The sequence below is a fragment of the Nuphar pumila genome, chromosome 7 (assembly GCF_984573655.1).
Source record: "Nuphar pumila chromosome 7, dmNupPumi1.hap1.1, whole genome shotgun sequence".
Classification (NCBI taxonomy): domain Eukaryota; kingdom Viridiplantae; phylum Streptophyta; class Magnoliopsida; order Nymphaeales; family Nymphaeaceae; genus Nuphar; species Nuphar pumila.
This window is the reverse complement of record NC_143255.1, coordinates 31,360,375-31,432,463: the sequence shown is the minus strand read 5'-3', so window position 1 is coordinate 31,432,463 and position 72,089 is coordinate 31,360,375. Positions and strand designations below refer to the sequence as shown.

The window sequence follows — 72,089 nt, the reverse complement described above, 5'->3', positions numbered from 1 at the left end:
CTTACATTTTCTTGCATTTTTCAGCACAATTTTCTCAAACTCTGGAAGTCTTTTCTAAATTCCTTTTTGTTTTTTTTCAAAACTTCAGGTGTGTATTTTTTCTCCTTGCTATCCTGGATCTCAATCTCGATCCTACCATATTTCATCTTTAATAAATGGAGCCCTTTAGTCACACTTTCTATTTTTCCCACCCCCAACGTATCTTTTGACTATCTGGAGTGGTGTGAAATTGTTCGCCCACCTTCTTTTTGTCCATAATCTTGTATTTCTGAATCATTCAATGAAATTATTTTGTCTTCTCATATGAAGCTTTCTGACAAAAGATACCCTTTTTCAAAACTTTGGCATTTTCATCATGGTTGACGACCTCGCCTAGGTAACAAGGCATCCTTTAGTTGTTTATTTCCTCTTACAGAATAACAACACAATTGTCACAATTTCAGTGACGACCCAATTTTTGATAATGGAACACCCTTGCTTAATTATCAGCCTGATTTTTGTCAACTGTTTCTTCATTCCATAACTCCAGATGGCATCTTCATTTCATTTTGTGGTTGACGACCCTGCCTGGGTAATAAGGCACATTTTAGTTGTCTATTTCCTTTATAAGGGGTGATGACGCAATTGTCTTAATTTCTATGATGACTCAATCCTTAGTAATGGAATATCCTTTCCAATTGTCAACCTGATTCTTGTTTGTCCCTCTGAATATTTTTTAACATTGTTCAGATTTCACCTATTCTTTGTCTTTCCTTCAAGAATTTTCAAAAAAAAATCTTGGCAATGATCATTTGTCCATCTTTCTTTTGTCCAACATTCATTTCCTTTATTATACTGGGGCATCTTTATTATGAAACTTTGCTTTCGCTTAGAACATCTTGTGTATGTGGTAGGATCAAGAAATTCTCATCAATTTTTGAGACATCATAATCAATTTCCTTTCTTTCTCATTCAGGACAAGGGACAATTCTGAGATCATCCATAGGAGCGATAGGGCTACCTATAGGGGTTTGTCCAAAATCGTAAACCTTTTTGAAAATTTGCAAAATCTCCATCATGATCACCAAGAGCTTTCAAAGTACCAATCATTTTTAAAATTTGACCATTGGGGTTGAGCTTTCTTTTAAAACCAGCTTTCACATGTCTTTTTCAAATTCGACTCTCAGGTTGATCACCTTTTATAAAAACAACCCTTTTTAAATTCAATCCTCGGGTTGATCATCTTTTATCAAAATCGGTCCTTTTCAAATTCAATCCTCGGGTTGATCATCTTTTATCAAAACCGGTCCTTTTCAAATCAATCCTCGGGTTGATCACCTTTTATCAAAACTGGTCCTTCTATCTGATCCAACTTTCGGGTTGGTCTTTCAAAATCTAGTGCTCGTGCTGGTCTTTCAAAATCCAGTGCTAGTGCTGGTCCTTCAAAATCCAGTTCTCATTCTGATCCTTCAAAATCCAGTTCTCATGCTGGTCCTTCAAATCCAGTGCTGGTCTTTCAAAATCCAGTGCTCGTACTGGTCTTTCAAAATCTAGTTTTCGTGCTAGTCTTTCAATATCTAGTGCTCGTGCCGGTCTTTCAAAATCTAGTGCTCATGCTGGTCTTTCAAAATGCAGTGCTCATGTTGGTCTTTTCATCAAATCCAGTGCTCGTGCTGGTCTTTTCATCAAATCTAGTGTTCGTGCTGGTCTTTCAAAATCCAGTGCTCGTGTTGGTATTTCAAAATCCAATTTTCAGGCTGATCTTTTACAATTCAACTCCATTCAACCTTCAGATTGATCTTTTTATCAAATTCATCTTGCAACCCTCGGGTTGATCTTTTTATCAATGTCAATCTTTTTCAAAGATCCTACCTTTAAGTTGAACTAATTCTCAAACTAACTCATTACTTTCAATTATTTTATCATCTTTTGCAAAGAACCCTTTTTCTAGGGAGAGTTTGAGTGAACTATTTTTTTTTCAACTACTTTCTTTGTCTTTTTCACAAGAACCCTTTTTCCAGAGAGAGTTTGAAGGGACTCATTTCTTCGCGAAGCCGTTTGCAAAACAACAACCCAATTTTACACAAAGAACCCTTTCTCCAGAGAGAATTTCGACGAAAACTCATTTTCTTTGTGGCCCCTTTATCAACTCATTTTGGCCTGCCCTCTTCATAAAGGATCCCTTTTTTTCAGGGAAGAGCATGATGAAACTCGTTCTTCTGTGATACTTTTTCAACCTCTTACTATTGACCGCTTTAAAAAAGAGTAGCCTAAGATTAGAGAGTTTTGATGAAAACTTACTTTTTCTTTGAAAGAACCGTTTTGCAAATACCTCCTCTCTAGGAAAAAAAAGAGTCCTTTTATCACCCGTTCAGGTAAGGGTCAAGCCTGAGCCTCTCTTTGGAGAAAGAGAGAGGTACAATCAGGTCACGAATTTCATCAATTTGATGTTGAGTAATTATTTTCATAAAGGATCACAAGATCTGCTGCCAATATGTTATAAAAAATATTTGTTGATTTTAAAAACTTGTATTCATTACACAAGGATTCACCTTGAGCTACCTCTTGCATTCTCTTTTAAAAGGGTGAAACTTCTGTGAGATAAGAAGAAAAATTCAAGCTTTTTCCTGTTGGTCAACTAAAAAGGATGAAGAAAAGATCCTCAGTATGGCCGGCAGAGGAAAAAAATCAATGATGTTGAAAAACCAGAAATGAATTGATATTGACTATAACAATGAAACATTTTTAAAGGCAGTTTTTCTAACAATAAGGCAGTGGAAATATCCAGTGTGGTATAGAACCCACTCCATTTCTTCAAACATTCAAGCATAGCGAATTACCTACAAAAGGGATCTCTCAAGTATCTCTGAGTTGAAGGATGATATTAGAGTTTAGATCTCTAAAACACAAAGAAGACTCGGATTATCACCAAGTTGGAGGCTGATGTGATGAACTTCCCCTATAAAATGCTTGCTTTATGCTACAAGAAACATATTTTTAACAAAAAAAGATACAATATATTTGTAAGAGGGAAATTTTTAATTGTCACTAAGTTGAAGGATGACATGAGAGTCTAATCCCCGGGGACAAAGAAGGCTTTGATCATCTCCGAGTTGAAGGAGAATGTGATGTGCTCTTCTAGAGAAGATCTGAAATATCTCTAAGTTGAAGGTTGATAGGCTGAACTTCTTGCCAAACCCCAAAAGGGCTTAAATCTTGAATTTATGTGTCAAAGAATGTAAAGAGATATGATGGGTAAACCCTAGATATCAAACTGCCAAATTGTCAGGAATTGTCTTTACTTATGCGAAGTTCTTCGTCAATATCTTTTCATTCACTTGCTTTTATGAAACTAAGAACAATTCCTCTCTTTTCATATCAAAGAAATGGATAGTTTTCTTAAAGAAACTCGATGACAATAATTTGAAATTGACTCTTGATTTTATGAGTTACCCTGATTGGATGCAATACTTCAGGTAGAAAAGAGAATATCTTTCGCACATGCGTGCACATTTCCAACATTTTTGAATCAACTACAATTTTTGTCTTATTGACAATTTTTCCTGGCTATCCTGACATGAAGCGAGAACTTGATGTTTTTTTTATGAATCCTTGTGCCTTTTTATTATCCCTCTTCAGGATTCAAAAACATGAATTCAAAGTCCTTTCTTTCTTTTAGTTAGAGCGCCCGGGATCTCAAATCTTGCACATTCCCTATTTTTCCCCATTGTCCCGCCATAGACAGTTCCAGCTCAGGTTTAAGGTTGAGCCTAAATCTTTGCAAAAGATTATTTCAAAAGCTAATTTTGTCTCAGTCATGAGACCCCATTTACAAACTTCTCTTTTCAAAGCTTTAGGGACCCCAAAATTCGAAAGTTCTATCACGGTTTCATCACCCCCTTTTTATCAAAAGCATTTTGTCTTCGTGGATTCTGTTCTTTTCAACCCATTCAGGTTAAGGGATAAACCTGAATCTTTGGTCGCAAGACCACCCCTTTGTTTCAAATTTTCCTTTCTCAAAGGCTTTCAGGGAGTTTGTTACACCTCTTTCTGGGATTTCTCACATTTTTTTTTATTCAGCCCTTTAATTTCGAGGATTTCATTCTTTCATCCCGTTCAGGTTAAGGGTTAAACCTGAAATTTTGCAAAAGGCCATTTTTAAAAGCTCTCTATGTCTCAGTCATGAGACCCCCCTTTCAAACAAATCTCTTCTTAAAGCTTTTTGGATCCAATTTTCCTTACATCTTGCAACCTCTTTCGAATTTTGGGCAAAACTCGAAAGTGCCATCACTGTTTTCTCATTCCTTTCATCAACATTTATTTTCGAAGATTCTGTTCTTTTCAAAGCCATTCAGGATAAGGTATTAAACCTGAACCTTATTTCATGAGGGCCTTTCAAAACCAATTCTTCCACACTCAGTTTAGATTTTCTAACTGGGGCATTTTGTTTTTCAAAATTTGGTATGTTTTTCTTTGCCACTAAGCCCAAGTTTCAACTAGCTTAGTAGCAAAGAGGGGCATCTGTAAATACCCTAAAATTTTTAGGTCTATTTCAGACACCTCCTTTCACAGATGTCGATCCTGTAGTATAGTGTAGGAGTCTAACCCCTAGGTCTATTCTAGTTTAGATGTCATTTTACCCCCCCCATGTTACTTGTAAAATTACTATTTTACCCCTAGGTTACCTTACACCCTTGTCAGTTAGACCCAGCGAAGCTCATTTTAAGTTCAAAAGAGTTAGAATATTAGTCATTTCTAGCTCACCTGAGCTCACGATGAGTGAACTTTGTTCATTTCAGCTAAATTTGGTTCATTTTTTGTGAAATGAGCTTATTTCTAGCTTGAATTCAAGCCAATTGTCTCAGAGTCAGTTAAGCTCAAGAGATTCTATTTCCCTGTGTCTAACTTGAGCTCATTAGGAGTTCAAGTGGTTCAGTTTTAGTTCAAATTTGTTTTTCATATTCTTGGAGTCCATTTTAGCTCATTTCAGCTAGAATTGAGCTAACCCCAGTCAACCCAGCTAGGATTTAGCTCCGAATTTAGTTTACCTTAGCATAGTTGACTGTCATTTTAGCTCAAACTCAGTATATTCTTGTCACTCACTTCACTCTACAGTGAAATTCTCATCATTTCACTGAGAATTGTTTCTGTTTTCGATCACCTCGTCTAGGAGTTTAGTCGATTCAGTGTCTTTTTAGCTCACCTGAGTTTAGAAACCCTAGAACCCAGTTTAATTCAGTTCAACCTTGTTCAAACCAGTCTTCTAGGTGTCATTCTTCACCTTATAGGGCAAAATCATTTCTGATCTCGGTTATTTCTATTCAGAGTAGCCATTCAGTCAATTTCTATTCCGGATTCAGATAAATTCTTTTTCTGAAATTCTATCTATATCTGAGATCCAATTCATATTTCAATTTGGATATTTGATTTGATCTAGTACCGGATCTGTTATCCAATATCCATTTTCTATTCCGGACCTGGACCCCGTTATCTAATTCTGCTTTATTATCTATATTTCAGATCCAATTCACATTTCAATTAAGATATTGGATCCAATACCAGATATGATACCCAATATCCATTCTCTATTCCAAACCTGAATCGTTTATTCAATTCACTCTGTTATCTATATCCAGGGTCCAATATGTTTTCTGAACATGGATTATCTCATCAGATATCCAAGATCCAATCATTTATCATTCAGGATCCATTCTTCAATTTTTATTTAATATCCAAAATCTATTTCCACATTATCTTGATCCAGATCCACTTTCTAATTCTATCTTTGATCTAGGATACAATTTATTTATTTTATTATTCGGGATCCATTTTAAGTGTTTTATCTTTGATTCAAGATCTTTCATCATTTTCAAACATGAATCAGACTCATGGTCTGAGATCCAGATTCATTTGTCATTTTAAAACTTTAGATCCAAATCCGAATTCAAACTTCTTTTAATTTCAAACCTAGGTTCAAAACTGGTCTTTTAAATCTAAAACCCAGTGCTTTACATTTGATATTTTGAAATGCCCTTTTTAGAAAAACATCTTTTTCAATGTATCAGATATAAATCCAGATCAAATTTAGATTTGGATTTTATCAAACTTGAATTTTTAAAATGGATCTTAGATTCAATCCAAATCCAAAAGACCCACCATAGATGGCATCACTTATGGATTCCCCTTTTCATTTTATCCTTCTTGTTGTTTTAGAAATCTATTTGATTTAGGATTTTGATTTTTATCTTTTGATTTTATCTTTTGTTTTTAACCTTTTCAAAACCTTTATTTTTAATTGTTTAAAAAAAAATGTGGACCTCACCTAGGTGGTGCCACATTTGAGTTTATTTGTTTAGAATTCCAATTAGGTTAGATTCAAATTAGAAAAGTCAAAATTAAACTCAAATAGGACTCTTTAGGAAAATCACCCTCCTTAAAATTTCCTAATTAATTGCTAATTAGGTTAATTAGAATCCCTATCTTTAGCCTAAAAAAAATATTATAAATAGGGCCTAGAGGGGGACATCCATCCATCATGTGCTCTCAAGCCCATCCTTCTAGCTAAGCCCTCTCCCTCTTCTTGATTCTCTCTCTCTCCTCCCTCTTTCCCAAGTGCCGCCCCCACCTCTAGCCCTTCTTTTTCTTTTTTTCATTTTCTTTTCTTCTTGTAGCAAAGGAAGAATAGAACTAGGTAATCCCTCTTATTCGCTCTTTGTTTTGTTTCATATTTGTTGTTTTCCTCTTTCTTTTACATCCATCATGGAGTTGAAACTCGGGTTTTCATAAAACCGAGTACCTCTTCATTCAGCTACATCAAATCAAGCCCATGCATCCAATGTTTTCTTTTCTTTTCTTTATTTTATGTATCTTAGATTTAGGTTTATGTTATTGTTTTTCATCCATATAACATCAAAATCGTTCTATCTTTTGTTTCTTTTCTTTTCTTTATGCATATTAGATTAGGTTTCCATTTTTTTAACAGTTTTGCATGAATCTTGATTCTGGCCATGCATTAGCATCGTTATTTTATGTGCAATTTTTTTTTTGTTTCCATCTAAAATATTTATTAGGGTTATATCCATATTTTTTCTTGAATTTGGTAAAATTTCATGATTTTTGGGCATTTGATGACCCATTTTTAAATTCAAGAAGCAAAACCTGTTTTCTGCACTGTCAAAACGCTGTGCAGAATCAGGAGCAACTTGCCAGAGTCATATCTCCCTAACCAGAGATCATTTTTCAGATCCCTAAAAATTGACTTCTTTGTCTGCATATCTAATTTCTTCTATATGATTTTGGTGTTTTTTTTACAGTCGTTTACTATTTTATTTTCACCCAAAATCAGAGTCTGCTTTTCTTGAATCATTCTAGGATCATTTTGCCAGAGTGATATCTCCCTAACTGGAAATGATCTCTCCAATCCATAAAAGTGACATATCCGCCTGCATGTCTAGTTTCTGTCGTGTGATTTTAGTGATTTTTGCAGGCCATTTACTATTTTATTTTAGCAAAGAATTAGAATTTATTTTTCTTGAATCGTCAGGCATTGGTCAAAATCAAGTGCATCTTGCCAGAATCATATCTCCCTAACCGGAGATAATTTTTTCTGATCTGTAAAAAGGGATGTCTTCATTGTTATGTCCAGTTTATCCCTGTCAAATTCATGATTTTTCATCTCTATTTGATATTCTATTTTGGTCTAACACCGTGACAGATACAGAATAGCTTATTCAGCAACCTGTTTTCACTTTTTAATTTAATATTTATTTCCAGCCTATTTATTAAATTTATTTTTCGATTGTATGCTATTTTTAGGGTTGTTAGGATTGTTCATATTGATTTTCATGATTTTTGAAGGTCATTTGATATTTTATCTTACTATTTTGCAAAAACTGGTTCCCGTAAGAGCCATGTTCTGCAGAAATTTGGGCAAAAATGATTTTTTCTTGATTATTTTATCTTTTTTATAAATAGTTTTTATATTTTTAATATCTGATTATTTTCTTGATCATGTCATGGTGCTCTTCACCCGATTTGACATCGATTCAAACTCGTTTGGTCTTCAGATTAGGCATATTTCAAAATTGTTTTCTAAAAACCCTGATTTTTAACACTATTTTGCAATTAATATAAACTTTCACGGGTATTTCGATCATTTTACCTTTATTTCTGAATTTTTTATTTTATAAACAGTTTATTTTTATTGCTTATTAGATCATGTATTTTCCTTTATTTTATTTAAATTTTTTATTTTAGGAATGCATGAGAAAAGGCTTATTTCAAGATAATATCCCTTAGTTTCTAGATATTATTGGATAAATCCCGAAGAACTTATATTTTTCTACTAATATGTTTGTTGATTTTGCAGAAAAGCTTAAGATGTTATTTTCTTTATTTTTCTCTTTTATTTATTTATTTTATTATTCAATTATTCAATATAAATTGTAATCAAATACAAAAAATAGTGGAAATTTCTTTTTCTACATAGATAAAATTATCTAAGCATATAGTTTATTTCTTATTATTAATTGCTATGGTTTCAATTCCACAGTGGTGAAACACGAATGGCACGTGTACCTTCTTTTAAGAAGTTAATAAACTTAGTGGAGTTCGTATTTGTGGCCATAGTCAGAACACGAATGAAATTCAGATTTATTAATCTCTTTTAAGTTATAAACAACCTATACTCTTAGGCTATTTTCCAAAATCATTGCATATTTCTAAAATCTTTCAAAGTACTTTTCAAAATCCTCCTTTTAGGAATCAAATGAAGTATATTTAAAATATATTTGTGACCATAGTCATGGATATATGGTGAATTTATTTCATCTGAATTCTATAAGGCACAAAAACCCATTTTCATCAAAAGAATTTCATAAAACAAGGGGATTTACAAATAGATTTTTCTCAAAATCTTTCGAAAAAAAAATTCATAAACAACATCCACACATCATTTAGACTTAAGTTGCATCAGGCATGAGCCCATAAGGCCACACGCCGAATCATGTGCTCCATTCAGAAATTCTTCTTCAGAATATTTCAAAATATTTTCTTTTCAAATCATTTTTAAAGTAATTCCAGGCATGCGTCATGTTTCTCAACAAATTTTTCCAAATCATGTCACATGTATGATTTCATTCTGCATTCTAGGATTCAAAATAATTTCTTAGACATTTAGGCAAACAAGGCATGTTGTTCAATCCTTGGTTCGATTACCCCTGGTTAAGGCGCCAGGAACAGTTGAACCTCGTACCGACATGCGAGTCCCAATTTCTCAAAATTTTTCATATTTTTCAAAACAGAGGCGAGTTTTCTAAAAACCTTTTCAAAAGGTCAGTTGACTTGCAAAAGTAAATTTTTGCATGATAAGACATACCCTATCCTTTGCCTATGCCAAACTCAGCCTAGACCATCCGTGCGTCCTTGCTGACCCCTTGTGGTTTCAGCTGAGCGAGCTAGGCCACCACTGCCTACCCACCTTCTTGTTGAGCCCACCTCCCTGGCCAGCTTTCATGCTATCAGTGCCCAACATCTGCTCACCTTGCGCACCAGCTCAGCCCCATCCATCGAGCCCACCTGCACACCTTATTGAGTATGCTCCTCCTCTGCGCAACACCTTGCCCGCTTGCACCCAGTTTAGTATCAGCCTGCACCCACTAAACTCGACACTCAATTCAGTTCTAGCACCAAACCTGGTCTTGCCCCTAAAACCTGACCCGATTCACCTATTGGCTAACCAGTTCACCTATTGGCTAACCGGTTCACCTATTGGGTTCTCTCTCTCACTCGTTGACCCAGTTCTTTCTAACCATTCTCTTTGAGCAACTCGGTCAAGTCACTATCATTACTATTATTACGATCCGGTACCATTGCGGTTTGATACACTTGAGAAATGTCGAAAATTTCATCTTGGAGAAAAATTCTCTCAAGATATTTTGGAAACTTTTTGTATCTTTCTGACACGCTCTACAGGGTAGTTACATATACCAAATGCTCATAACTTTTAATATTGGAATACATTCTTTTGACGCATGTGTTAGTCTACGATTGAAATTAATGTCGCATGTGCTCGTTTACAAGTGTAATACTGCATGTAAATCATATTTTGTTCGCATGCCTCATGATACAAGAAATATATATTTTCATATTACATGTGTTTTATAAAATAATATTTTATTCACAGGCATCACTTTTCGACAATATTTTTGTTATCGCTTTTTGACGATATTTTTGGATATCACTTTTCGACGATATTTTTGGATATCACTTTCTACGATATTTTTTATATCATTTTTTGATGATATTTTTATATCGCTTTTCGATGATATTTTTGATATCACATGTATTCATTATTCATAAAATAATATTGTATTCACATGCATCACTTTTTGACGATATTTTGATACCTCATGTGTTTCGTTACACATAAAGTAATTGTTTATCACATGCATCATTTTCTGTGGAAACCCTGGTTTCGCATGTGTTTTACTACGCATAAAATAATTATTTATCACATGCATCATTTCCCATGAAAACCTTGGTTTTGCAAGTGTTCGCTACGTATAAAGTAATTATTTATTATACACATCATTTTTCATGAAAACCCTGGTTTCACATGTAACAATTATTTGGGTGCATCACTTTACATACAAAATGATATTTAAGTCACATACATCATTATACGTGCAAAATAATATTCACATGCATCACTTTGGGTATGAAATTATTGGATTCGCGTATGAATAATACACACTTACATTACTGACGTGTGTACGCATTCGTAAAAGTACAAATGTAGTTATGTATGATATGTATGCATAGAAACTTGCAATAATTGTTAAAGCTCAACGATAGAGCTAGGGTTTTACGAAACTCTACAAGCGATGAGTTATTCCATTATAGAATAATATTTTGTATGAAATAAACCCATGTGGCTCGAAGAATGCCAATGAACCTTTTGGTACCCTAAGAGCACATGAGTGTTTGACTGGCATTGTACTATAAGACGCCAAGACCCGCATGTACATTCTGAGTATAACTTATGACTGCCATTGTACTGTAAGACGTCATGACTCACTTGTATATTCTGAGTATAACTTATGACTGTCATTGTACTATAAGACGTCAAGACACACATATATATTCTGGGCATGACTTATGACTATCATTGTACTGTAAAACGTTAGGACACACTTATATATTCTGAGTATGACTTATAACTGATATTGTACTGTAAGACGTTAAGACATGCTTGTACATTCTGAAGGTCAATATGAACCCTTGAAATACAAAATAAAACATTATATGATAAGTAAAACATGCATACACACAACCATAAGTTTTTTTGGATTCGCCTCATTGACAAATTACTCATGTATATAGAGCAATTACTGATTGAGTAAAATATAAAAGACTTTGGTTATCACCGTAAAAATGGGTACTTGGGTTACTGAGCCCCATTCTGACATACCAAGTATAAGACACATAAAATAATGATCCCTGTAATAAAGATAACCCTTCTGACCTGTTTTGTTTTGATCTCTACCTTGAAGAAGGTAGATGATATAACCTCAAGTGATTCTGTTCAGATTTTTAGAAGCGAGACGTCTTAGTGGTCTCTACTCATTCGCAGGTCTTCAGAGGTCGAGGCTATTCATGTGTCCTAGGCGATAGGTCCTCAACTACTACAGTAGTTTAGGATGCATCATATTTCTATTTTGCCTTAGCGGTGACTTCTTCCGGTCACGGTTCACCCGCTTTGGATCTGCTCAGTCAGGCACTCTAGTTAAAATACCTGAGAATAATATACCCCTGGATGCTTCGGCCATATGCAATGTTCTGCCACTCCATGTACCAGGGTGGATTAATATCAAAACAAAGACCTCTGAATCACACAATTTGAGATAAAAACATGTATAACATGAAACAATACAATATGTTATTTTCAGTGTTTTTTGTCTTACCTCTCTGTGAATAACTTTTAGTCTTAGCTATGGACGAACTATGGCATCTATGTTGCATAAGTAGACCTAAACTGTGGCATTTGAATATGTTTTAATATTATAAGTAACTTGAAATTGGTGTATGTACCTGCTAGACTGTCACAAGTCTAGCCTTTTTTATGGACAGATTATTGCAGGTAAAGACTATGATGTAGAGTGGGTACGGGATGTTGCAGCGTTGTCGATCAAACCAATCATTTTCTTTTCTCGAGCACTGAATTCAAATACATGACATTGTATTGGTTTTATAATATTTTAAATGATACACCATTCTTTTGAATAAAAATATTTTATTTGTGTCATGTTATCCTTTTTTAAATTCAATATAATCATTTTTATGTGCAACATAACTCGTTGTTGATCTCCTGTTTGAAAATGTTTTTGCTGATGATTTTAAATGTTTTCAAATTTTTTTAATTTTCATGTACTTTTATAAGGGTTAAAATCTCTCAGGGTGTTACACATGTTGTGGGTGGCGTTCGTGGTGCAGCGGAGGAGGGCAACACATGGAGTGCAAGGGTCGTTGTGACAGAGGAAAGTAGAGAGTGATTTTTTTTTCATTTTATTTATCTCATCTTACGTAAACAAGTCATCTTATACAAACAAGTAAAAAAAAAAATCATTTTAGATAAAGTATCATATCAAAACTTCTCATGGGCATAATTTTCTTTTCATATAAGATTTTTTTTTCACTTCCAAACGTGCCCTTAAGGAGAAGGGGCAACGTCAATTTTTATTTGGCTTCATCGTTGCTTAGGCAACAAAAAGGACGCCCACAAGGGCTTATCTCATCAGGCACGGGAACCTTGTAACTATAGTGACAAATATCATGAGATTTATTAAAATCTCTCAAAAAATATTGATGACCTGAAAGTTGAAAACAGTAACTTGTCACCATATTTTTATTTTCTTGAGAGTTTTTCATAAAAAACATAATTAAAAATCATATTTTAAATGTGATATTTATGTTTTTATTGGCTATTTATCATGAAAAAATCATGTAATTTTTATTTTAGATATTTTTTATTGCCAAGGTTTTGCCAATGAATGCGAGATTTAAAAAAAAAATCATTTTCTCGCAAGTTTTTTGCTGCCGATATTATGCAATTTTTAACTCTTATCACTATGATTGTATGCTTGTGACTGTCACCAAGTTGAGGGAAGGTCACATTTAAAACCCACCTGTAGTGTGTCTTGCCGCAAGGTTGAAGTTGGGTGTGATGGCAGCTAATGCACGGTCATTAATGCGGTTTACAAAAAAAAGAAAAAGCTAAATAGCACCAACGTTAGGCATCATTCTTGACGTAGGGAACAATTTAACGTGAGGGTGTGTCTTGGGGATCCTTACTGTACCCTTCTGCTTGCATAAAAATCAATTAAGAAATACATGGTTTATTAGAAAAATGAAATTAAAAGGTCAGCTAAGGGACAACAAAGGGTGTGTTGTCTTGGGGATCATTACTGTACCCTCCTACTTGCATGAAAATCAATTAAGAAATACATGATTTATTAGAAAAATGAAGTTAAAAGGTAAGCTAAGGGACAAAAAAAAGCCAGCTATCTGTACAATCATCTGCCATCATGTGAGGGAGATAGATTCCAATTCCGTAACTCAAGAAAGGAAGATGAGGTCACACTGGAAAAACAACCTCACGTGTGGGCTCAGGTCGTTCCCACAGATAAAAAGGCTTCATTTTCCTTCATATTTCCTGCTTTTACTTTCCAGAGTCTAATCTGGGGTTGAGCCCCAAGAGTTCAAGACCCCCCCCGTTTGGTCAGGGTGCTAAAGCATCTGGTCAACCACATTACACCCTGCAGATGGTTGCCAGATCTTTTCCAAAAGAAGTTTTGTGTTAGGAAAATTAAACCATAAGATGTCTTTAGTTAAGGATGATGAGACCCTTGACACGGGAATGGGCCATTGCCTGGTTACTCAAAGCAGCTTTAGGGAACGTTTGAAAGAGAAAAAGATGTAAGAAAAGTGATGCAAAATAGAAAATCTCGTATAGATTTTCTGACCCAGATAGACTTTTTTGCTGAGAGAGTTTCATAGGAAACATTCCTCTAAAGAGTGAAGGAATATTTTTTACCAAGAAAAAATTTATTTTTACACTTCTTACCACTCATCGCGCCACCACCACAAATACCCACCATCTATCTCACCTCAGGCAAGCACTCCCACTATTTTCCCAGTTTTTCTCACATACTACACGAGAACAAATTTTTCTTTTGAAAAACTTGTCATATTAAAAACTCTTTTTTCCTATGAGTTTTTCTTGCTTCCTAACGTTCTGATGAAAACACATTAACGATGTAAACGTGCTTAGATCCTGTACCCCACCTTTCACTTGGGTTAGTGGTTCGAGAGCTAAAACGTGGGCCAGCAGACTGCACATCTGAATCATGATGCTCAACCACATGAACGGCCCAGATCTTCCAGACAATTTGTCATTAAGCCCATAAAGCACTTTCCTTGTATACCTTTTATAGGCTTTTTTGAAGTTGACATCCAACTCCAAAACTTAACTGGAGTAACAAATGGGTTAGTAGAGGGGCCAAGACGAGGGTAAATTAGATCTCTTGGAATGCATCAACTAACAATTGCTATAAACACAAAAGAATTTATTTATTATTCACTTTTCTGTTTATTGTGGGCACCAGCGAAGACCACGTGAAGGCACACTGGTCATCACTGTACAAATCTCCCTATCGCCGTTAAGGGCAATGGGAAATGTAAAACTTAGTGCAACATAACAACTGAAAAATACACAAAAAATATATTTCATTATGTACTGCCTCTTTTTTTTTCTGACAGACTGGGGAAAACCTTCATATATATACCCTTCGCCTCAGACCATTTACCCACTCCAAAAAAAAAAAATCCTTTTGAAAAATTAGCAGTTTCACCCTTCAATCATGCATTCCACCTGCGGGTTTCACCCAGGAATTTCACACATCGTATGGAAAATAGATGACTATCTGCAACAAATCAAACAAAGAAACATTTCAGAATCCGGCAGCTGCAGAAGAAACTCTCTCTCTCTTGAGTGAACAAAAAAAAAAAAACGACAAGCGGTTGAAAAAAAGGGGAAGATAAATTTTTTTTCACCTCATGTTCGTTGGCATGTAGAGAGGCGTGAATCCTGTCCAATCATAGCTAGCATGTTGCACGTCAACTCGAGCAATTTCCCTGCAGAAAGATGCCAAAATGGTCATATTTTAATCAGAAAAGGCCCACAAAATTCTCTGTGCTGGTTTACCAACTTCCGGGCTAAAATAACACCAACGATTCCCATCCATAATTATTTCATTTGTGCACTGAAAATAATATAACGTGAAAATAACGAAAGGTATCAAGAAAAAGAATAATAAAAGGCGATTCCCAATTCCTATTGCCTCTTTTGATGGGAAACCATTCCAAGCCTTCGCGGTATATATTTTCAGCCATTCTTAGGACACAATACGCAGACGCTTTATGATCTTTGAGCTGTCATCCACCACACATGATGGATCCAAGAACATAATAATAATTATAGTAGTTGGTAATAGAAAAAGAAGACCAGCAAAAGAGTAGTAGCAATTTTTGTTCTATTTCTCGGAAAGAGAAAAAGTGGTAGAGAAGGCCGGGTCCCGGGAAACGGTGTAATTAGTGCAATCTGGCAAGAATGGTGCCCCTTTTCCGCGATTCCAATGGCTGAAAATACGCAGGAGACGACCTGTCTTGGGACGAATAATACTAGAGTGGTTAACAAAACCATACACAAAGACACCATCTACATGGTTGAACGGTACCAACATTGAAACTCTGCACATTCTGGACATGCCAAGAAGGCAGAGAAACCTACAAAATTAGGGTCATTTAGCAAGCAACGGCAGCACCTCTTCGCCGGTAACCGTCCCCTGTTCCGACTGAAAGTAATCTGACAGGGTGATCTCAAATAGACGAATGCCAAAAGAAAGGAGGCTTACTTCTGTGTTTCGTTTTTTTCACTCAACATCAAACCTTCCCTTCCCCATCACCGTCCTTTCCACGCTAAACCCACCAGTTGGCAATAGCACCCCAAAGAAAACCACATTTTCAACAGGCTTGGTTCACTCAAAAACATTATAGACCAATATCAATCACAATATTCACCGTTGATAACAAAGTCTCTATCATTTGCCTAAACATATTCATTGAAAACATCCCAACAAAGAAAAATCGTCTACCATTAAGAACCAATCCGAGACGAAGGATAACCACATCATCGAAAATAAATAAAGCAAAAAACGGGGAAAAGAAAAAGCAAACGGCAGAACGATCGAAGCCCCAACAGATCAAAATCATCACAATGAAAGCCTCCAACAAACAATAACTTGATAAAAACTCACAAATTCAAACCGGGAAGCGAGAAACAAACAAATGGGAAGAAGAAGAAGGAAAGGAGAAGAAGAATCCGCACCTCTCCGGGTCGTGGGCGAGACGGCCTTGGGCTTGGCAGTGGTGGTGGGCGCGTGCGTCGGCTTGGGGTCGGACTGGAAGAGCACCTTATCGATCCCCTGAACCGAGATCCTCCCATCTACGTAAATGTCGGGGTCGACGAGATACGCGGCGCCGTTGCCGTGGCCGAACCGGACGGACCCGTCGGCCTCCTGGGCCGCGACCTTGTGGGGCAGCCTGAGCGTGTCGTACCGCACACTCCCGAACCGCCTGACCGCGTTGTACATGCTCTCCTCCGTCTGGTACTCCGGGATGAGGTGGTAGTACACGATCTGCTCCGGCGCGCCGGGCTCGCTCAGCTGGTCCGTGGTCAGCCGGGCCAGCGCGTCGTCGTTGGGCGCTAGCACCGTGAGGACGTACCCCTCCGACACGAGTCGCCCCATCTCGGTGGCGAGCGAGGTGAGGTTCACCAAAATGTCCGCGAGCTCGTTGTACCCCCCGTAATGCAGCAGCGTGTGGATGAAGTCCTTCACCTGCGACTCGCCGTCGAACCACCGGTGCCCCGAAGACGGCCCGGGAGCCGGCGCCGGCGCCGAGGCCGGCGACGAAGCCATCGCCTCGTAGATCGGCATCGACGGCGTGTACGGCGGCGGGGAGTACCCGTACTGATTGGGCCTCGTCGGCTTCTTCTTCTTGAGCGTCATCGTTGCGGTGTCGACCTCCGGCGCGCCCTCCGGCAGCACCGCCGAGATCGCGGCGAGGTTCCGGCGGCGGTTGAACTCGTCCTGCACGGATCGGGGGACGAGGAGGCGCTCGATCCCGTGGATGACGCCGTCGGGCTTGACGATGGCATCCGGGTGGACGACGGCGGCGAGGTCGACCTTCCTGGTCCCGTCTCGGTGGGAGAGGCGAAGGTCGTCGCCGGCGCGGGAGAGGGTCCGGCGGGGGGAGAGGTCGTTTTCCGGCCAGTTATCGGAGGAGATACGCTGGGGGACGACGTGGAACATGAGGAGGGCCTGGAGGGAGGGGAGGTTGCCGGGCTCGAGCAGGAAGCGTCGGAACTCGGGGTCGAGGTCGCGCTCGAGGGCCTCGTTCCCCGGGGCGAAGATGGTGAGGTTGTGCCTCCCGACCGCCTCTTCCAGCGTCTGCAGCAGTAGCGCCTTCTCCACCAACTCCGCCAGCTCAGTGTAGCCCGAGTCCAGCAGCGCCACCAGCACCGAGTTCGAGTTGATCGCCGTTCCGGCGGGCGTCGCCGCCGGATCCGGCGCAGCCGCATTGCACAGCAGGAGGACAATGACCGTCAGTATCATCGCTTTGCAGCCGTAGATCTTCGGATCCATGGCCAGGATTCTCCCAGGTGAGACTGGGTTGTCAGACACCTTACGGGTGGCGGAACTGTAGAGGAAGCGAGACCTTTGCTTTACTCTCTCTCTCTCTCCCCTTTCTTCTTCTTCTCGACTTTGGCGGACCTGAAGGTGATAATAAGTTGGGGTTTTGTGTTGCGTCGTCAGGTCCGGTACCACGTGGCAGTTCGTGGAGGGGTGATGCAGTACAGGCTGGTGTGGGGCCCACGCATCGTTTTTAACTAAGATCTGCTTCTTCTTCTTGTTGTTGTGGTTTTGCCCTTCTGACTCCGCTGAGCTAACTCACACTCAATGCAAGTACCTGTACACCCTCGTCTTGGACTCGAAGTGACTAAAATGAGCTCGATTTATTTGTTGGTCCATGTCCCATGTAACGGTTCCGATGTAGCCAAATACTAGATCTCGCAAATCAGATATTGGTTGATCGGAGTCTAATTCGGACAGAGAAAGCTAATACCAAATCTGAAAAAAAAAATACATGTGATTGGTTTCAGGCATTCATCCTAATCAGATATCCATCAAAATTGATCACAAAAATTCTTGTACCGAATTTGAATGGGATTACTGATGGGATTCAGTTTTGTTAACAGAATCCAACTGATCGGATTTGAAATAAAATTTATGGGCTCGATTGGATTGAGTCCGAAACTGATTCTGAGTACATTGAACTATATAGTGCTTATCCTACAGATCAAAGACCGACCGGGTCAAAGGGTAAAGTTGTCATTTTTGTAGGGGCTAAGGTGGTTTTAGTTTCCCGCTTCGGTTGGCATTTGATGTAATGAATATGGGCATTTTGGTAAGATAACACGGTGATAGATCTCCTTGATTTTCACGAGAGAGAGAGAGAGAGAGAATTTGAGGCGGGACATGTTTGTCATTCTAGAAGAAGAAGACGGGCCACCGACGCGGACGGTGGCTGACGGAAACATTCAGCTCGAACGTTTCCATCGATGACGTCGTTTGCTTCCGTTAACGGCGCTCCGTCAACCCTGACGACCCCTCGCTTTGCAACGCGTCTTTTTGTCGGTGGGCTTCTCTCTCTTGTTATTTTTGGTTTTCTTTTTTTTCCAACACTTTTTTTTTATATATATAATTTTTTAATATTGCATCGAATTTTGGGTGGTAGTTGGCATAAAAGGACGTAGCATCTGCCACTGTTTTGAAGCCTCCTTTCCCCTAAGTCCTAACCAAACCCACGTGGGCCCCAACCACCTTACCTTGCACTAGCAGTCAGTTTATCACACAAGCGAGAAAGCCAGTCCTCTCCTCACCCTCATTAATCAGGTAAAGTGGACTTTTTTTAATCAGCAAACAGTAATAATGTCTCGGGTCCAACGCTTTACCAACAATGATAAACATGTGCTGATTAATATTAGAACAATGAGAGGATTGCTTATGACGCTTGAGGGTTGGTGAGCGTTGATCTGGTTGTATAGCATCATTTCAACCATTGGATTGGACCAATTCACATGTACGCCGCGCCATGTCTCCAAAAACCAACAGCTTAGAAGAAAGCTGCGGACAACAGACTTTGTAGATCCAGATATTGTCATGAAACAATGGTCCGAGATCCATCAACACCGGGGCCCCATGAGATCCCGGGTTCGTTTATTCTTATTTATTTTCACATCCATAACACCCCCATCAAAGCATTGAAGTAGCATGCTGTATGAGACTAGTGATGCCATGTGTCTCTGATTCTTTACACAGTTTCATATGCATCACCGACACGCCCCAACCAGCCACCCTGCTCCACCCAGTTTGAGCAATTTGCCTCAGCTGTGGGCCCACCCTTGGCTAAATTACCTGCTCTTTCATTGCACCAACCAATGAAAAATGAAAAGAACCAAACACTGCCCTGCCTGGTGTGCTCACCTTTTAAGGCAATTAGCGACAAAAGCTCGACCATACATGGGACCCACCTGTACGCTTCCCTCCCCTAGTCCCCAACTAATACAATAAAATCTCCGTACGGGTTTTTTTTTTCTTGAAAGGATAAAACTTCACAGTTTTTTTTTTTTTTTTTGGGGGGGGGGGGGGGGGTGTTGTTTAGGCAGACCCCATCACTGGGGTTTTGAACCTGAAACATCCCACCAGAAGTGCATTGACAGTTCCTACCAACCACGCCGAGTTCCCCCATTGGTATTTATTTACAGAGAAACCACCCTAGGGATCAAATACTTAGCTAACCACACTGTCTTTGCCTGCCATACTTAAAGTCGATCGCCTGACACCGTAAAACTCCACGAGCTTATTACCACTTGCATCGCCACTTTTCCCGCTTGCACAAGAGGTATTGACCATGAGATTTGAGCAATGAGGACCTGCCTAGCGGCCTAGGTCTCATCCCACAATGCCAAACCCCTTCGGGGGCATAATTTCTCACAAGCTGAAGAAAAGGTATTGACCCCTTTGTTCCAAACTCGACGGGCTGGTGGACTTTGTACGAACTTAGATGTCAGCAAACCCACCCAAGGTTTACCTTGCAGGGAAGCAGGCCCATTAAGTGATGACCCGATTCTCAGCCAGCATTCATCGTCATCCCCAACAAAAAACTAAAGAAAATATAGACATAAAATTTGACTTAGGTTTTGGGTTAACCGATAACATAGGGTCCGAACCAAGCAAGACTCACGAGGATAAGCCCTAGTCGAGGCTCACAAGTCAGACCTCGACTATATCTGACCCATGATCCAATCCATTTGTTACTATAGATCCGGAACTATGAATGCCCGCAGAGAGCCACTTACGTGCCTGCCAAGCCAATTACTTTGGACAGGCAGGCAGCCAGTTAAGCATTATCTGGCTTCAGCCACTTGTATCCACTCTGTACTCAATTTTAAAAGTGCATCAAACTAGATCCCTTAAGATACACAGTGCATTCACACCGTTGATTTTGTGTGGGACCCACCAAAACCATGGATTCACCTCTGTCCATCCCATACCAAATACTGCAATGTCAACAGTGAAGAATTCAATATAACAAAACAGGTAAACAGTTTGAACCAAAGAGTGCACATGGGGTTTATTCATGTATGTAGATGGAGGATATATTAATGTCTAGGAAAAGAAACAGAGGATGGGTATTTTTTTCTGCATCGTTTACAGCAAAAATTTACAAACCAACCAGCATCCATCATTCTTTGTAGAATTAGGGAAAAAAGAAAAACTCGCTTAAATATTCAACAGTAGCTAGCATTGATCCTTCCTTCCCACAGATGTGGTGTTTCATCTTTCCCAAAACCATAAAGAAGCTTTTCCTCAACCTGCAGCACAATGTTTCCAACCAAAGTCAACAAAATCGACCAACTTTTACTTACAGTAAATTTAATTGATCAACCTAACCATTAGACCCTTAGCTGTATGCATACACTAAGCTATTTATTTTTTCAGCATCATGTCATGGTCCACAAAAGGAAAAAATACCATATTAAAAAACAGAGGGATAACTTAGATCACAAGCATTTGATCATAAGAGCAGCAAGAATAAAAGATTCCTAACGAGATGAACTGATCAATAAAAAAAACAGTATGAAGAAAAACTAGGAAAGGTCAATTATTCCACTTCTCATGCACGATCAAGATCAGACCATAGCATACAAGAGGATTGTGATCTCAGCTTCCCATTGGCTCGCTGAGTTTCTCCGAGATGAAAATGGTCCCATGGTTTGATTGCTTGACAAAAAATCTGATGGATCAAGCATCTGTGATGCATAATTCAGGGATGATCCATTGTAGGAGACGATCAAATACTGATAAATTTTAGCATGTAATTTTATAGTGCCCGTGATCGTCTTAAGATGTCACAGCCAGAAAGAAGCATGTCAAGATAAAATCAAATCTGACATACATGCCATACACTAAGTAGCAGGAGAACAAAACAAAAGAGTTGAGCCCTCCTAGTGAGACAACTGGAAATTGACCAGTGAGTGGTTGGTGCTTCCAAATCCAAGTCTACTACAATGTGACATACACGTTGTCATATTTTTATTCTCAAGTTACTCAAAATTTAGTCATGTCCCCAAATTGTTTCACATAGGCAAGCGAACCAGAGGACTTAGTTAAAATGTCATAGCAGCATGCGTTCTACAATCAAAGTCCAACCACCATAGCTCTACAACCATACTTTCAAGGAAAGATGCAGAAACAAAATCTCAAGCAAATCCATAAAATTTCACACCTAAAACACATCATAACTACTTGACACCGGCATATAACTGTTAACGATAATCTCAATTTTAACCATAAAAAGAACTTTTAATGTCAAACTGCAAATGTGTAATTTAGATATGTTTGGAAGGCTCTTTGTTTAAAGAGTTGAGAATAAAAAGAGGATATCCCTAGGGAAGTATTACATAATTCATGTCTTCACATGAAATGTTTATGAGTTTTATGGAGTACAGTTTTCAAGATCTTTTTTTCTTTCTTTCTAAACATAGACAAAAAGAATGGGTCATTCTTGCCTGGTTTATGCCATCAAACTTGAAGGGCATAGAGACTTCGAGATAGCTTAGTTCTTTCATTCTGGCTCTTGCTACACATCAGGGTGGAAGCTACACAAGCAAGGTCAAGGCTACCGATGGATTTCTTTAACCAGAGCATTTTGGGTTTCAGAGAACTCCAAGATATAAAAAGAATCTGGTTGGTGGCTGACAAAAACTGTAGCCATCATGAGTTAAGCTGAGCATCGACCAAAGAGTCAGCTGGAGATCATAGACAACTGGACAGAAATACTTCACTGCTGTTGATGAATCAGCCTACGAAATTAACATCAATAGAAGAAAAGTTAAAAAAAAAACATAGATATACTGGCTAAATATGTAGTACAACTATAATATTTACTGCATTCTTGGTTGCTCCAAATGAACAAATAAAAAAGCTTCTGCTCATTTTCTTGCAACATTGCCATTGTCCATCAGATGAAACAAATGCCAATTTACAATTTTACCCTAAATCGGAAAAAAATATCAGAAACATAACCCTAAGAGAGGAGCATACATTGATGATGGTTGGAGACACAAAGAGGGGGAAACTACTATTGATGAACTGATTGGACTTTGATTACATGAACAACAAAAGATTGAGAAAATTAGAAGCATATCCCAGAAAAACCTTGCAAAAGGAAACTGATAATTGCAAATGTATATGATTATACATAAAGAAGTTAAAGAAGAGGAACCATGCCCTATGCGCACAAGCCACACCCCACCCACCAGCTTCTTTTCTTTTATTTCCCTTTTAAGCCAGGGAGGATAGTGCCACTGTCCCCTGTCCAGATCTAGAAAGTTCAGATAAGAAAGATTAGCCCAACGAGGAAGAACTGCAACTTGTGGGGAAGGAAGAGAAAAATTAAACATTTATCAACCATATTCAATTACAAGCATAGTCACAAATATCGGTCTCGGCTATATCTTGGCAATGCGATTTCTCATGATAATATAGGTTTAGTTGATAAATCACAGGAAAACTCAAGGCTTAAAAAGTTTTAAAAATTTTGAAAATAGCAGAAATAAGTAAGAAAATAACATGTAATAAAAGAAATAACTAAAAAATATACAAGAAAGAAGAAAAATATAGTTAAGATATAGAAAACAAGTAAAAAGGTAAGAAGTAATTGATAATAATGTGATGTTATCATGATAATATCACAATATATATATAATTTTCTGACATTTTCAAAATATCATGATATTTTACCTTTAATATCAGTTTATGAATTTATAGTGATATTATCGCTATATTTTCAAAATATAACTTATATCTGTGACTATGAGTACGGTAAATCAAGTGCTAAGTGTTCTAAAAGTAACCTCATGACATGAGATGTAAAATTCTCCAATCTCACGAAAATGAAACCAATATGATAATGAAAAGAAATGGTTGGATAGACCATAAAGGTCCCATCAAGTACAAAAGGCGCTCACAGTACCAACCTCTTGTAACTTGATAAGGGATCATGAAAACAACAACTGAAGGACAACTTACAAGTTAGTATACTAAGATGTATATACACATAAGAGAGATCTTTCAGGCATGGAGTATGAAGTATGAACCCAGGGCATTGACCAACAAGTCAACAAGTACCATGTGAACTGTATCTAACCAGTTTTCAGCCCTCTACATCCATCGATATAAGGAAAATGGATAGCTCATGTAGAACTGGATATGTACCAAATACCAAAGCGACATGTAATAAGGGATTGGGAAGAAAAATAGTTGTAGCAATATTTTGACAACCTAGCCACAAAGGAAATTGTATTCACCCTTTGCTTCTTATCGTTAGCGTTAAAATGAAAGTGTAGATGGCTTATCTGTAATCCAGACAATCCATCTACACAAAAGAACGATATAGACTAGTATCACTGTCATTGCAGGGTAAGGGTGAAAACCCAATTTCTCCAATAAGCAAAATGCTTTGATGATTTCACACCACATTCGCCCATGATAAGGACAATAACCTTTTTTGTATTTTTGAAACTCGAAGTGCAAATATTTGGTTGTCCTCCAAGAATAGAAAGATTTTTTTTGGATAGGCAAGATGGGGTTAGGCAGACCCACCAACAGTTATACAACCATACCATTGGAATTTGAACTTGCAATGCCCCAACACAAGGTGACATGAACTAACTGCTCCTACCAGACAAGCGGAGCCCCGGTTGGTAAGTAGAAAGCATTTAAGAATAATAGAGGGCAGACAAATGTAAATAAAGCCAATGATCTTAATGATGCTTAATACAGGTATAATATTAAGATGAGGGTGGTGGAAGCCATGGTACAGATGGTGGTGGTGATGCTGAAAACCAAATGACTTAACATTTTGCATGTCATGTAAGAGAAGACTAATCAGTGCTTAAATCCTGTTTCACCTTTTTTTCTCCCTGGATATGTACTGATAATACGTAGCCAACAGTAATGACACGACAATCACTGCGTAACTTTTTCTGTTGGCTTTCTAGATAGCCAAGCTGGAGGACACCCTCCCCAAATGATTCAATCCAGTGACGCTTGGTTATAATGGCGTCACTCCATGGATAATTAATGGAAATGGATGCAGTCACTTTCCATACATGGCATAGACAAAAATAAATTGCAGACCAGATATAGCTTGGACCACAAAAGTAAATGAGGAAACCCTTCATACAACCGTTAGGTGAAATTCAAAACTCTCAGCATGTTGAAAATATCCGGAATCTGTGACATATCTTTGGACAGTACAAATGAGACGATCATTCACACAAACACCTTTAACACACCCAGACAAGACCCTGCATCGACAACAAGCATTAAACAAATGGAGGCACTTATCTTCAGATGGATGGGAACTGATGGTTCAAGGCATAGTTGTACCTTTTGATTAGAGTCACATTTCTCTCTACGCCGCCATATCAAACTCAGAAATAAGAGCAATGGAAAAGAAAGCACATAGAGTGCACACACATTTGAATTAAGTCATGATTGATGTGACTAATGAGAAAAAGGCAACCTTCTAAAGAATCCAAAAATCTGAAGGTCTTTGTGTGTCTGTCTGCATCTACATCATACAAGTATGGCTGTACAAAAATGAATATAACCACTTCGATGGAGCTTCCCATTATTACCGTTGTATGCTAAAGGCAGAAAAGTGCGCATCGGAATGACATAGGTCTCATACATCATTAAGATTAGACCAATTGCAGTAAGCACCTCATACCAGAGATTCTCTAAAGAAGCAGCGAAAGAGCAAAGGCAGTGGTGCACCTGTATCATGCCGACAGTGTCTGCCAGCAAGTGGGAGATGCAAACTTGCTGGATGGCATAGATGAAACATGGATACATGGAAAAATGTGTGTGTGCATGAGAGAGAGGTCCTCCTGATACTGAGTATTTGAAGCTGTCCAGATGTAGCCTAAATGGACAGAACATTCAAAGGTGACAGGACCCTTCTGCAGCATCATGTTTTGATCCAATAATGTGACGAAATGGATGGCACTAAGCATCGGGAAATATGGAAGGTATGATATTTAGAGCCCACTATGAGCTCTTTTATTAACCTGGCGAGGGAACAGATCACCCTAATAAATGGATGAGAACCTAAATTAAAAATCTATTTTGAACATGAATCAGAAAGAAACTAGCATCTGTTCAAGCACGCCAAAAACTAGCCCTCGCGTTTCGAACAAGCTTACATTGTTTGAGCTTGCCTTTTTTTGCCCCATGCAAGCTTGAGCACGAGCATGCGCTTATCCTGTCAAGTGCCTGAGCAGGTTCGCACCAACTCAGTTGTCACGTGACATGGATGTGGCTCTAGATATGGGAATGAATCCATTTTGGTGTTATCCATTACAACAGTATATACAGAGATAGCATGCAGGAGTAAAATGAAGCATCTGTGTGACATAGCCAAGCGAGCTAGTTTGAGAAAAATGAGCACTATTCTTGTAAAGATGGATGAGAGAAGATAATTTTGATACTCGTTTACATAATTTTGGTTTATGAGTGAATGAGGAAGCAAAGAAATCACTCCTGACCTCTTGTATATGAAGTCATGCCCAGTAACTAATTTGTTTACACATTACCATATGATTCATGTGAAAGACCCAGAATGATTTTCTTTTTTGGTTCATATCGCCGACCCCAATTGTTTTGAGATGAAGGCATAGTTGTTGTTGTTGTTGTATTACCATAAATATAGGTATGTTATCATTACAAGCCTAACGAGCCTCACACAAGCTGATGAGCCCCGTAGCTCTTATTCAAGCTTTCCTCGTTTCATGTAAAGATCTCACATCTAGCTGAATCTGAACTCTTCTTACAAGCCCAAGTGAGCTCATTAACGAGCCAAATGAAGATAATTTACGAGGAGATTGCTTCATTACTAGCCCTACCTATTAGCAATGCATCTAGATATTCTTTAACTTGCTAAGATAATATATTAAAATTCTGTCCCTACATAAACTATCTTGTACCAATTGAATGGTCCCATAGTACTTATGTTAGAATTCCACCTTGGTACCTGTATTGAGAAAACGAGAGAGAGAGAGAGAGACGAAGAAAAGGATACAAGAGGGGGCTGCGGCTGTCACGATTTCAATATTGAAATCGTGACCTAAACTGTGCATTTATATTTACATTACAGAGGTATGGATCCGGGTCCGGGTCTGGTGGGTCCAGACCCGATTAATAAAAAGGGTTACATGGGTACATGACTCGGGTTCGTTACATGGGTACATGGCTCGGGTTCTCTTGTACATGGATCGGGTCGGATCCTTTGCACCTTTTTCACCCCCCCCCCCCTCAAGTTGATCATGGTTTTGGACCATAAACAACTTGCTTTTAAGCATCCAAAAATGATCATTTGTTAACCCTTTGGTAAATATGTCTGCAACCTGTCTTTCAGTACTGACAAACTCAGGCTCAATCTCTTTTTTTCAACCTTCTGTCTCACAAAGTGTTGGTCGATCTCAATGTGCTTGGCACGACTGTGATGTACTGGATTGAATGACATGTTGATAGCACTTTGGTTGTCACATAGCAAGGTATTGTGGAAGATCTTTTCTCCTACTTTAGTTAGTAGATGCATGATCCATGTGACTTCGGCAGTAGCAACAACTATGGATCTATACTCAACCTCAGTGCTTGATCTAGCAATAGCCTTTTGTTTTCTACTGCTCCAAGAGACTAAATTTCTTCCAATGAAGACACAATATCCTGATGTAGATCTTCGTTCGTCAGGATCTTCTGCCCAGTCTGCATCACAGTATACAGTAAGTTCATGTTCATCTTTGCCATATGACTGTGGTAAATATATCAATCCATCCCCAATAGTCCCTTTCAGATATCTAAGGATCCTCTTGACCGTTTCCATATGTCCAGTACGTGGCGCATGCATAAATTGAGACACTTGATTGACTAAATAAACAATATCAGGTCTAGTGAATGTGAGGTATTGTAACATTCCTATTATGCTTCGATACCTGGTGGGGTCATCACACAGATCTCCATCATGAGCGCTAAGTTTTTGATGAAGCACACTCGGAGTTCCTAGAGGTTTGCAGTCTTTCATGCCTGTCTTGCTGAGAACATCTACGGTGTACTTGTGCCGAGTGAGTGTCAAGCCATGAGCCTGGTTATCAACTTCTACACCAAGGAAATAACGTAGAACTCCAAGATCTTTCATTTTGAACCTTTGACCTAGTAAGTCTTTGACTTCTTGGATGTGGCCCGCAGAGTTTCCTGTGATGATAATATCATCGACATAAATTAATAATAGAGTGGTCACAGGCTGACTTTTAAAAATAAATAATGAGTGGTCCAGCATGGAACGGGAAAATCTATGTTTCTAAATCTCTAGCGAGAAGCTATCAAACCAAGAGCGAGATGCTTGCTTCAGACTGTAGATAGCTCTTTTTAACCTGCACACATGGGTTTTACAATTTTGTTCTTGATATCCAGGGGGTTGCTCCATGTATACTTCTTCCTTCAAATCTCCATGCAAGAATGCATTTTTAACATCAAGCTGACTCAACTTCCATCCATGTTCAACAGCCAGGGAAATAATAATTCGAATCGTTCTCATTCTTACAACCGGACTAAAGGTCTCAGCATAGTCTTGCCCTGCTTCTTGAGTGAATCCTTTTGCCACAAGCCTTGCCTTATATCGTTCAATGGTTCTAGCTGGCTTATACTTTATTTTGTAGACCCATTTGCATCTGACAACATTTTTGTCAGGTGGTCTGGGAACAACTTCCCAGGTTTCGCATTCATGCAAGGCTTGCATTTCATCATTCATGGCTTCTACCCATTTCGTAGAAGTGGCTGCCTGATAATACATAATGGGTTCATCTTCCTTATTGATGGCAGTTAAAAACAGTTGAAGATCCAAGGAGAAGTTGTTATAGCTAACCCACCTGTCAATAGGATGTCGTATGCGGTTCGATTTTCTGACCTCAAGAGTATGAGAAGGAGTAGGATTGGCGACCGAGACATGAGGAACATGCTTCATTGGAGCCAGCAAAAAGTTCTGAGCTCAGCCAAGGATATAAAACTTCAGTTGACATATTCGTTGCGTCGGTTTCATGATCAAAATTTTGTTCATCAAAGACAACATTTCTTGAGATTCTGATGCGTTTGTTGGTGGGATCATAACACCTATATCCTTTGTAGTCATCTGTATATCCCACAAATCTACACTTCTTGGCCTTGTCCTGAAACTTGTTTCTCAGGGACTGATCAATATGCACATAGCAGACACATCCAAAAACACGCAAATCATGATAACTAGGATGAGCTCCAAAAAGATAGTGATAAGGAGACTTATTTTCCAGAATAACCATAGGCAGTCTATTTATCACATGCACGGCAAAATGGAAAGCTTCTGTCCATAGGTTGATGGGAAAATTGTTGTCATGAAGCATACTGATGTAGCCTTCAAAGGGCTGTGATAAGAGCAGTGAAGACACGGCCTGTCGATGCGCACTCCAGTTCTCGCGTGATCTTGATGAAGGCTGGCAGGCATAACTGTGGATAGTCGGAATGCTGAACAGGCTTAAAAACAATCAATCTCACCCAAATGGTGAGTTGGAACTTATTTTATTAAATACCCAATGTTACTGGCAGATTGCTGATAAACAAGTTGAACAAAAATTGTAAACAACGAACTGTAATGGAAAAAAGAAAGAATGACAGGGAAAAGGAAAACAAGGCTGCTCAGAAAAAGATAAACAGTAGTGATTCTCCAAAGACTCTCCTCACGCAGCCCTAAGTCGTGCTTTTTCAAGATGGACACTGGATCCGGGTCCAAACCCGGACCCGGACCCGGACCCGAGAAGGCTTCAATTCGGGACTGGATCGGTGCTGAGCCGGGTCTTCCCTTTTCTGGAGTAGGTGCGTGTTATCTTCCTGCATCGAGTCAACTCACCTGGGGTCGGACCCTGTTGCTGGGTCCGATCGTCCATTCCAACTGGTGGGTCGGGTTCCCTGGCCGTGCCAGGGTCACATGGTACTGGTACTGGTACCGCCTGCCCTGCATCATTCTCCCCGGGTTGGGAAGAAGTCGGCTCCGACGACTTGTTTTCTCCACAGTAAGCATATAGATCAGACACATTGAAAATCGAGGAAATGTTCCAATCGTGAGGCAGTTCTATAAGGTACACATTCGAACCTAAACGTCGTAGGACCGGGAAGGGACCATATTTCTTAGGACTCAGTTTATTATAAGTGCCCATGGGAAAACGCTCAGGACGCAGGTAGACCCAAACAAACTGACCAACTTGAAACTGAATGTCGCGACGACCTTGGTCAACGAAGGCTTTGTACGCTTCGTAACTCTCAATGAGTTTGGCCCGGACTTGCCTATGTATATCACGCATGTATTCAATGGCATCAAAGGCGTCTGAGACGGGGTCAGGGAGACTGGACACTGGATCTAGATCGACGACATGAGTGGGCGACCGACCATAAACCACTTGAAAAGGAGACTTGCATGTGGACCTATTGATGGAACTATTATACGCAAACTCGGCTTGAGGCAAGACTAGATCCCAGGTTTTAACATTTTCCCCTACGAGGCTCTGTAACAAGTTTCCTAAGGTGCGGTTCACAACTTCGGTTTGGCCACCGGTTTGGGGGTGGTACGCACTACTGAACTGAAGCTTGGTCTTCAATAAAGCCCATAACGATTTCCAAAAGTGGCTCATAAAACGCGTGTCACAATCAGAAGTGATTGTGTGGGGTAGACCATGGAAGCGAGCGACGTCCTTGAAATAATAGGACGCTACTAAAGAGGCATCGGTGGTTCGCTTACACGGGACAAAAATAGCCATTTTCGAGAACCGATCAACAACGACTAAAATTGAATCAAAACGACGCGACGCACTTGGGAGGCCCACGATAAGATCCATGGATACGTGCTCCCACGGCCATTCAGGAATGGGTAACGGAGTATACAGACCATTGTTCTGACGATGACCCTTGGACACTTGACACACATGACACCCTTGGATGAACTTGACAACATCTTTGCGCATTTTGGGCCAAAAGTATCGTTCATCTAACAGAGCGAACGTCTTATCATGCCCGAAATGCCCTGCTAACCCTCCTTCATGTAATTCAAAGCCTAAGGGAGAAATCAGGCACACATAATTTGTTCCCACAGAAGAGGTAACCATTATGAATACTAAAACGAGGGTCGCGGGTGCGATCTGAAGAGATGCACCCCTCCCAAACTTGTTGAAAATCCGGGTCTGTGGGATATAATTCTTTGCACTGTTCGAACCCAACGACCTGCACTAACATGGTCATCAGGAGGCTGTTCTTCCTGCTAAGAGCGTCAGCCACCTTGTCCAGGGTACCTGATTGATGACGAATTGAAAAGGTGTACTCTTGCAAGAAGCTGGCCCACTTAGCGTGACGAGCACTCAACTTCTTTTGACTATTTAGATATTTCAATGCCTCATGGTCCGTGTACAAGACAAATTCCTTATAAATGAGATAATGTCTTGTACAACGGCATAAAACTCAACATCATAAGTGGAATACTGACACCTGGCATGCGTTAGCTTCTCACTAAAGAAGGCAACAGGTCTGCGATTCTGACTCAAGACTACGCCAATTCCCACCTTGGAGGCATCGCACTCCACCTCAAAGACTGCACTAAAATCAGGAAGGGCTAAGACAGGGGCACTGGTCATTTTCTCTTTGATGATCGTAAAGGCTTTTCCCGCAGCAGGCGTCCATTGAAAACTAGTACTCTTGAGGCACTTCGTGATGGGGGCCATGAGGGTGCTGAAGTTTCTCACGAAACGTCGGTAAAAAGTGGCTAATCCGTGAAAACTACGGATCTCTCCAATAGTATTTGGGATAGGCCAATCGACAATCACACGAACTTTCGCGGGGTCTGCCTTAACTCCATCAGATGACACAATAAAGCCTAGGAAAACGACACTGGACGTCATGAACTCACACTTCTTCGCATTGACATACAATTTTTCTCTCCTTAACATTTCTAAGACCTGACGCAGGTGACTCAAATGGTCAGACAAAGATGAACTATAAATCAAAATATCATCAAAATATACCACGACAAACTTCCCTATACAAGGGCGTAGCACTTGGGTCATCATATTCATGAAAGTACTTGGGGCATTGGATAGTCCAAATGGCATGACTAACCACTCATACAACCCGTCACGTGTCTTGAATGCCGTCTTCCACTCATCCCCCTCTCGGATACGAATATGGTGATACCCACTTTTTAAATCAATTTTGGAGAAAATGGAAGCACCAGCCAACATATCGAACATATCATCCAAACGAGGGATGGAAAAACGGTATTTGACAGTGATACGGTTGATGGCTCGACTATCCACACACATGCGCATGGACCCATCTTTCTTAGGGGTGAGCAAGGCGGGTACCGCGCAAGGGCTCACGCTTTCACGAATAAAGCCCTTTTGCAGTAACTCCTGGACCTGTCTCAACAACTCGACATGCTCGAAGGGGTTCATACGATATGCGGGGAGATTGGGGAGACTCGACCCTGGCACAAAATCAATAGCATGCTGCACGACACGCATGGAAGGAAGACCATCTGGAAGGTCATCTGGCATAATGTCGCTAAACTCTTCAATAAGGGGTTTGACGTCCGTAGGAACTGGTAACGATGTACTCACTGAGGGTTTAGCCACCACAGCATAACAATAACCATCTTCCTGACATTGGTTCAAGAAAGACCGGTAGGATAGTCTGGCCAGCCGGGGAACTCGCTCAGGCTTGTCTACCGTGGGAAACCCCGTCTCCTTGATGGGGAGAAGGATTATCCTATGACCCTTAAAGATGAACGAGTACGTGTTCCTACGGCCATCATGAATGGTTTTGCAATCAAACTGCCAAGGACATCCCAACAGGATGTGACACGCACTCATAGGGGCTACATCACACCACACCTCGTCGTGGTAGTGCTCCCCAATGGAGAATCGGACTAAACAACGCTGGGTGATGGGAACCTCGTTTCCTTTCTTGAACCACGCCATCTTGTAGGGGTGAGATAGTTTCTCGGTTCTCAGATTCAAGGTAGACACAACACTCTCGGACACCATGTTCTCACAAGGACCGGTGTTGATAATAACATCACACGCGTGACCCTCACAATTGCATCGGGTTCTAAAGATGTTGTTCCGTAGCCATTCGGTAGGGGTCGACTCTTGGGGTGCGGTCAAGACATGACGGATGGATAATAGATTGTCGACATTGCCGTCGAACTCTACGACTCCCCTCTCATCCTCATCCTCGATCAAAGACTCACTCTCACTCTCGGATGTTGACTCCACAATACCTTCGACGAGATGGGTGTTTTTTCCCGCAGTGGGGCACCTAGACGCGACATGCCCTAGCTCCTGACACCTAAAACAACGGATGGTAGACTCACTAGGTTTGGTTTTAGACCGGGTATTGAATGCGGGTCCGGACGGATCAGGTCTGCTAACTTCTGCTCTAGGAGTAGACTTTGAGTCCTCCTTCCTAGGGGAGCTCGCTCCCCTGGTTGAAAAACTCGACTTGGGTCGACTGGACTGTTCACTACGGGAGGTCCTATATTCCTGCCTCCGTTTCAACTTTTCCTCGACGTTCATGGCATAACTGCTGGCCTAATCTAATGTCTCAACCGTGATACAACTAAAGTCATCAGAACCTCGTGACCTGTTGGCGGGCAGTTTCCTCGATCTGCACCCGTAGAGAAAGACGATGGAACTCGGCAGTGTACTCTGCCACAGTACAAGTGCCTTGACGCAGGGTTAGATACTCCTTGTAGGCTCTCTCAGCGTGATCTGAAGGCACGAATTTTGATTGCATCAATCTTTGCATCTCATCCCACGACTGTACACGCTCTAGCCCCTGCCGCTCCCTCGATCGCTGCAGCTCCACCCACCATGTCTGTGCTAATCCTCTCAACCGAGTAGACACTAAAGAGACATGACGGTGCTCGGCTACGGTGTGGTAGTCAAAGAAAAACTGCACGGCATAAGACCAGTCGAAGAACTGCTCTGCGTCGAACCGCCCTGCAAACTCCGGAAGGTCCAGTTTCACCCCATAAGTGGAGGGATGCTCCACTGCTCTCTGTTGACGAGCCTCCACCATTCCTGTAGGATACTCGCTCCAGAACGCGTCGTCATCCCACGCTGCTTCATTGTCCTCTATGTGGTACTGCTCGCCTGGATGCTGGTGCTGACGAACTCCACCGAGGGGTGGTCGACGCTCAGGTCGCGCTGCTCCCTGCTGAAATTGTCGCGATCGGGTTTGCCCGCGGGCGGGGGCCGTCTGTGGCTGTCGCCGTGGCACTGGTATGTAAGGGGGTCCTACTAAAGGTGGGGGGTTGTGTTGGGTCTCTGGCTCTAAGTGGGTAGGAAAGGGGTAATAAGGGTTTGGGTTATGATAAGGGTGTAGGGTCGGGCGAGGTACTGGGTTTTGGATCGGGAAGGGGTTATTGGGTTGGGGTAAGACTGGGATGGTTCGCCCGACTGGATATGGATCGGGCCTAATCCTAAACTACTCGTCGGACCCAGATTTGGGTAGGTCGGATCGGGGATCAAGTTGTGGGGATAAAAGGTTTTGTTCGAACTCGATCCACGGTCCATATGAGTATGGGTCTGGTTTTGACCCAGCTCAAGATCAAGCTAGAGTTCCGTCTGGGTCCGATACAAGTTCGGGTCGGTATGGGATCCATTTTGGGGTTCAAAAATCACGGGTTGGGTCGGATTCAGAGCGAACTGCGAACCAAACCCAACTGGGTAGGCTGGGTATGGGGCTGCCAGACCCGGACCCGCTCCTGAGAACCCAAAGGGTGGTCCTCGGGTCCAAACCCGAATAAAATAATCTCCTGACCGGTCCCTGAGGGTTCAGGTTCGGACCACAGGGGATCGGTCCCCTTAGTCTCCGAGCATCCGGCAACCACAACCCCGCGCGCGGGTGCCGGGAGGGTTGACAGACCCCTCCCTGCACGAGCTGACGCTGGCACACCCACTGCCTGATTCGGCGTCAAACTCGGGTCATGCAGGCCAGGTCCAGCCTGTATTCCCAGGTGCGTGGGTCGATGCCAGGCCTACGGGTTTGCGCCAGTGAGGGGAGGATCTCCAAAAGGCCCCGGGGTCGGCTGCATCGCAGTCGCACCAGAGTTTAGGGGGGGCGTACCTTGCTGACGCGCCTCTCGACAGGCAGTCCGGCGCAGGCCTTCCCCAAAACCCTCCTGAGGTACCGCAGGCTGAGGACCCACTTGGGTTGGGTCGTTCATTGCAGCCGTGAGGATACCAGCGTCGCCCACGGTGGTATCCACTGATTGGGTCGTCGCTGGGTTCGATCCTGCGGTCGATTCGATGGCGACGAGTCTACAGTCAATCCCATCCATCCTCTTTGTGATTCCAGCCATCTCATTGTTCATGCGCAGCATATTCTCCTGCATCTTTGTCATCATTTCCATCATGCGCATCATTGGGTCCTCGGTAACGACCTCTTCCCGTTCCTTGCCGCGTGCCGGGTCGTCCCTCGTCTCTTGAGCCATGCGGCTGCTGACGGAGGATGCCTGGGCTCTGATACCAAGTTGATGAAGCCTTCAAAGGGCTGTGATAAGAGCAGTAAAGACACAGCCTGTCGATGCGCACTCTAGTTCTCGCGTGATCTTGATGAAGGCTGGCAGGCACGACTGTGGATAGTCGGAATGTTGAACAGGCTTAAAAACAATCAATCTAATGGAACTTATTTTATTAAATACCCAATGTTACTGGCAGATTGTTGATAAACAAGTTGAACAAAAATTGTAAACAACGAACTGCAATGGAAAAAGAAAGAATGACAGGGAAAAGGAAAACAAGGTTGCTCAGAAAAAGATAAACTGTAGTGATTCTCCAAAGACTCCCCTCTCGCAGCCCTAAGTCGTGCTTTTTAAAGATGGTCACTGGATCCGGGTCCGGACCCGGACCCGAGAAGGCTTCAATTCGGGACTGGATCGGTGTTGAGCCGGGTCTTCCCTTTTCTGGAGTAGGTGCGCGTTATCTTCCTGCATCGAGTCAACTCACCTGGGGTCGGACCCTACTGCTGGGTCCGATCGTCCATTCCAACTGGTGGGTCGGTTTTCCTGACCGTGCCAGGGTCACATGGTACTGGTACCGCCTGCCCTGTATCACATACTCATGGCACTTTCAACGATATGCCTATGTTTTCGTTCAGCAATCCCATTTTGTTGACAGGTGTGAGGACATGACACCCTTTTTCCTATTCTGTTATTTTGAAAAAAAGAAATAAAATCACGGGATGAGAATTCCCCACCTCCATCACATTGAAAAAATTGAATGGACTCAGAAAATTGGTTTTTGACAAAGGAAAGAAAATTTTGAAACAAAGAGAAGACTTCCGACTTATTTTTTATGAAATATATCTAAGTGTATCGAGAATAGTTATCAACAAAGATTAGATAGTATCTGCTCCCAGATCCAGAGGCAATAGGGGCGGGTCCCCATACATCAGAACAAATTATCTAAAAAGGTTTTGAAGCTCTCTTATTAATGGAATGAAAAGGCAATACATGACTCTTGCATGAAAGACAACTAGAACACTTGTGACTGCTCTCATTCCCATTGAGACTTTCTTTTGGAATGAGATTATTAGATACAAGTTTCTCAATATAATGACTCCCACAATGTGCTAATCAACTATGCCATAAGAATGGCTTATTACATTCAGAAATACTAAAAACATTAGCAGAAAAGGATGAACACGACTCTAATGAAGGCTTCGAATTCAGATAAACAGGGCGAACAACATGACATGGAGCTTCTTCAAAGACATACATATTGCCTCGTCTCTTTCCTTCAACGAATGTTTCCCTCGTGCGTAGGTCCTTGACCTGCACAGAGAAGGGAGTGAATTCAACTGAAGCATTATTATCATCAATAAGTTTGGAGACAGAGATAATATTTTTCTTAATGTCAGGAGCATGAAGAATGTCAGAAAGAGTAAGAGTGGAATATGACATGGGAATGACAGTTTTTCCAACATGAGAAACAAGATGATAAGATCTATCTCCAGTGATAATCTTACTTTTTTCAAAATAAGGAATAGGGTTAGAAATCTTACCTGCATCACCTGTCACATGAGTCGCTGCCCCTGAGTTGACAAACCAAGTGCCTTCATCACTCTGCTTCAATTTCAACTCTAACAAGGCAGATATCAGTAGATCTTTAATCTCTCCACTGTCTCTGGTATTTGAGAACTTCCTTTTGGTTTCTGTCTGTGAACCCTTTCCTTTATTCTCTGGATTATGCCAATAATTCGCCTTGATATGCCTTTTTTTGTTACAAAGAAAGCAAGTAGGGATGGATCTTGCTTCCTGCGCATGAGCTAACATATTTGGAGTGGGAAGCAGACCACGCCCTCCGTGTCCACTTCGCCCTTGTCCTCCTCGTCCTCTACCATAAGTCACTTCTGTGGCAAAAACTTCTTGAGAATTTGTGTGAATGTGAGATTCTTCAGAGAATCCTTTCAGAGACATTTCGTACTAGATCAATTTGGCTCGTAGCTCATCAAAGATAGGGAGAACAGAAAGGCACAATAGTGAAGTGACTATCATATTGTAGTCAGATCCCAACCCACTCAGATTTTGTTGCACCATGTCATTATCACTTACGACACATCTTATAACGGCAAGTTAATCTGTGATGATCTTTATCTTGTTCAAAAATTCCATGATGGTCATGGAGTCTTTTCTTAGCAACTGAAATTTCCTTTTTAGAAAAATCATCCTTGCTTGAGACACTTGCGAATATGTCTGAACCAGTCGTTCCCAGAGTTGTAGCACTGTATAATTGTCGAGAATGACAACAAGAACCTCTTGAGACAGAGTTGAGGTGATGTATGCAACAACTGATTGATCTTTCCTTTCCCAATTCAAAAATTTCACATTTTTGACATATACGATCGAACTCGCCCCTTGATCATCTTTCTCTTCTCTCGAAACAAATTCTGGTGGGACTGGAGTGGTTCCATCCAGGTGACCTAAGAGACCTTGGCTCCTTATAAAAGGAATAATTTGTCTTTTTCAAATCAAGAAGTTTGAGGTATTCAACTTTTCATAAACGAGTTGGTTAAGAAAACTTGAAGAAAGATTTAATTGAGAGGAATAAGGATCCATAGAGAGTAAAAATCAACAAGAGTGTTCACGAAGTGTAAGAGTTTTCACGAAATGCTCATCCCCCTTTTTTTTTTTGCTGTCAGATTCACAGAATAAAGGGACTGAACTTTTTCTTAAGCACTCCAGAAAACTGAGATTGACGTGATAAAATAAACCTTCCCATGTTAAATATATTTTCAAGCAAGTAGCAGAAATAAGAATCAGGAAAGGAACTATACAGTAAACATATATTTGAATGTGCAATAATAGGTACAAGGAGAAGGTTGGACAGAGGAAGATCGAACAGACAATAGCAATAAAGGAATGTCAAGCAGGCAATATCAATAAAAAGAAATAGGGATCGTGGTTGGTCTGGTGTTTCACGTGAGTCGATTTCAGCGATTCACGTGAAACACAACCACTCCTTTTCACGGTCTGGGTTCACATGAACAGGATTCACGTGAATCTCAGATCCAAGCGAGAAACAAGCCCACTTGAGATGTGGGTGCACAGAATAATTCAGGAAAGAGAAGAAGAATGAGGGAAGAAGAAGAGAAATGAAGAAGAGTAGATAAGGGGAGAAGCGAAAAACCTCAAAACTCCGATTGTCGCACCTGACGAAAACTTTTTCCGGCCTTTAGACAGATCTCGGCTCTGATACCATGTTAGAATTCCACCTTGGTACCTGTATTAAGAAAACGAGAGAGAGAGAGAGAGACGAAGAAAAGGATACAAGAGGGGGTTGCGGCTGTCACGATTTCAATATTGAAATCGTGAGCTAAACTGTGCATTTATATTTACATTACAGAGATATGGATCTGGGTCCGGGTCTGGTGGATCCAGACCTGATTAATAAAAAGGGTTACATGGGTACATGGCTCGGGTTCGTTACATGGGTACATGGATCGAGTTCTCTTGTACATGGATCGGGTCGGATCCTTTGCACCTTTTTCAACCTGTCCATAACTTATGCACCACAGTACAAGCATAAACCATATGTGAATGTAACACACATGTACATACATAACTTGCATGAAAGTTTTTTATATTTTGATAGTACATGTCAGCATATTTATGCCGTTAGGAATTCATGCATGTTGAATTCTCACCTCAAAAACCAAAAAGTGGCTAAAAAAAACATGTTAGTATCACACTTTTGAGTTGGTTATATATGAGAAGCTCGCATTCCAAAAAAGGGAAAAAATACTGCTGGGAAGATGAAGATGAAAAATGCAAGCCCCTTCCAAACAAGAGGCTGAATTCATCAATCAAAATCACAAAAGGTTACCAACAGGGGCTCCGTTTGTCTCGTAGGAGCAGCTAGTGCACGTCACCTTGAGTTGGGACATTGCAAGTTCAAATTCCAATGGTATCGTTTAACCGACAATCAAAGTCCTTTTTCAATAAGGCAAAAGTTTGTTATGCAATATAAAATGACAATAGAATTGTATTGCAATTTTTCAAAATACCACCCATTTGTGTGGAATGATGTTTTATCCATAGTTGGCAAACCCATGACTCAGGCTAGGACCGTGACTCGGGCTCGGATCACCCAACCCTTGACTCCCAGGTCAGTGGGTCAACTCGGTAACTCGGACGGGTTAGGACATAAATTTTTTTAGTTTTTTTTAAATAATACTTTAAATATTGAATATAACATTATGTTTTCTACAATGTGAATGCAAATAATCAAACTCCAAGCAGCAAATTCACCAAATCAAAGCATAAAAGAACAAAAACCACAAAATATATGCATAAAAAATAAATAAGCTTCATAACTGACATAGCCGCATACATAAGAACTAATGAAAATTGTGAAATGAATATTAATAATTAAGCTACACAGGTAGAAATAAAACAAGTAAAAAATGAACAGGTAAACCAATAACTATAAAGGCAAAAAAACCTTAAATGTGGGGGTTATTACTTTATTTGTTGTCCACACTCCACACAATCCCACACTGTGCATAGTGCACAATCCCGCACTGCGAAAAACCCCTAAATGTGCATTGTGCATCACCTCTCAGAGGCTCACCTTGCGGGGAGAGAGAGAGAGTGAGAGAGTACCTGGCTGCCGGCGGTGCAGCAGACGGTGGTCGTCAGCTGTTGTCGCCCTAGGGTTGGAGTTGCAGAAGGGGCGAGAGAGAATCAAAAGAGGCGAGAGAAAAAAAGACTTTTAAAGCAGTGAACCGGTTCAAAATACGAGACAACTCAACGAATCGGTACTGATTTGCCAAGCTGTATCTCAGTCCTGAATCGCCCGATTCAGGACTGACTCGGCCGAGTCAGCTGGAACCTGGCTAAAACAGGTTTGGGCTGGATCGGTGGCCCAGTTGCTGGGCGATCCGATATGACTCGGATGATTCCAGATTCGGATCGTCAGGTTTGCCTATGGTTTTATCCATGGTTGCCAGTTGAGGAAGCGGGAGCGGAAAGCGATACGGGAAGCGGGAGCGGGAAGCGAGGCACTTTCAAATTTTTAGGAAGCGGGGAAGCGTGGGACCACTTAGGACCGATTCGGGAAGCGTCTCGGAAGCAACGTAGGAAGCGTCTCGGAAGCGAGGGGGAAGCGAAAAAAATAAAAATAAAAAAATAAAAAATACAAAAAATTGAAAAAACAGGGGAAGCGAGGGGGAAGCGTGATGGGAAGCGCGCTTCCCATTAAAGGGAAGTGTGTCCCCCATTAAAGGGAAACGCGTCCCCCATTAAAGGGAAGCACGCTTCCCAAAAAAAGGGGGACGCTTCCCCCCACGCTTCGGAAGCGCGACGTTTCGCGCTTCCCCTTTTAGCTAGGCGCTTCCGGTAACCCTGGTTTTATCACCCGATTGAAGTTCAAATCAATTCCATGTGCTGCAAGTGTACGTCCAAGTGGTAGTGTAGGGTTACCCTATCTGCTCGTTTAATAACCTAGGGCAGACTTTGTGAGTTTTTCTACACAATGGAAGAAAAGCCCGGGGTTGGGGTGGTGGTGTTGTTGGCAGTGGTGGGGGTGGGGTCGGGGGATGTGAAAGTCAGATCAACTATTCAAACATCAGATAGTCAAGCTACTTATAGTGAATCAACATCCCTTGCAAAAGTTGAAAACTGAAAGTGTGTACTATGTGACTACAAACAAGCTTAATCAAGCAATCTGCATTACATAAATAGGTATATGCATCTAAAGTAAACATAGCTTGATATAGTGCATAAAGCTGATAGAAAACAAAAATCATCGATTGCAATACAAGTCTCAATACTAACCTTCACAGGTGCAGGCTTAACATGAACTCATCCTATAGATATGTAGTAAGGTGAATCAATTTGGACCAGATGTCGCAGCACAAGCTGTTGCATTTCCACTGGTTGGAGATGTGCTAGCGTGATTTTCTTCAATTCCTTGGATGCTTGGAGGAGTAACAGAACTACTTTCAATGTTTCTCGACACAGAAGCCTCATTACCTCTGCCATTTGCACTACTTCCAATGTTTCTTGACAGAGAGGCCTCATTACCTCTGCCATTTGTAGTTTGAAGGCGCTCCATCATGCGAGAAATGCTGGATATACCAGCATTTGCATCTCTCCTAACTTCAGAGTTAGTGTCTGGTACATACATAGACATATTTCGCGAGAACAGCCTCTCCCTCCATCCTCTTGCACTCTTTGAAATTGTTTCCTTATATCTTAAAAAAATATCACAATATACAATGCTTCATGAGAGGCCAAAAATATCAACTTGTCTTAATAAAAAAAGTATTTGATTGACTCAAACCGTGTTGAAACTGCATTGAAGCGTGTTTTTAGTGATTCTGAGAAAGAATGGAAGTCAGATGGTCCAGCTTGGTCTTGATTCACAGGTGAAGATTGACTTGAACTACTCCTGTACAAAAATTACCATCAACAGATAGAAAACTACCAAACGCATAAGGTAACATTCTCTATGGTCTGTGTCCTGTAATTTACAGAGTGCTACCTATTACTAAATATGCCATGCCTGTTGCTTGTATTAGTGGGAGTCACAATTGCTGACCCAGACACTTCATCAACTTGACTCGCCAGTGTTTGTGAGATGCCATCCTGTGAAGGTTCTTCTTCCACAGAAGAAAGGGGAGCTGCTGGGGTCAACAAAGCAACAGTTGGAGTAGATTCATTTGCACCAGTTCTCTGAACTGCAGATATAGGACCAAATGCTGGTGCATTTGGATGTGTTGAAAAGAGCAAAAACTGTGGCCGACCATGAGATCCTCCTCTACTCCACTGGCCTTCTCTTCTTGCAATGTGGTGCGCCCTGCCCATTGCAGCAGCTGCAGCTAGATGTTGGATAATACGCTCTTCAAGTTCAGAATCATTTGCACCTACAGACAGCTGCATTCCACAAAGTTCAGACACAAATAAAAACATCATCTATATATAGGTGCAGATCCAGTAATTTCTTAACAAAATTATAAATATTATGAGCCAAGGCATCAAGAAAACATACATGCTGTAATTCAAAATCCCCAAGTGTTGGATGATGGAATATAGAGGTGTTTCGTGATTGATTTAACCTAAAGTTCCTCTCACGCTCAACTCCCTCAAGTAATTCTTGGCTGAGACAATACAATCATCCTTAGTGAAACACATTCTTAATATTATTTTTCTTTTCTATGAGGCAGAATGCAAATGCAAATCCCACAATCACCAAGAAGAAGCAAACAAACAGGAATAATCACAGAATTTACTCAAACAGACCTTGCAGGATCCTTTAGACTAATAGATTGCCAACACATGGGGCACTGAGAGCTTCTCTGGCACCTGCCATGCACAAAATGATCATGAAGAGATTGCACAAACTATTGATCATGGGTACAGAGTAGAAACTAAAAACAAGTAAAGAATGACTAAACGTACAACCTAAACAATGACACCAGCCACCAACACAGCTCACAATCTAACCATCACAAGAGAAAGTTACGATGATCAAAATCTAATCCTAACAGAGATCTTTTAATCAATTACAAGATAGAAAGGTGACTCCTATCAGCAAAACAGTTATCGGAAGTAACCCTGGGCGGTCAACTTCTGTGATCAACAGGAGTCAGTTCACTACTGCATCAACTAACCAGCTCAAAATTCTCTGAGAACAAATTGGACCATGGAACACAATTCCACTACACAGCATACGCTTTCCCACCAATCCAATAAGAGGTAGCTCCCTTCCACACCAAAATCCCCTTTTTCTTAGGCCTCTAAGTACACATGGAGTGCTAGTTTAATAGAACAATGAAAACAACCAAATGACACCATTATCATGTGAATCAAACCTAAAAAAAATTGATTTTTTACGCATGGATGCGATTGTCAAACTCACCATTCGAGGATGCACTGCAGATGGAACTCATGCTTGCAGCTAGTCACCTGCCCACATGCCAAAAACAACAAAAATCGAAAAGCTTTTGAGCACTAGACAATCAATCATTACTAATTACAGACAAAACCCAAAGAATTAATCCAAAATTAAAAAAAAACATCTCAACAGAGAGAACGGAGACGAAATCGAAGAATTCTACCGTGGAAGGATCGCTATCGCAGAACTGCTCCAAACAGATGCTGCAAGAATCATCACACGCGTCTTGTATGCCGCCCTCAACAAAGGTCGAAGCAGACGTCAAATGGCTCTCGCTCTTCTTGTTCTCATCCATCCCTGGACCCTAAAGAACCCCCAAATCAAAACGCAAAAAAGATTAAGGCACAACATCCCCAATACACCAAAATTCAAAACAAAAAGAAAGAAAAGAATCACAATCAAACATTAAACCCAACCCAACCTAACGATAATCAAAACAAACAAAAACAAAACCCAATAAATTTCTCTCACCAAAACCAGATGGGCATACCTTTCTGCAGGAGACCCGCCTGAAATTAAGGCTTGGAACGCACCGAATCGCTCGAAAAGATTAGGGTTTCAGGCTACAAGATCGATCTGGACCTCCATGAATTTTAGATTCGAAAACCCTACCTTTTCTGTGGGGAAAGAGGTGCGATTTTGATCTCTACCGCATTTTGGGGTCCGATGAGAACGGAAATAAGGAAGGCGAAGGGAAGAAGAAACGGACCACTCTCTCTCCTTTTCTACAGCGTGCGAGCCACTTCCTGGCTGCCTCCCTCTTTATACAGGGCCGGATTCCCGGCATTTCTCTTTTGACCCGTATTTTTGGGGAAGATGTTAGGGAGCTGTTCCAACGATGGGCACTCCTTGTCGCAATGACACAACCAATGGACACGGGACACGGGACACGATATTATTTGTTCAAAATTTTCCATTAATGAATATAATATGTAAGAGAACAGGACACGCAGGTGAAGTAGAGTATCCTGTGACGTATTTCCCATGGAATCGGAACTATTCCCCGAGTTCAAACCAATGTTGTGAAAATCGGTCTAAATCAGCCAATTCAGATTGAATATGCCTTCTGCCCAAACGATGCAGGGTTGATATTTTCACCCCTTTAAAAAATATTCTAATTTGATGGATATCCAAATTAATTTGCACGTAGAAAAGCGAATCTGTTATGAGCTTTTCACCAATTGAATCGGTGTGGGTGTCGATGTCGGATATGGTATCAGGTTAATGGGATCCGAATCCAAACCGTTTACATATCCATAACCATACAATTCAACTCTGAAGATGACAGATGGCTACAGCTAACTAGACGGCTGACTTTTCTAAGACAACAGAGCATATCAGGCAACGAAAGGTGTCATCCCAATCCGCAAAAATTCACAAACAATATTAGTTTTTGAAACTATGTGATCTCCACTACTTTTTCTATACTCAATCAACAAACTATGTGGTGGACATTTTCCATATCGTTGGTGAAAATACATGCCTACTCACCTGCCCCCCCATGTTTTCATAGGGAAAGCACCCGTTTCCTACCAAAAAACCCTCTCACACCTCCCTTTCGAGAAGTGTGAAAGTTGTGACTTTCATACGAAAGGCACTTCCATCTCTAGCCTCTAAAACAAGCAGGCCCTTAAAGGGTAGTCATGAAAGGTGGCAGTAATTCTAAGGAAAAAACTTTCCGTGCATTGCACATGGTTGCAGTCTAGCTACCAAAGTTCTTTTTTGATAGGCCACTGAAAAAACCCATATCACCGATCCCCAATTGGCTGACCTCCGGTTGGTAAAACCCTTGAGCTTCCCCCCATCCCACCGGAGCAAAGAATATTTTTTAGCCTACAACACAGTCAAGAAATCATCATTCTCTAATAATGACCTTTTCTTTCATGTAAACTTCGTGTGACTTCATGACATTCCACGTTCATTATATCTATCTAACCAAATAAATGTACAATAATGATAGGGTGCCGCCGAGCACCTACTCTCACCTAATAAAACTTTAAATTTTCAAAATTTCACAGTTTTTTTTGGCTGATCAGACCCTATGGATATGAACTGCAATCATTATTAAGTGAAAAACAAGTTTTGGATAATGTAGTTATGGCATACATATAAGTTTTTTAAGATCTTAAAAAATCAATGACTCACAATGTATCAAAATTTCATAACTTAAAAAACCTATATTTTGTTGTTCAAAATACATGATTCTTATCAAATAAACCGTGTTAAGTGCATCTACAACGTCTGATCGAGAAGATGCAACCTACAAGTATGATTTCTAAGTAGGTGCTCTTGGAGCACCATAGCATTACTCATAAATATATACTAAACAACTCATACTTGTCAATACTAATTAACATAAACATGGTAAATCCACATATGCGAGTAAGGCAAACACATGACCAAAAAGTCGATTCACACGTCAAGAAGAAGCTGCACACACTCACACGGGATAACAAGATTTTAACGCGGTTTGGCCTTGAATGACCTACGTCCACCATCTCTCTATCTCTCACTATTAACGTGAGATAGACTCTTTTATTTAAGGAAGATAAATTACAAGTCATGTGAAGGTCTCTCTTATTAGGAGATATCTATACAAACTTTTTTGAGTCTTTCTTGTTTGAACTTCTGAATTCCTTGTAGAGGTGAACTTCTTTGCTTACATTAGAAGACCTTACAAAAGAGTTCGCCTTGAGACCGTCCACTCTAGAAGTGCCCTTCACAGGCTGGCCATTGTAACTTGGGGAAATATGTAACTTAACTAGGGGGATTTATCTGTATATATATATATATATATATATATATGACTAGAAACCTTCTTAGGGAAATATGTAACTTAATGAGCTTGCCTTCCGATGAAGTAAGCCCAAGGTAGTCCACCAACCCCATGCCTACGTAATTAGGGGGATTTATCTGTAAAAGCGGTGGGGTGCATCCTTAAAGCAATGGGATTTGATCTGGCGTCCTTCATCTCGAGTGTCTTCACACACCCCTTGCTAGCTCCCAGGGTTAGATGTTAAGATTTGGTGGTAATCCATCCGAGTAATAGCTAAGGATTAGGTTTGGGCAGTCAAAGATCTAGGGCAAGAACAATGTAGGCCAGTAGATGGCTGGCTTAAATGGGCTGAACATAAACCTATGGCAGGCCAAAAATGATCTGAAATGATAGGAATATTTCCCCAATTATATGTTTTTTAGTTGTATTTTTATATTTGGAATCCAAATCTTAACAGTAACTAGCACATGATTGGCCTAAACTTGATAGAATCACTTTGACTAGTCAAATTGATCAAGGGATTCAGCCTGATTGGCCACTTGTGGATAATAGTAGGTTGATTGGGCTTATCCAAATAAATGATTTCTAAGGATTATGAAAGGTTAAATTTAGGTAAAATTCTCCTTCTTTTGAAGGTTGTAGGTCCAAATGTAGCAAAAAGGATATTCTCAAGTAGAAAATTCATCAAGAATCTAGTTCTACTTGCATGATTAACAATAATTTAGTAATCATTAAAGACAAACTAAAAATTTCTAATAAGTGAGCAAGTGGTTTGTCTATAATGATGATTTTTGAACAGTTTAACTTGTTTTAACCATAGTTTTTCATTTTATAATTGGATTCAAATGACTTGTTGCATCGAAAAACACACATAATGTACAGCTGCTCAGACCGTCCAAGTGGCAGCCGGCCTGTGGAGAAGGTGCTGACCCTTTCATCCCTGGTTCGACTCTCATGAGTGTGCAGGTGCCTTTAACTGGTGGGCTCCGCGCAAGTGCTTGGTGACCCCACCCGGGCCAACCTTTATAATTCCATCACCACTCCCAACGCCATTCTCGTCTTTGTGTCCTTTCTTCACCAAAGGAAGCTCCACGTGGTTGATACTTTGTGGTTACCCGGACCCTACCCAAACCAAACTATATAAGGTCCGGGTATGGTGATGATAAATAATAAGATCTGAGTTCAAACCAGAAGGTCCGAATTAATAGATGGACCTGAGTATAGTTTGTAATTTTTTTTACCAAACCTGGACCCGACCTGAGTTCCGATTAAGACCCGCATTATTTCAATGTAATAATAATAAAAAATATGGTTTTACTAGATATGGTCCGGGTCTGGTTCAGGTAGTTATTATCGGGTCCGGGTATAATTTTTCTTATAGTGAACCCCATTAAACTCGGGTCAGAACTCGACATTATATCCCAAAACCAAGTCCAAGTCCGGTACCACCAGGTTCAAACCAAATCCGACCGGTTGACACCCCTAGAGATGACTGGGATTCCCTGAATCTCCTGTTGCTGCTCCCAACTACGGCTCTCAAACATAGACTTAATTACACAACCAAACTAAACAAGACATAATTGACACAAGGACTTTTTTCTTCATAATCGTCCCTCCCTTACAAGGCAAACCCAAAACCATCACTGTTTAGTTCTCGTACCCTATTTTCCAAAATCACCATTGCCTTTTTGCCAAACATGGTAAGGCGCCCATGACGACAAGAATACATTTGTCTTAACATTTGAAATATAAAAATGATTTTGAAAAATCAAATAAGGTAGGAATCATGCTTTTGGATATCATCTATTGATGATTATGAGAAAAACTCAAGAGAAAAAAGATGAACTATGTCACGTATCAATTCTATGAATGAATAACAATGCTCGTGACTCGTGAGCTAGCACAAAAATAGTCTTCTAGTGTAGAATTTATTGCAGTCCATCATTATTTGATTGCCCCAAAATTAAAATGAGATGACATAGGAATACGGGCAAAAGAACAGCTAGTAAATTAAGAGAGCTCCTCATGGAAGACAGAATCCACATACTGAACATGGCTCAGTTCCCAAGGCTACTAATCATCCCGAGCCATCTCGTCTAGTTGTGCATCCCTACTGATCATCTTGCATCTGCTGTTAGCCCTCACAGTTGATCACAGGCTGTATCCTAAAGATAGAGGGTGATCAAGTATATCAGCACAGTAAAACTCTGCAATCACATTGCAGCTGATGTAGATGTCATCCACCACATAGCTCAAATTGGAAAAGGATACTTTAGGGATGAGAAGAAAAATAAAAGACACAGAGATGATAAGCCACATAGTGGGATCATTGAATGCGACAAACATCTCCGGAAGGTATCCAATACCAAGAACAGTATAATACTTAGGTAAACGCCAATCTTGGCAAGAAAATTATGGATTATTTTTTTGGTAGTCAAATGGATTAGATACTTTTTTTTATAGACAAATGGATTAGATACTTTGCCCAGCAGTAACGGCCCACACGATTTTGATTAATAATGTCACGTTACTTGCTTTCATTATGTCACCTTAAGATTTAAGGCAGACACGATTACATTTGGGATTCACCAATCACAATTTATACTTTCTCATGTTTCACTAACCTTGAGAAAGTGTTGTGATTGTGATTTACAATCACAAGATCAAGAAAAAATCTGAAGTCGCAAGGTGTTGCAAACATGCCTCAAAGAAATCAATGGTTACATTAGATACAACGACACCTTGATCCATAAGAAAAATTCCAAATTTTGTTTCCTGTGAAAAGAAATCCCAATAAACCACTCCAAAATTTTATATTTTAATTTCAAAATGTTCGTCAAAAGCATGCTTAAAAGATAAAACACCCTAATATCTATTTTTTTTTTAGCTTGGCCAAGGGAAAATCTCCCATTACCAGGCTACATTGGCTGCCCTCCTGTTAGTGAAACCTTTGAAACCCCCATATACCCATTACACCTGAGTTCTGTTCCACTCATCCCCTCTGTCATCTCCCATCTTCATACCCCTCTTAAATCTTATTATGCAAGTTGTTTTGATGAAATCTGACCTTATACATAGATTAAGCATGATTGATTTAATATGAAATCTGCCCTTGGATCAAATGTTCTAAATCACAAAATTTTGTGTTTTGTCAGCCATTGATTTTTTAATTGACAAAAAATCCAGTACACAAGTTGGATTTGGTGCAATTTAAATGTCAATGGGAGTCCATTTTAATGAAAACAACTTGCATCAATGAGATCACGAGGGGTATGAAGATAGGGATGACATAAGGGATGAATGAAACTGATTTTTGTTGCAGAGTACACCCAGCGCTTCGACCTTGTGACAAAAGAAAAGATGCGTCCCATGGTTTCTAACTCACGATGTCCCGCGAACTTGGTGACAATCAAAATTCACTCCAATAAACTTGGCAATAAAATATGACAAATTTCTTATCATAACTAATTATAATTAAATGTAAAATCTACGTCACTCTATTATAATAGAACACCATAACATAAACTAATGTGAAAAGTTGAAAACTTAACCCTCTGAATCGTTCGTGCAAACAACTAAAGAAATCCAAATAAAAAAAACTGACGACTGCTTCCACAAAAATTGATGGGTATCATGCAATACCAAATCTCATCCATAATTACACAAATCATTATCATCAACAATCGTTGGTCACACGATAGTTCTTCGTTGAATCAATCTTTGTTTTTTTTTCTCTTTCAGTCTTGACCATTTTCATTCTCTACAAGGGACGGGGACGACAGAAAACAAAAGAAGAAGAGAGGCACGAAGACAAAAAGAAAGGGGGAAGAGGTGAAAAAAAGAAGCGATTATTACCACGACCAACATAGTAAAACAGCGAGGGAAAAGGGTAAAAAGAGGAACGTTTTCTCACTCCCTCTCAGAAGGGTTCCTCCAGAACCCCGTGTAGAGCTTCACCCACTCCTGCGATGCTTCTGTCACTGGAGACCGGTCCGGCAATTCAGACGGGGCCGGGTGAACCTGCTGGAGCACCGAGTCGTCGTGCTTTCGCTCGTAGAGGAGCCCCGGCCTCTTCTTCCCCACCATCCGCAGCTTCTTTCTCCGCATGGCCTTCTGGCAGAGCCCCACCGGCAGCTTCACCACAGCCAGCACGACCAGGTTCACCAGCCCGCACGGGCAGCAGCAGCACACCGCCACACACTCGGCAGCGGTTCCGCCGGCAACCTCCGCAAATGGCGAGCACGGCGGAGGCTCCTTCTTCAGTAGGGGTTGCCGCCGGTCTACTGGCCGGTGCACGATCGGCAGCGGAGTCGTCTGAACATCACGATCAACCAACATCCCTAATCACCACCACCACCACTGGCCAATGCTGTTCTTTTTCTAAAACAAAGAAAACATCAAGAGGTCGATCACAAAAGCAAAGATTTAGATTACATCATCACGGAACTTGACCCAGCGACACCGGAAAACCGACTGTACAGTGGGCTAAGACCAGTGCAGCCAGGTCTCCAATATCAAGTACGGTTTTTTCTGTGTGATAAATCGCCTCGAGTGACGGTCATTGGTCAGGAGAAGGCGAAGGCGAAGGCCGGCCCAACGAGAACAATTTGGTGCGGGAGGGAATGGTCGTACGAGAGGAAGGGGTTGGTGGTGATAAGAGACGCCGAAACGGTAGGGGTGGTGGAGGGCGGGTTTTGGGACCTCCCACCAATTAGAAACCGATGCGCTTTGAGGGTTTCTTCCCCGTATTGATGAGAGAGAGAGAGTGTGTGAGAACGGCCTCGTCTGCCGGGAAGATCAAAAGGCCTAGAAACTCGGGCAAGCTTTGATGACTCGAAGAGAGAAAAACGAAGACGTTACGAAGGAAGGGAGCGTAAGCGAGACGTGATGGTGACGAAACGAGAAAGAGAGAGAGAGCAAAGAGAGAAAGTGGGTACGGGGCGAGGCCAGGTGAAAAAACCTTAAAAGAGGGAAAAGGAGCTGAGCGCTGACACAGACACATATGGAAACGACACAGACACATTTGAATTTCTGAAAATGTCATTTATTCAAATATGTTTATACGTAATTGGTTCGGATTATCCATCATATTCAGATTCAGCCACAGATTTTAGATTTAGATTTAGATGCAAAGCTTCACAGCAAATCCGAACCTTGTTATCAATAGGATCGGATGCTGCTTTGTTTTATTGAATCCAATTAGTCAGATATTGAATCCAATTAGTCAGATATTGAATCCTTGGATTCTTGCGTGAATACGGACTGCAGAGGTAAGTTTAGGACTTTTGAAATGATGCATCATGTTAAGGTTTTAAGTGGATCTTTTTTAGCCCAAAATTCATTTTGGCTCTGTGGTGATTAGCTGATTTTGTATTTCTGTCCTCTTATTTTCAAAACCATGTTTTGGCAATGCTAAAAACTGATTTTCCATCCCAATACAAGGCTCTCATGCATAGGCTAACTTGCAAACCGAGTGGTCATCTTGTAGAAGCTCTAATAGAGGCCAATACATCATATTAATGCCCTTCTAGTAATCAGCCTTGCCGTTTATCCGATCTAAGACCATCTAACTTTGGTTGCGAGGACAGCTACACAATCTTGCTGGTCGGGAGGCACAAGTATTAGTCATAAGAGGACACAAGCCTTGCATTTTTCTACACTAATTAGTGTTCAATTTTGGGAAGCTTACCTACTAGTAGATGGATAGTGTGAGATCCGTTTTTTGCTTATAAATTTTCTGCTTCTAATCGTGGTGGGGGCCTTACACTACAAAAAAATAGTTGATTAGCGACGGAATTTAGCGACGGAGTTATATCGTCGCTACTTAGCGACAGATTAACGAGAGAAATGAATCCATCGCTATATTTGTAGAATTTTACGAAACTAGCGACAGAAAACATTCCCTCGCAAAATCCGTCGCTAAGTAGCGACGGATTTTGCGAGAGAATGTTTTGTCGCAATAAATACGACAGTTAGCGACGGCTAAGATTCCGTCGCAACATAGCGACGGCCTAGGCGACGAAATATTTTCTGTCGCCTTTTTTGTTTTTTGAATTACGATGGCTTAGCGACGGAATTAATCCGTCGCTAAGCCGTCGCTATATGTCGCATTACCCCTAATCCCAGCCCTCTTTTTCCTTTCTCCTTTCGCTGCTCCCGCCCGCCGCCCTCTCCCTCCTGCCGCCCTCTTCCTTCCGTCAACCTTCCGCTGCCGCCGTCGCTGCCCGGAGCAACCGCAGGTACGTAAATGGATTGGAGGTCGACCCCCTGCTTTTTCCGGCAGGGGGTCGACTCTGCCAGGCGGTCGACCCCCTGCGTTTTCCGGCAGGGGGTCGACTCTGCCAGGCGGTCGACCCCGGTAGGTGGTCGACCCTCTGCCGTGTCCGGCCGGGGGTCAACCCTGGTAGGGGGTCGACCCCCTGCCGTGTCCGGCCGGGGGGGGGGGGGGGGGGGGGTCGACCCCCCGCCATGTCCGGCCGGGGGTCGACCCCCCGCCGTGTCCGGCAGGGGGTCAACCCCGGCAGGGGGTCAACCCCTTTTGATGTCCGGCCGGGGTCGACCCCCTTGCCGTCTCCGGCCAGGGGTCAACCCCCTGCCTTGTCCGGCAGGGGGTCAACCCCTTTTGATGTCCGGCCGGGGGTCGACCCCCTGCCGTGTCCGGCCGGGGGTCGACCCCCTGCCGTGTCCGGCCGGGGGTCGACCCCCTGGTTTCTTGCTCTTTTTTTTCTTTTTTCAGAAATTAGGGTTTTTATTTTATTTTTATTGTTTAGTTTTCTTTGATTTTCATTGATTAGGATTTTTTATTTTGATTTTCATTTATTAAGCAATTGAATCAAATTTCTTAAATTAAGGCTATTTGTAGTTAATTTAATTAGGGTTTTTTATTTGATTTTGTTTTATTAGGGCTTTGAATCAAAATTTAAAAATTAGGGCATTTTATAGTTAATTTGATTAGGGTTTTCTTGGATTTGATTAGAGCTTTTATTTTTATTTTCTATGATTAGGGATTTGAATCATAATTTTTTTAATTAAGGATTTTTAGTTAATTTGGTTAGGACTTTAAATCAAAATTTTTTAATTAAGGCTTTTATAGTTAATTTGATTAGGTTTTTTTTATTTATTTAGAGTTTTTATTTTTATTTTCTATAATTAGGGATTTAAATCACATTTTTTTAATTAATACTTTTTAGTTAATTTGATGAAGGATTTTTTTGTATTTGATTTTGGCAGGTTTTTTCCTTGTTTGATTAAGGTTTAAATTGTGGCTTTTTTATTTAATTTTATGGTTTATTTTTCTTATAGTTTATGATGTTTTGGTTTATTTATAATTTATTTTCTTGTATTTTAAGGTTTTATGATTTAATATGGTCGAATAATTTCATGGTGACTTCATTTTAAAACATCATTTTTTTTTGCAGATTTCTCAACAGAACTTGCTTGTGCCCCGCCACCCGTGGTAAGTAAGTGACAAAAACAATGCAAATCGGGTAAATACCCGTGGTGAGTAAGTGATGCAAGCGCATCACATGTTATTTAATTTATTGAATATAACACTTTATTGTTCACACACTCACTTAGTTGTTGATATCTATGACTACTTTGTTGGAGTTCGGAGATCATGCTGAGCATGATTTTAATGTATGAATATGAAAGTGTTCTTATTTTTGGAGTACGGAGTCCATGCTATGCATGGTAGTAGTTAGTGGGATATTGAAGTGTGTTTGCTGCAGGTACATGTTTGATATTTGTTTGATATGAATTATTTCGATGTATTGCAATGTTTGATGTGATTGTATCCATGCTTACATGTAGTTACTTTCAATTTGATTATGTCTTCCATGTGAAATTGTATACTGAAAGCATGCTTCAAATGAATGTATCGTGTCATGAATAGTTTGCACATGAAAATATTAAGTTATCAATGCATGCATCATAATTCTTGTGATTGTATGACATCATATATTGCATGATAAATTTGATATTTTCTTCATCATAGTATTCTGATGGTTCTCTTTTAACTGGTTAGGATACTATTCGTAACATCATACGACAGAATGACTGCAAACCGTGAATGGATGTACCGTAGGATAGTAGACAATGAGTTATCGCATGAATATATGGATGGTGTCGACAGTTTTATTGAATTTGCAACGGCAAGTGTCAGTACGGTAGATCCCACAGGTCGGATTAGGTGTCCCTGCAAGATTTGTAAGAATAATCGATTTGTAGAACCTCATGGCGTTAGACATCACCTATACAGGAAGGGTTTTGTGAGTGATTATCAGAACTGGACGTTTCATGGAGAAGAATTTAGAAACGATTTTGATGCACGGGTGAATGTGGTGCACGATAATCCATATACGAATTTGATATTTGATGCTGCAGGAACAGAACTGGGTTCTGCTATGAGTTCTAGTGATGTAAGAACTGTCGTAGATGAAGAATCACCAAACGATGCAGCTAGTAGATTTTATGATTTACTTAGAGATGCTGATGAGCCACTTTGGAACGGTTGTGAGAGTCACACTATCTTGTCTGCAGTTCTTCAACTAATGAATTTGAAGTCCGAGTATAATTTGAGTCAATCATGTTTTGACCGTTTGTGCATGATTGTAAAGAGTATGTTGCCTAAAGATGAGAAATTGCCACAAAATTTCTATCGTGCGAAAGTTATGGTCAACGCTCTAGGTATGGGTTACAAAAAGATTGATGCTTGTCCAAATCACTGCATGTTGTATTTCAAGGAGCAGGAAAACGACATATCATGCCCGTCATGTGGGCATCCTCGGTTCAAGCCAAAGACAAGAGGCAATGGTAGCACGAGATCAAAGGAAGTTTCATACAAGTCGCTCCGCTACTTTCCTATCACTCCTAGATTGCAGCGATTGTATATGTCTTCAAAGACAGCTAAACACATGAGATGGCATGCAAATAAAGTTCGACACGATGAAAACAAGATCACGCATCCTGTTGACGCTGAAGCTTGGAAGCACTTTGATCGTACTCATCAGAACTTCGCAATGGAAGTGCGAAATGTTAGACTCGGTCTATGTACAGATGGATTTAATCCATTTGGGGGTAGATCAACTCCATACTCATGCTGGCCAGTATTTGTAACTCCATACAACCTTCCACCAAGCTTGTGTATGAAACGTCCAAATCTTTTCTTGTCTCTGTTGATCCCTGGTCCGACCTCACCTGGCCAAAATCTTGATGTATATCTAAGGCCATTGATTGATGAATTAAAAGTACTGTGGGATGACGGTGTTACCACGTATGATGCCCACAAAAAACAAAATTTCAACATGAAGGCCGCTGTTCTATGGACAATCAGTGACTTCCCTGCATATGGTATGTTATCTGGTTGGAGCACACATGGGAGGTTGGCTTGTCCGTACTCCATGGAGGATTCCAAAGCTTTTAGATTGAGGCATGGAAGGAAGCCTTGCTGGTTTGATTGCCATCGTCGATTTCTACCCAGCGATCATCCGTTCCGACGTCAAAAGAATGCATTTACAGCAGGCACAACTGAAATGGAAGGTCCATCCTCAAGATTGTCTGGCATAGAGATTTTAAGAAGATTGCGATACTTTCCAGATGTATTAACAGATGCCCGCAGTCCTACACCCTTCCGTGGATTTGGGAAGGAACACAATTGGACGAAAAAATCTATTTTTTGGGAACTACCGTATTGGCCGACCCTATTGATACGACATAATTTGGATGTGATGCATATAGAGAAAAATGTGTTTGATAATGTGTTCAATACAGTAATGAATATTAAAGGAAAAACGAAGGATAATCCGAAGGCCCGTATGGATTTAAAATTAATATGTAAAAGACCAGAATTGGAACTCAAAGAGTATAATGGCAAAGTACTGAAACCAAAGGCGAAGTACGTGCTCGGACCTGATCAAATAAAACATGTATGTCAATGGTTGAGACAACTGAGATTTCCAGATGGATATGTCTCTAACATTGCTCGGGCTGTGAAGATTGACGATGGACAGTTATATGGGTTGAAGAGCCATGATTGTCATATCTTTATGCAACGATTGATACCCCTAGCATTCCATGATATGTTAGACAAACCTATATGGGGGGTATTGTCTGAGTTGAGCGGATTTTTCAGAACATTGTGCGCATCGGAGGTCATTGTATCAGATGTAAAGAATCTCGAGGACTCTGTCATCACCACTGTTTGTCTGTTAGAAAAGATATTTACGCCAGCATTTTTCGATGTTATGGAACATTTGATCATACATCTGCCATATGAACTAAGGGTTGGTGGCCCTGTGCAATATCGATGGATGTACCCATTTGAAAGGTATATGTTTTTTTATATTTGTCTCTTTAATGACAGATATTTAAAATTTGAAATGTATATTCTTGTCAGATGCATGTTCGACCTAAAAAAAAAGGTTCGTAATAAAGCAAGAGTAGAAGGCTCTATTTGTGAGGCGTACACTTTAGAAGAGATTTCAAATTTCTCATCTATGTACTTCGAACCTCATATTTCAACACGTTACACATGCCCGCCCCGTAACGATGATGGAGAACAAGTAACTGTAGCTGACAAGCTGTCGATATTTCAACGACTTGGGCATGCATTTGGTAGTTGCCGATCAAGGCTATTGACAGATCGAGAGCAAGATGCAGCACACATCTATATTCTTTTTAATTGTTCAGCGATCGACCCATACATCGAGTAAGTATATATATATGCAACTCAATTATAAATCCTTTTATGTTCTATATGTGGATACATGGCTCGGTAATATAAGTATTTGTGGTTTGCAGACGATTTGATCTGGAGTTGCAAAGCAAAGTTTCACATCTCACTAATGCAGAAGTACAAAAAGAACGTGAAACTAAGTTTGTGGAGTGGTTGAAACAGTTGGTAAAGAAGCTAACATAAATTTTGTACTTATAAACAACACTAAGTTACTTAATTGATCGTGATCACAATAATTGTTTATGTCTGTGCGTAGGTTCGCCATGGTGATGTTAAAGATCAAGGAATATGTGATTTAGAAAATGGTCCGACCAAAGTTGTGCAATGCTACAACGGGTATATCGTAAATGGTTATCGATTCCATACAAAAGACTACGGTATAAACAAATCAACGATAAATAGTGGCGTGTGTGTCAAGGGTAGCAGCTACGGTGAAAATGAACATGATTACTACGGTGTTATAGAGGAAATAATGGAGTTGACTTACTTAGGCATGAATAACAGGGTTACGGTATTCAAGTGTCATTGGTTTGATCCAACTGCAACAAGACTCGACAAAGCTTCAGGCATTGTGGAGGTGAATCATAAATCCAGGTTTGGAACATATGAACCATTCATATTAGCCTCGCAAGCTCAACAAGTTTATTATACTTCATATCCGAGTATAAAAAAGTCAGATAGAAATGAATGGTGGGCAGTTTGCAAGGTGAAATCCAAACTATACCCCGAGTATGATCAGTTACAAGAAGATGAGTTAGCTGAAGACAGTGATTACTATCAATCAGATGATGTCTGTGACTTCGCTTATGGTCACGATGTTGCGCATGATATGCATGTCATATCTCCATTGGCTGATGAAACATTCATAGAGGAATGTGATCCAAATGATGTACCAAGTGGATGGGCAAACAATGAAGAAGAAGAAGAAGAAGAAGAAGAAGAAGAAGAAGAAGAAGAAGAAAAAGAAGAAGAAGAAAGTCAAACTAGTGACGAGGAAGAATTCTCAAGCTAGTGAAAAAAATCTTATACTACAAACCTCTATTTAAATGCATTGTAATACTTGATGTGAGTTGTATTGCAATACTTGGTGTGAATGATTAAAAATTTTATTTCAATGTATTGTAATACTTGATACGAATGATTCAAATGCATTGTAATTTATCTGAATGTATTATAATTTATGCAATTAACGAATGATTTGAATTAGTGCAATACTTGATGTCAATGATTTGAATTATTTGAATGCATTGCAATGCTTGATGTGAATGACTTGAATGCATTGTAATACTTGATGTGAATTATTTGAATGTATTGTATGACATATGTTATTTGTTAGAATATGGTTCGTGGAGGTTATAGTGGTCGCTCATCCAGTAGTAGCCAGGCTCAACCTTCATCTTCACGGGCTCCTGTGATAGGTATATCATATAACTAATTAGATGCTTGATTAGTTCAAATGCACATTCTGAGAACTTGGTGTGTATTTTTTTACAGATGATGTTGCGCCTGTATACGACCCACCTACACCAGTTGATCGCACAAGTCAACAGCCAACACAGGAAACAGGGTCTTCACAGGCTGGCACAAGAAGACTCATTCAAATAGTGTATATCGATAATCGACCGTAAGTATTTTGTTTTCAATTATTGCATATCTTTTAAATATTTTATATTGATATTTACTGTGTAACAATTCATGTGCAGCACGAGGTTTGAGCCACAAGAAGTAGTACGGGAGATTAGGAATTCACTTCTTCAACATCTACCAGGACCAGTTGCTCAATGGAAAGAGTACCCAAAGGAGGTATTAGACAGATTGTGGTCCTCATTCATGGTATACAGTTGTTCCTCATAGTTAATGTGTTTCATATTTAATTTATTTAAGCAATGTCTACTAACTTTCTGAAAATATTTGTAGGCTTCGAATCGCTTTGCAACTACGGTGGAAGAAAATGATGCAAGGAAGGTGTGGCAGAAGGTGGCTGCCAATCGATTTGCAGACATGCTGCACACTATGAAGACTGCAGCAAAAAAAGCATCTGGCGTAGTAGATGATCCATTACTGTGGAAGGGCCATGGTCCTATTACTATCAGGAGAGATTACTGGGATGAAATGTGCGATATGTGGGCGGGAGATGCATTTAAAAATCGCTCTGCGAAGGCTTCACAAAATCGATCGAAGATGCCCGAAGCCCATCTACACACAGGTGGATCTAAGACATTTGGGAGCCACCTAAAGAAAATGGTAACTCATCAATATATAATATTAATTTTATAAGTATAGTTGCAAATTTGTGTACTAAATCTTTTGTCATTTAACTTCGCAGGAAGCAGAAAAAGGAGGCAGTGTACCATATAAGGATGTGTTTGTAGAAACACATAAACGGAAGACCACGGGAGTCTTCGTATCAGAGAAGGCGAGAACGACAACGGTATGTATTAATTCTATTAATAATCATTGCAATATATATGCAAGTCATCATAATGTTATCATTAATTATTAATGAATACTTTAAACATTATTTTGTAGGAGGCATATGAGCAACAAATGGTAGAGCGATATGGTGAAGACGCTACTCAGCATCCATCATTTGATCCTACAGCATGGGTGACTGCAGCAGGTGAACCCAAAAAAGGTCGCGTGTTCGGGTTTGGGAGTAATATGAACACTTCACCAGTTATTGGTTCTTCCAGTTACGGCTCACCAACTTCTTGCGCCGACATAAGCTCCAAGCAGCCGACTATTCTTTCCGGTGATGATGTACGCGAGATCATTAATGAATCACTGAATAACTACTTCCAATACACCGTCGCCCCCTTTCTCCGAAATGAGATCAAGGCCGCTGTTCAGGATAGGGGATCTTCGATTCCAGGTCCCTCTCAGGTATAATCACATATATAGTTTTTTTGACTATCTTAAAGCACATCTGAGCATGGTAGAATCACATATAGAGTTTTTCTAGATGCCTTAGAACACATATGAACATGCTATAATCACATATTCAATTTTTTTACTGCCTTAGCACACATATGAGCATGATAGAATCACATATATATATATATATATTTAACTTTTTGTCTGTCTTAGAGCACATATGAGCATGATAGAATCACATATAAAGTTTTTTTGATTGCATTAGAACACATAAGCATGCTATAATCACATATTCAGTTTTTTTACTGCCTAAGAACACATATGAGCATATTATAATCACATATTCTGTTTTTTGACTGCCTTAGCACACATATGAACATGCTATAATAACATATAGAGTTTTTTAACTGCCTTAGAACACATATGAACATGTTATATATCATTTATGATAGAATCACATATAAAATTTTTGGCTTTGCCTGCCTTAGAGCACATATGAGCATGCTATATTCACATATTCAATTTTTTTACTGCCTTAGCACACATACGAGCATGATCGAATCACATATATAGTTTTTTGCTTGCCTTAAAGCACATCTGAGCATGGTAGAATCACATATAGAGTTTTTTTATATGCCTTAGAACACATATGAACATGCTATAATCACATATTCAATTTTTTGACTGCCTTAGCACACATATGAGCATGATAGAATCACATATAGAGTTTTTTTATTGCCTTAGATCACACATGAGCACATGATAGAATCACATATAGTGTGTAATTTATTTCATTATATTTTGTTTATCAATACTGACTGTTCTTTTCTTGTGTAGGCTGCTAGCGATAATCAGGGTAGTGGAGCTGAAGGGACAGATAAAGACAATGAACAAGAAGACGCACAAAATCTTGGCGATGATTAGAGGACTGTGTTGAAGAAGTTCTATTTTTTTTATTTTTCCTAATTGTAATTGTTGAATTGTAAATAATTAAACTTTTTAGTTTTAAGGTGGAACGATTAATTATTATAGATACTTGTTATATGAATTTTTTTGTGTGGTTTGTTTTTTATTTACAGGAAATATAAATTGTACAGGAAATATAAATTGTACAGTTCTCCGTAATTAATTTTTAAATAAATTTTTTTTGATTTTTTTTCGTTTTTGCGACGGATGATTCCGTCGCTATTCATATTAATCTAGCGACGGCTTAGCGACGGAATTAAATCCGTCGCCACGCCGTGGTCGCCGTTTAGTACCGGCGGATTGGCGACGGAATATAGCGCTCGTTATTCCGTCGCAATTAGCGACGGACTTGGCGACGGAATAATTCCGTCGCCAGTTAGCGTCGAAATATTCGCGACGTAAGCATACTGTCGCCGCGTTGTCGCTAATCCGTCGCTAACATGGTTAGCGACGGATTAGCGACGGATTAGCGACGAAAGGTGGTCGTCGCTAATCTACTGCTCTGTTGTAGTGTTACAGTCTTGGCTGCATAATCAGTCACTATTATTTACTAGTGGAGATTCCCAATTTTTCCCCTTTTTTTGCTATAAAAACAATGATAAGTAATGGCCTTGAGGCTTAAGTTCTTCTCTTTATTATATACTAATAGAGATTGTGATGCATCTGTAAGTCCTATTAATTACCTACTCAGCATTATCGAAGCACAACCTGGTTTGAAAAATTTAGACTTGAAATATATGATGTTTTATTACAAAGTAAATAAAGCAAGCAGGAGTTTCTATTTAGATATGCAGCTGCACTTTTTGGCCATGTACAAGTGACATGCCTTGAAAAGATTGGAGCTAATGATTGCAACATTGGGCTCCTACCACATGATGTATGGGCTTTGGAAAACTGAATGCATTGATTCTCAAGGAGACTTCCTTTGATAAACATGTATTCTGACATCGGATTTATGGTTGTGAGCTTCTTAAGAGCATGAAGTTTGACAGATGTAGCGACTTGCAGTGACTCAATGTTAGGTTTCCCATTTAGAGTGGTTCAATCATAAAAAGTTGGGGTACAACAATCTAAATTTTATTGTACTTGGTTACCGTTATTATTATTACGAAGATGGTGGTACCAATGACAGATTTACTTCAAGTTAAAGAGTATTAGCTTGTGCTTTGTTCTTGCCCAAAATTTTGGCATGTATAATCTCACAAGGCTTTCATGTAAGAACTTGTCTTTCTGTTTGTTTAATTAAATTGCAAAATTTCTTCTTTAAATTTTTTGTTGAATATACCTATATATTTATTGCATGCTAATCTGCCAAGATAGGTTAGTATTCTGATTCTTCATGTAATTGAGGAAACTGTATAGAATGACATACCTTGTCGGCTCAATAAGATGGAGGAAACCACATCACTTCATCTGTTTAGCATTTATTAGTTGAAAGACATACCCTGTGGCCTCAGGCATCAATTAATAAGACTCCCAACTCTAAATCAATAGAGATTCTAAACAGCTTACGTAGAGACCCAAGTAATGTGGTATTTCTTGTTAGTGCCAAAGACAAAAATACTCTTAGTGAATGGTTATCTCCTTGTGAAAAGCTTGGAGTTGCTGCAGAACACATATACTTTCTAAGGTACACGTACCTTTCAATATTTTCTGCCTCGTTTGTTTATTTTTGTTTCGAGGACTTTAGCTACGATATAACATGTACGTGCTCGATTACCTCTTGATGACCATTGAAGCATTGTTTAGTATTTTTTATTGATCTTCTTGCGTATTAATGTGTTATACTTATTTTCAGGTTGAAGCGTGATGCAGAGTGAGAAACATGCGTGCCCATGACAGACTTTGATTGGAAACAAATTGCAGAGAGCCTATGATGAAGTTATACATTGAAAGTCTTCTTGGTGTCCTCCACATTTACAATAATATATTGCTTGTTCTAAATAGAATCACCAAATCATTCAAGGGTATGTTGGGAGTAACCACCATGGTAACGCTCCCCATGAGTGTGCTCCCTTCCGTTAAACCTGCATTGAAATCAGAGGGAACGGTTATTCAACCGTTCCCATTTTGTGCCTTATAAAAGGGTTTCATGAGCGACCCTTTAAGAAAAGCGCAATACAGAAATTTTAGAGGGAAAAGGTCGATTCACCGGTAGCATTCGGAGGCCTGCACTCTTAGTAGCTGCATACCGGCTGAGTTGAAGATCGACCCTCTCCGGCAAGCACAACAGCTCCATCAATGGCGACATCAGGTACGCGTGCTCTGCTTTTCTATTTTGTTTTTGCAGGGCCACCGCCATACAGGGATGCCGATTGTGGCTTCGCCGGAAAAACCCCAGCCGACCCAACATTGGGTTATGGGCCCACACCCCGCTTACGCAAGGGGTGTACTTTTGGCAGTCCAGCAAAGCAGGTCATCGTGGGGTGACACTGCTGTTGGTCGCCGAAATTCGGCGACTGTCGCCATTGGGCGACAGACATGCGTATAAAAAAAACTTTCTTACCTCTGTTATTTTGGGGGTTTTCTGTCGGCGAGGACACCGTCGACGTTTCCTTCTCCATCCGCCATTAAAAGGGTGCAGGAACCGTCGTCGGCGACTGTTGAGTCGCCGGACTTCTGAAAAGGCTTCCGTGACATCTGTTTTCGCTGGCGGTTGCTTTCGCTGGAGGAGAAACACCATCAGAAGCGACGACGTTGGTCGTTGACAGGGGGCATCGCCGGCAGGCGGCGTGGGTCGCCGGCAAGCGACGTTGGTCGCCGACCGGCGACATTGGTCGCCGACAATGAAAAGGGGAAAACCCCTGTTTTCTAAAAGATCGGGGTTTTCTGCTCTTTTTCTATCAGGTGGAACAGGATCGGATCTGGTATGTACCGGGTCCGACCCGGATCAAGAAGCCCCTGGGTCAGACCCGGGTCCGATTAAACCCCGGGTCCGACCCGGATCTGGTAGCTACCGGGTCTGACCCGGATCCGGATAACCCCGGGTCCGACCCGGATCCGGTCAGCCCCGGGTCAGACCCGAATCCGGTATGTACCGGGTCAGACCCAGATCTAGTTGCAACCGGGTCACACCCGGATCCAGTCCATACTGGTTCCGACCCGGATCTAGTTCATACCGGATTTGACCCGGATCCGAATACAGCTGGGTCTGACCCAGATCCAGATCATACCGGGTCTGACCCAGATCCAGAAGGGTCCAAGCACTATTTGGCCTGAACCGGATCAGGGTATGATTCAACCTCCTTCCGGAACCGGATCAGAGCCGTTTTTAGTCGGTTCCTTCTAGTTTCTCACCGGTTCTGAGATGCTAAGACCATGTTTTCTTAAATATAAGAAAATACAGGGATTTTGACATGTGGTTATAAGGTTTTTATGAACTTTTGTTCATACTTGACCCGGTTCATTAAGTTCAGAACCGGTTCAGACCCTTGGATGACCGGTTCAGGGCCGTTTTAGACCGGTTCAGAGTGCTTTAAGACCGGTTCGTGGAACATATGACAGGTTCATTCAGTTTTAGAACCATTTTGAGGGTCATATGTCTGGTCCATTCGGTTTACGAACCATTTTAAGATATAATTTTGCATATTAGCATTAAGGATAGTTAGATGACTCAGTGTTTCTATGTCACCAAAGTGACTGAATACACGTAAGTCATCAATGAATTTTATACTATCATACAATTTAAGCCGATATGCACATTGTACTTAGATTCATGAAATGATAGATGACCCAAAGATAGTTTTATCATATTTGGAATTTAAGTAGGGTAGAATAAGGTAAATGTGTCGAGATACATCACACATGTGTATCCAAAGATACCTTGTGTTGATGGTCTATCCTCATAAGAACCTTAGTTTTACCGAATATGGTCGGTAGGTGAAGTGGTTTCCCGTGTCAAAGCTTTTACCAAAGTAGGACTCTGATAACCCCCTTCCCTCGCCTGGAAAGAAGCATATCAAGGGCCTTTATTATTTTGTTTTTTCCACTAAAGTTTTAGTCTCGTATGAATGTTTCCTGATACGTGTCTTTTGTCATGCAATTTCTAGTTATGTGATTTTAGATGGCTCTAGCTCTATACCTTTTCTAGATGGATCTAATTTTAGTGATTGAAAAGAAACTGTTCTTTTTGCATTAGGGTATATGGATCTAAATTTGGCTCTAAGGATAGATGAACTCGCTGCCCTTACTGATCAGAGCACTGCTGATCAAAAGATTGCTTTTGAGAAGTGGAAGCGCTCGAATAGACTTAGCTTATTGCTTTTGCAATCTAAAGTAGCTAAAAACATTCGAAGTGCTATCCCACAATGCAAAACAGTGAGGGAATTCATGAATGCCATTGAGGCACAATTTGTGAGTTCAAACAAGGCCAGAGCCAGTACCCTGATGTCAAAACTCATATCTATGAAATATACTGAAGGGAAAAACATTCGCCAACATATTTTGGAGATGAGAAACATAGCGTCTCAGCTGAATGACATGAAGCTCACCATCTCTGATTCTTTTCTAGTGCATTTAGTTCTAACGTCCTTACCTTTGGAATACAAACCTTTCAAAATCTCGTACAACACACATAATAATGAATGGACATTTAATGAACTTATGTCCAAGTGTGTTGAAGAAGAAGAAATGATGAAAGGTGAGAAGGTGCAGAGTGCACATATGACTTCTCATACGTCCAAGGTAGGATCAAGGAAGAATGCATTTGAGAGAAATGCTAGGAAGAAGCCAACTGAGGATAAGTCATCCCAAGACAAACAATCCAACTCTGCTCTCATAAAGTACTTCTTTTGTAAGAAGAAGGGACACATAAAGGCAGATTGCATAAAGTACAAGAAGTGGTTAGAAAAGAGAGGTAATTTGTCATTAGTTTCTCATGAATGTAATTTATTACATATTCTTTAAAATAGCTGGTGGATTGATTCTGGTGCTACTGTTCATATTTCCAACTGTCTACAGTGGTTCCTGAGCAGAAGGGAACCAACAATTTATGAGAATAACATCTATTCGGGAAACAAGATGTGTTCACATGTGAAGGGTGTTGGAACGAGTTGAAACTTATAGGTGCGAGTTGTTTTGACTTAATCTAACACTTTGAATGTGGTCTACATGATGAAGATCAACCCTTGGATCATGTTTTTTTTTTCCACAAAAAACATATATTTTTAATCAAAAAAATTACAGCATTTGAATTTTTTTATTTTTTTTACCAAAAACATATATTTTTAATCAAAAAAATTGCAGCCGTTGAATTTTTTATTTATCAAAAAAACTTGCTCATACACCAAAATCTAGTGATCCAAGGGTCAATTTTTTACTAAACCAAACATATATGGTGTTCGATTGAGTAGACCGTAGATGGAGTACGCACATATGAGTTTCAACTTATTCATACCATATCGATGTGCGTACCAGACTTAGACTAAAAGATAACAAAGATGAAAATGTCTAAAACCTCTTAAAGAATCAGCTGCTTTTTTCATGAAATCAACATACTGTCTCTCTCTCTCTCTCGTTTAAGATATTACGGTTATTACCAATGTTCTTCAAATAATTTGCTTCACTCAAAACGGTGAGAAAATGGCGAATTTCAAATGAAAATGATTCATTTTCGCCTAGCATGAAACAAACACCCATCACATCCAACCACATGATGATTTTGAAATATGAGCCTTTCATGTGAAAAACCTTTCTCCATCTCTAAAGGTTGTTTCATACGAATTTGCTAAGTTGACAACCGTTTCCCTTTCTTTCCTACCATGGATAAAACAAACTCCAAGTATCATTCTCCCAAGGGCTTTGCTCATCTGATACGGGCAACCTGTGAATGTCACCTCGTTGATGACACATTACCACGGAGAGCATCCCTTACCACAAATTTGAAGTTGGATCTCAAGTGTTTACTAGTAATTAACCAACCAGTTGTTTGCCAACATGTGGTCTTAGACAGGGTTTTTCATTGGCCTAGTGAAGCAAATAGAAAGGGTTCAATTTACGAGAAAAATCTATGTTACGTTGTTCCCATGCATAAAAATCGAGGAAAAACAAAAAAATACAAGGAAAATAAAAAAAATAGGAAATAAAGAGAAAATAGGAGATTAAAGGAAAAAAATAATTTACTTATCTCATTCAACTTCACATTTACAAAGATCCACTATAAAATAAAGAGGTATTAGATACAAAACTTTTAACTACGGCGACTGAAAACCGTAGTTAAAAGTAGTTATTAATAAGGAGTCGTAGTTAATAATGGATCCTGAAACTTTTAACTATGGCTAATAATGGATTCAATTTTTTTGCGGGGAAGGTACCCTTTACACTACGGATGCAAGGAAGCCGTAGTGAATGGTTTTTAAAGTAATAACTGAAGTTGAAGGCCGTAATTAATACTTCTATAAAGTATTTACTATGGCCACCAGCTATAGTTAATACATTACTTAAGAATCAAAACCTGATACCCCCACACTCTCTTCCTCTCTCTCTCTCGTTCTCCCCCTTGCCATTACTACAGGGCTCAACCGAAGTTGAGGAGTGGCGAGTGCGTGGAAGAGGCCGCATATTAGGGAATGTGGGAGGGACCGACTGTTGCGTGGAAGAGACCATGGGAAGGAGCTCACGTCTGGGACCTTCAGCCCCGACCATTCACGACAGCAAGGTATGAACACTTCTGGTTTTCTTTTTCCCTTCTTTCCTTCGTAAGATGTTGCGTGCTTGCTAATGCATTATGGCAGCTTCAGTTTTGGTGGTGTTGGTTTAGCATTTCGTTGATCTAGGGTTTGAGTGGACGTCGATGAACCGATACGGCATCGAGCATCGTCTCGTCTTGTAAGGATCTCTCTTTCGTCGATCTAGTGTTTAAGTGGATGCCGCCGAGCCGATACAGTATCGAGCAGGCCATTGATGCAGTTATATCCAATTAAGTATTGTGGTTAGTCGTGGAAGACAAATTTGTTATAAATTTTGTTTTATGAGTTTTATTTGGCATCTATCAAATGCTTTTTATTCATAATTTGGAAATATCATTTCCCATGGATTGCTTTAAAAGTCTATTGACAAAGTTCTCTTTGCAGATTATTGTTTTCTTTTCTTTTCTTTTCAGATTCTTTAATTTAATCAACTTAGGCCATTCGTCCTCATCATAATACAGCCAGGCTTCACATAAAATTTTTGGCTTTTGTCTTAGCCTTTGTTATTACCCTTGAGCCACGTGTCTCCCTTTTGAGCTTCCTACAAAGGAGTTTTGCCAATCATGTTTCTTATGGTCGTTCAGTTTACACCAGTACTTTGGTTGTATATTGTAACACCGCCTGGGTAGGAGTAACCCCACCTGGGGGTCGGTTAAATGCCTCTCAAAGAGGCAAGGTGGTGAGGAGCGTTGCTCCTCACTCATGGCTATAGAAGCCATGGGTCTCCTCTCTTTCCCCATGAAAATTTAGGCAAAAAAGAAAGAGAGAAGGGATACATGCAGAGAAAGGGAGAGGTTGAGAAGGAGATAGAACAAGAGGAGAAGAGAGGACGTAGGGGACGACAAAGATTGCCCCATCATCGGTGAATTAGGTAAGTCTTGAAAAAAAGGCCGGCAATCATGCAATTGTCGATGACTGTAGTGGCGCAAGGACAAGGAGGCAACCCTATCCCTGTTGCTCAAAAGGATGGTGAGCCACAGAGGGGGGGTTCCCTCTCCCTTCACAACCGGCAACCGGCAGGTTGCCAGAGACAAAAAAAAAAAGGAATGGTAGGGGCAGGGGGCAGACCTTGCCACCTGCTGTTCGTAGTAGGGAGGTGCAGCGGGGTTTGTCCCCTATGCCCTTACTACTGGCAACTAGGTTGTCGGTGGCCTACGATTTTAAAACAAAAAAAGAGAACGTCGGGCGGCAATCACCGATTGCCGACGGTGCCACCACGTTCATGGTCGATGATAGGGGAGAGGTGGCCTGCAGCAACGATCGACAACCGTAAGGTTGCCAGAGGTAGTTGCACAATCGAGAAGAGGGGGAGACAGAGGGTCCAACTCTTTGTCTTAACCCCGAGTGGCAGACAGACAAAGTGATGCAATGCTACGGTGGACTTGGTACACACCGATCCACGATCTAGGATCCAAACGGATCCAAATGCATGCAGAAGCTTATACATTGTAGAGTTCGAACAAAACTCTGGAAAATAGATTTTCGGGACCTGTGCACTCTATTTTGACAAAGGCAGTCCAAATAAAAGTTGTGTGCAACTTGCACAGCTTTCCAACAAATCCGAATATAATAGATTCGAGGCAGGAACGTCTGCTCCACGGACTCGACACCGGAACTGCTAAACAAGTCCAACTCAGATTATCGTATTTCAGGGACAGATTGTTTGAAGTGAATTTTGACCCTTCAAATGTTGGAGTTTATGAAAACTCACAACTGACAAACGAAAGGTCAGATCTCAACCTTTTCAGAACACTAAAGATTGTAATTTTTGAATTTTTCTATAGTCCTCTACGAATTTTTGAATTTCACAATGATATGAATTAATGTAGTAGAAATTAAACAATTAAAATTTTTGATAGTAACAGAAAAGATCAATATTTTTGAGGAACAAAGAAATCTACTCAGCAAAATCTCAAAACATGAAAGATGCAGATTTAGGTCTTAACTTTTCTCAAAAAAAAAAATAAATAAATTTCATTTAGGGAATCTTCAGATATCATGAAAATACCAAACATAACTACGTTGGTTTTGTAGCAAAAATATAACAGGAGACTTCTATCAGTCCGACAACTTGACAGCAAAAAACAGAGACCTAAACCAACGAATTTAAGAAAACTTTAAACTACAAAGTTGTAGGAAATTATCTTAGCTTTTCAGAAAGCCAAAGAACGCAAACATCCATTCAAAAACGAATCCTACACGAATGTTTTATTAGGGATGTCTCTGACGAACCGAGACAGCGTTTTCACATAGTTTTCTTGTAACAACGAATTCCAAATTACACAAAGTATTCTTGGGATTATCTTGATTAAGCAAACCAACTTTAACATAAAAATAATCTATACATGCATTCAACAATAGAACAATAAACGGATCATGATTACCATCAAATTAAAGAGCAACTCAAGTTTCATATATAAAAGAAAACAAACAAGAAGAACCAATGATTTATCCGGCTTGAAAATAGAAGTGGTTGTCATTGGGAAGCAACCGACGCCACGAGGAACACCATGAACAAAAAATAAATTTCCAGCCACCACACACAAGGTTGGCAACACGCCAATGATAATCTTCACAAGAGCACCTTCCACGCAAAAACGAAGTTTGGTTTTTCTTTCACACCAAGATAGCTTTCTTTCTAGCACCAACCACACCAAAACTCATTTTTTTCTCTCTCTAGAACCAACCACACCACCAATTTCGAAAATGAAGAACACCCCCCAACCCCTTGGTCGACCTCCCCTAATTAAGGGCTTGGTGCTTGGGAAGGGCCACATTAAAGAGGCAATGAGCCTTCCCAAGCCTTGCCCCAAAAACGATGTTGACTAGGCTATTTTTAGCCAATGGAAAATAAATGGTCCAACAACCATATTTTTAACTTTGGACTGGTCAATACATATTTGAATGAGGTCTAAGATGGACCACACCAATGTGGCACCATCTAGGACCCCTCCTTGAAAGAGGGTCTAGATCTGGATCTAGATCGTGCAACAAAATAGATCCTGCACCAAAACACATTAGAGAAGCAAATTTGCAATAAATAAAAATCTATCCATATTCCCCATACACCCTCTAGTATCGCAAAAAGATCCTACAGAGCACCAGAACTATCCAGATTCGTAGAATTTGGCTCCTAAAAAAATAAAAATAAAAATAAAAAACATATTTAATACGATTTCTCACATGCCAAAATGAAATAAAAAAAATAAAAATACAATCTCTGATAAAGATGCAAAATATCTCATAAATTGAAACATGATAATCAAAATGAGTCTGGGTTGGTAGAGATCCAATTGGACTCTGATAGTCCTCACAATTGGATCTGCCCTGGATCGCATCTTGGATTGGATCTTTGGAATTGAATTTGGATCCAATGTCTTCAAAGCTCGGATCTTCAGGATGCTCTGCATCATTCCCCCCAGGGTCGAAAGGCTTCATCCTCAGAGCCTGTATCTGCTCAAGCGTCACTCCATAATCCCTGCACAAGTTTAAAATGTAATCAACGTAGACACTATTCAAGGTAAATAAAAGAGAAGTAAACAGGGCACGAGATTCAATATTGGAATGACAAAAATATTTGATGCAATACAATGTAATATGCTCTATAAAATGTAATTCAGACAAATACAAAGCAGAAAAATGAAATTGAATCTCAAAAGCATCTAAGACATTATATTTAATGACTTTACCTTGCATCAACGCTCTGCAGATAATACCAAAATTTGGGTCAGAAACAGATATCGATTGACTATATAGCATGTTATTCAAAATTGCAAATTTTGCGCTATTAGTTTGAAAATCACATGATAAATCACATGATAAATCACATGATAAATCACAAGCAATACAAAGTAACAACATACCAAATGTACTATCAGGATTTATCAAAGAGACAAAATCAGCATCATCTACTAAACCCTGGTGGTCATAAACAAGATTTGGGGTTTTAAGGCCAACTAGACCTATTATGTCTGACTAAAATAACTCTAAATTCAACTTCACAGAAGGAGTTTCAACATCTAAGCGTTCATTGACACACCTGTCTTGTTGATTCTTATAAATAAAATCCACCTTTTTGACAGTTGACTCGACAATGGATATATTAATGAGACTTGTCAGAACAATGTTGACAATCATGTCAGACGCCACGCGGGGGTAAACCGTGACATCCATCAGTTCACCACGAGAGTTTTTAAAAATGTTGGGTTCATTGGGATGTCTACAAACTCACTAAGGCTTGGATTGAGCCTTTCAATTTCGACATTAGCCTCGAAAATGTGATTATTAATGACAGGTGTGAAGTCATCGATGACATCCTCACACGCAAACACTTCTTCATCTTTGATGTCTTCATCAGCATCGCCATAGAGTGGATTATCAAAGATGAAGTTGTCCTCGAACCCGCTTGGACAACCTTTAGTATTCGCTATGAATAAAGGGTTGTAAGAAATGATGTGAGACAACTCTTCATGATCTCCTATGTCAAAAAGTGAAGAAAGGTCAAACAATTCTTCGGTCTCTCTAACAAGGATGGGTCCTTCATTCCTCTTTTCAAAGACTAAACCAGAAATGAACGCACTCATCGAAACTTCCTCAAATATAGGTGAGGGTTCATTCATGGATTCCTTATTAACTTCAACGATAGAATCACCATCGACTTCAGTAGAATTATTCACTAGGCGATAGCATGAGATTTCAATAAATCTTGAGGTTTATGCCTGACGATGAACACAATGGGTCCCTTAATTTGAGATACAACGATCTTAAGGGACTCATGAGGCGAAATGGGGG

General features: G+C 40.3%; 3 protein-coding genes across 7 annotated transcripts; all 3 read right to left on the bottom strand.

The window, feature by feature from the left end:
• Window positions 1-14,588: 14,588 nt before the first annotated feature.
• On the bottom strand, window positions 14,589-17,866 carry LOC149831770 (fasciclin-like arabinogalactan protein 17). Its single transcript, XM_090014115.1, has 3 exons — window positions 16,424-17,866; window positions 15,091-15,171; window positions 14,589-14,960 (listed from the first exon to the last, which is right to left on the bottom strand). The coding sequence occupies exons 1-2, from the start codon at window positions 17,739-17,741 to the stop codon at window positions 15,092-15,094; spliced, it is 1,398 nt and encodes a 465-aa protein (XP_089870241.1). The 5' UTR covers window positions 17,742-17,866; the 3' UTR covers window positions 14,589-14,960; window position 15,091.
• A 2,901-nt stretch (window positions 17,867-20,767) lies between these two features.
• LOC149831769 (E3 ubiquitin-protein ligase RHF2A-like) lies at window positions 20,768-43,996 on the bottom strand. 5 transcript variants are annotated; one of them, XM_090014110.1, is made up of 10 exons: window positions 43,752-43,996; window positions 43,425-43,565; window positions 43,226-43,272; window positions 42,978-43,121; window positions 42,607-42,669; window positions 42,356-42,464; window positions 41,849-42,240; window positions 41,648-41,755; window positions 41,140-41,558; window positions 20,768-21,034 (listed from the first exon to the last, which is right to left on the bottom strand). In XM_090014110.1, exons 2-9 carry the CDS (start codon window positions 43,554-43,556, stop codon window positions 41,195-41,197), a joined length of 1,359 nt encoding a protein of 452 aa, XP_089870236.1. In that variant the 5' UTR covers window positions 43,557-43,565; window positions 43,752-43,996; the 3' UTR covers window positions 20,768-21,034; window positions 41,140-41,194. The 5 variants fall into 5 exon arrangements, with proteins under 5 accessions (XP_089870236.1, XP_089870238.1, XP_089870237.1 ...); XM_090014112.1 differs by having other exon boundaries at window positions 41,870-42,240; XM_090014111.1 differs by having other exon boundaries at window positions 43,425-43,558.
• Window positions 43,997-49,650: 5,654 nt separating this feature from the next.
• Window positions 49,651-50,375, bottom strand: LOC149831768 (uncharacterized). The gene has a single exon (XM_090013079.1). It carries the CDS (start codon window positions 50,373-50,375, stop codon window positions 49,947-49,949), a length of 429 nt encoding a protein of 142 aa, XP_089869205.1. The 3' UTR covers window positions 49,651-49,946.
• Between the last annotated feature and the right edge of the window lie 21,714 nt (window positions 50,376-72,089).

Bases quoted from the DNA above. Each gene is read 5' to 3' on its own strand.
- LOC149831770 (XM_090014115.1), bottom strand. From the start codon at position 17,741: ATGGATCCGAAGATCTACGGCTGCAAAGCGATGATACTGACGGTCATT. The intron at 15,172-16,423 runs GTGCGGATTCTT...ATCTTTCTGCAG, and splicing joins CTCGCCCACGACCCGGAGAG to GGAAATTGCTCGAGTTGACG.
- LOC149831769 (XM_090014110.1), bottom strand. From the start codon at position 43,556: ATGGATGAGAACAAGAAGAGCGAGAGCCATTTGACGTCTGCTTCGACC. The intron at 42,465-42,606 runs GTCTGTTTGAGT...GTATTGTCTCAG, and splicing joins AGTCTAAAGGATCCTGCAAG to CCAAGAATTACTTGAGGGAG. The intron at 42,241-42,355 runs GTATGTTTTCTT...TGTGGAATGCAG, and splicing joins GGGATTTTGAATTACAGCAT to CTGTCTGTAGGTGCAAATGA.
- LOC149831768 (XM_090013079.1), bottom strand. From the start codon at position 50,375: ATGTTGGTTGATCGTGATGTTCAGACGACTCCGCTGCCGATCGTGCAC.